Raw genomic sequence first — 72,089 nt, forward strand, 5'->3', positions numbered from 1 at the left:
ATTAGCAACCTCTCAATAAATAATGATCACATATCAGCTCCTGATTCAGATTTTCAAAGTGTAAAGTTTAACAATTAATTGACCTTTGAAAGACTCTTTGGACATTTCCAAAATTAAACAACAGTTTATATTCACCCCTAAGCATCTTCTACCTGAGAGTTACATATTCCAATCGCAAAATTCAAGACAAATTTGTGAACTCTAAGCATGTAACAAAAGTAACTTCATAAAGTTGGCAAATAGACCGCAAAATCTTGTTTCACATTTCTCTGCATTGCTATTTGATTTCAATAACCCTATTCAGTATTTACATTTTGAGGTGTTTAAAGCCACTTTTTAAACAAATCACAAAAGTTAAGTATTATTTACAAACTCTTCAACGCTAAACACACAGCGAACCCACATTTCTCCAACTTCATGGAAGGATATCTTATCAAGCAGGTTCAGTACATTTCCTAACATTTGGCAGCTCTCCTCCAAGTTTACACATTTTTTTTTAGACATCAACACACAAGTTCTAATTTAGTTCTCTGCCTTCTGCAATTGAGTGCTGCAGCAATCTCAAACGTAAAAAATAAGAGGGAAATCGACCGTAACCGACTCAGCGTTACGACTTCTTGAAAGATTATCTACTGGTTTGGAAGGACTCCTGCAGAAAATTAAGTCTTCCAAACGCAGTGTCATACCCCTCAGGGTTAAAGAGACACTCAAAAATGAATGCGAGAGTCGAACTGTGGATCATATTAAATAAGTAATCCGTATCAAACTGCCTTGCAACGAAGAAACCAGGGTTCAAGTGAGTGGGGGGGGGGGGGAAGAATAATTGAATGTAATAATGTTACCTCTGGACCGTCTCCTTGGGCGAGCGAATGCCAACATGCGCTGCACACAAGATCATTCCAAAGCGGCGGGCAAAGGTGGGGGGAGGGTGGCGGGCAAGGCAGGAGGGGAGGGGAAGGTTGTCCTTTTTTTTAAATTGCCCAATTCGGATCCATGTGAGACAATGCCACGGGGAATGTTTCCATTCGTGCAATGGGGAGGGTGGAACAACGCTCAGGGTCCTGAACCTGAGCAAAAACCACAAGACCCTGACAAAGCTGGAACATCTTAAACAGACACAAAAAGTTTACCCTGCGAGCTGGGGGGATTTTGCACGCTGATCGCTGCAGGCTTTGATCCGCAGGGTGTAGCGCCGCGGACACTGGTTTGTGTCCCAACCACTTGCATTCGTCCCAGATACATTTACAGACACGTTACTGAGCCGCCCCTCCAAATGCAGGGGGAGTGGGGGCAGAGGGGAAGATCACAGTGAAGCCGCAGAGGGGGGGAGAGAGAGGAGCCGGTGAGCATCGCTGGTCAGCCCCGCGGGGCCGGGAACACACGGCCAGAGGGGTGACTGCAGAGAAGCCGGAGAGGGGGAAGAGAGAGCTAAGCCAGTGAGCACCGCTGCCAGTCCGGAGGGTCAGCCCCGGGAGGGGGAGGGGGGGGGAAGGAGGGCCGGGGGAACCGCCGCCGCTCGCTGCTTCCCCGCCACACAAAGGCCGGGCACCGCGGCAGCCCCGCCGCGCCCATCGCAGGGATACCTGGAGACATCCGCCGAGGATCTCAGTGCACTGCACCGCGGCTCATTTCACCGTCTCTCCAGCGCCATCTTGCCAGCCAGTGACGTTGGTAGCTCAACCCTGACCCACCGTGGCTGGGGGAGGAGGAGGAGGACAGGGGAGTGGGGAGGAGGACAGGGGAGTGGGGAGGAGGACAGGAGAGGGGGAGGAGGGGAGTGGGGGAGGAGGGGAGTGGGGGAGGGGGGGAGGAGGGGAGGAGGGGAGGGGGGGAGGGGGGGAGGGGGGGAGGAGGGGAGGGGGGGAGGAGGGGAGGGGGGGAGGAGGGGAGGGGGGGAGGAGGGGAGGGGGGGAGGAGGGGAGGGGGGGAGGAGGGGAGGGGGGAGGAGGGGAGGGGGGGAGGAGGGGAGTGAGGAGGAGGAGGAGGGGAGTGAGGAGGAGGGGAGTGGGGAGGAGGAGGGGAGTGGGGAGAAAGAGAGGGAAAGAGATGAGAGTGGGGGAGGGAGGAGGAGGGGGAAGGAGAGGGGAGTTGGGGGAAGGAGAGGGGAGTGGGGGAGGGAGGAGGAGGGGGAAGGAGAGGGGAGTTGGGGAAGGAGAGGGGAGTTGAGGGAGGGAGGAGGAGGGGGAAGGAGAGGGGAGTTGCGGGAGGGAGGAGGGGAAGGAGAGGAGAGTCGAGGGAGGAGGAGGGGGTTTGTGGTTGGGGAAGGGGAGTAGGGAAAGGAGGGGAGAGGGAGGTGCAGGGGAATGGGGAGGCGGAACGTTGAGTGGGGAGTGGTGAAAGAGGAGAGGAAGGGGAGGTGAAAAAGGAGCGAGGGATGGAGAGAAGAAGAGAGACAGAGTGGTGGAGGGGAGGGTGGGAGAGGGGGAGAAGGAAAATAGAAGGTGGAGGGAGGGCTGAGGGTTAGGAGCAGTGTTCCCTCTCATTTTTTTAGTTGTCAGTGTGCACAAAAATCTTATGTTGTGCAAATTTTTCCTGCGACAAAAGTCTATGTTCGCTAAATGCTTGTCCAAATGTTAACTTGAAATTGTTTCAAGGTAATTTTGGCACAGTCTATCTCTCATGGGTAATAAAACTGTATCGGCATGTTTTAATATAATACAAGTCTGATTGCATTCTACAAAGTATAATTATTAATTACTACATTATTTTAGGGAACTCACCTTTTGTGCACACATTCATTTCCTTTGTGTGCATACACACTTAGAACTTTGAGAGAACAGTGATTAGGAGGGAGAGGGAGGGAAAGAGAGGTGAGGAGTGATGGAGGAGAGGAAGGGAAAGAGAAGAGGTGAAGGATGATGGAGGAGAGGAAGGGAGGGGAGAGAAGGAGGTGGGAGAGGGGGAAAGTGGGAGGGAGGAGGAGAGGGAAAAGGAGGGGTTGGGGAGGAAGGTGAAGGGATTAAGATGGTGAGGAGAGGAAGAGGGGATGGGGAAGGAGGAGATGGTGTGGGGAGGAGTGAAATGGAACAGAGAGGGGGACGAATAGGAGGGGGTGAGGAGAGGAGCGGGCAAGGAGGAGAGGGTGTGGGGAAGGAGAAGAGGGTGTGGGGAGGAGTGAAATGGGGCAGGGAGGGGGAGGAATAGGAGGGGGTGAGAGGAGGAGCAGGGAAGGAAGGTGAGGTAGATAGGGAGTTGAAAGAGTAGGAGGGGAGTGGAGCAAAGGAGAGAGGGATGGAGGGAAAGGGGAGGGGCAGCAGGGGAGGGTAGGTATTGAGGGAGGAGGAAAGGGATGGAGGGAAAGGGGAGGGGCAGCAGGGGAGTGAAGGTATTGAGGGAGGAGGAAAGAGATGGAGGGGAGGAGGGAGTTGAGTGGAAACAGTGGGAGGAGGAGGACCTGGGTAGGGAAGGGAAGAGGAGATGGGATGGAATAGAGTGAGTGGGAAGGAGTGTATGGAGTAGAGGGAGGGGAAAGGAAGGGGATTGGGGAAAAGGGAGGGAGGGGCAAGAGAGTGGGAGATGATGTTGAGGGAGAGTGAGGGGTATTGAGAGGTGGAGTGGTGATGGGGAGGATAGGGAGAGCAGGAGGATTGGGAGGGGTTGTAGGAAGAGAGAAGGTTTGGGGAGGGGTATGGGAGAAGGGTGGGGTAAAGTGGGGGGTTAAAGAGGAGGGAGTGGGTTGGGGAGGGAGAGAAGGCAAGAGAGGAGTTAGGGAGGGGTGAGGGAGAAAGGGGAGGGGGAATAGGATGGGTGAGGGAGGGGAGGAAGGAGGGCTGGGAGAGATAAGGGAGAGTGGAGAGCAGGAGGGGGCAAGGAGTTACATGCGGCATCTGGACATCAGGGCAGCAGTGGGACAGAAGGTGAGAAAGGGCAGGAGTGAGGGAGAGGAACAAGGCAGGGAATTAGGGATGGGAGAGGTGATGAAGGTTTGGGAAGAGAGCAAGTGTGGGAATTGAGGAAGCAGACAGTTGCAGGTAAAAGATTGGTGCAAGGCAAACACAGTGAGAGAAAGAATGTGATAGCAGTCAAAGGGAGAGGTGGGAAAGAGAGGCTGGAGGAGTAATAAAGCAGAAACAAGCAGAGGGATGTGACAGCGGGAAAGTGAGGGAGAGGGTGATGAGAGGAGGGAGTCGGCCAAAGGGAGGGTGCTGACCAACGGAGAAAGGAAAAGAGATTAGGTTTAATTGAATTGCTTATTGTGGTGTGTATGGAGATACAAGGAAATTCATTTTGTGTGCTATCCAGGAAAGTCAATCCATACTTAAGGACAAGTGGGGCAAATATAAAACAAGTGCAGAGTTTCTGTTGCAGGGGGATGTAAGAGAAGAGTACAAATTTAAGAGAGTAGACCAATTTTTATAAATGTCAGGAGTTCTGCTCACCTGGTGTCGTGGGGATGGTGAGGGATAAAGATTCCATTATTGTTACATAATAGTACATTTAGAATGTAGCATACGTGATACAGGTATATGATCCTTTATCTGGACATCTAAAATCCGGAAAGCTCCAAAATCCGGTAAGTGGGGAGAGAGGCGGCTGGCCGGCACTTGGGGGAGGCGGCCAAGGGACCAGTGCTTGGGGGAGGTGGCTGAGGGACCGGCGCTTGGGGGAGACGTCTGGGCGACTGAAAGGGGGTGGGGTGGATACGGCAGCACAATTCAGGTGGGCTTTCCGAAATCTGGAAAAATCCAAAATTTGGAACATACTGACCCCACAAGGGTTCCAGATAAAGGATCATGTACCTGTATTCTTTAACTCTTGTCTACTGTAAGGCAGACAGTCGCCACTTTACCCAACCATTCACAGAAACCTGCAGCGCCTGGTGATCCCCTCCAAGTACTAACCAGGCCTGAGCCTTCTTAGCGACTGAGATCAGAAAATCTCAAGAAAATTCAGGCTATTAGATTTCGGCTAGTTTGAAAGGGAGCAGGTGAGAATGGTGCAGGAAGGGCAAGAGAGGGGTTTGGAGAAAAAATTTCTCCCGGGTCTCAGTCCCAGTTAAGAGGGAAAGGTCGAGAGAGAGACAGTGAAAGAGACGTTGGCAAAAGAAGTAGTGGCAGGGATAGAGGGAGAGAGAGGGGGAGAAATGGTCACAAGGATTGGAAGAGGAGAGAAGGAAAAGGATGGAGACACTGGAGGAAGGAAGCAGCGGGCATAGGATGGGAGGGGGGGGGGAGTAGGGAAGAGATGTGGCGTTGGGCAAATGGGGAGAGCGGGATGGGTGTGGTACGGAGTGAAAAGGAGAGGTCAATTCTCCACTTTAGGAACTGACACGCGAGTTGTCAACATTGTGGCCGTTTGAAAACACGTTGTATCAAACTAGGGCGCTTTAGTTTAATTGTTATTTGTCACGATTGAGTACTATAAATACTTGTATTCTCACACAAATCCTCTGCTTTGGGTTTTAGTTTGTTAAATTTATAAAATATGAATGTCTAAATATCTATGCGTCTGTATGTGCTCCCCCCCCCCCCCCCACCTTTCGCCTACTAGTTTTATGGAGCGTCTGTTCAGGAGGAAACTTCCTTAGGGGCAATACAGCTGCAAAGTATCATTCATGCCAAAACCTGTATTGTTTTATGTATCTCCTTCGGGCAGCAATTCCATGCCACAGGCACTTTGGCGGCCCCTCTCTTAAAATGCATTCTATTTCACGTCGTTGAAATGTAGTCAGAGAGGCTCTTTGATGCAATGCACGCAGAACAGATGAAAGAAGACTTACAGTCACTGAGCACTGGGAAACAAACAAAAGGTAAGCAAACTGGTCGGAAATGAAGTCATTGAAGACGGTGTCAGACCGCCCTCACGCCGATGGGATTGGTTACTTTGGCACTACTGTATTGGTTTCTGTGGGCAACGTGTAGAGTTGCGGAGATTATCTGTTACACGTCGTCATCGCACACAGTCATCTCGTCCCTTATTTGGGATAAGCAGCTGATCTTTTTTTATTGCAAAGAAGATCCTGCAAAAGAAATGGCTACTTTTTTGGGCAATTCTTTTTCAAAAGTGGTGCTCTCGTGATCAAAGGCTGTGGATCCCTTTAAATTTATCGGGCTGGTGCGTCAAATTGCACCGTCCGCTTTGGAAGCGGAGACATGGCAAAGATTCCAGGGACAACCTCCCCACTCCCACCTCCTGTTCATTAGGGCACAATTGCAGTGACGGGGCCGTTTCAGAAGGGACGGTGCAGAAAGCGGCCCCTGAGTCAGATCGCACGAATTTCCCTGACATCTTGTGGCTCTTTTGGCAATTACAACTGCGTCTTCTTTACAGCGTGGGGGGGGGGGGGGGGGATGAGAAAGGTGGGGGTGAAGTTATTGCGGGCAAATGTATTCTTCCCCAGAAATGCCCACACCGCCAGCTGAGGTGGAACCGACGTCCCATTTTGTACCGTACACCGGACAAGGTGGCGCAGCGTGGGAACACCTCCAGTTTAGGTGCCCCTCCAAGTTGGGGACTGTTTGGACAATTCTTTGTCATAGGATTTACATCCTGGGAACTCACCGACAGAACTGTGGAGGCATCATTAATGTGGCTTGCTTCCGTCTCCTTAAGTTGAGTTTCTTGTCATCTGATTGAACAAGTCAAACCCGACACCACAGAGTTCTCCAGTCCTTGGTGCCAAACATGCAGACATAAAAAAAAGATCAGCTGCTTATCCCAAATAAGGGACGAGATGACTGTGTGTGATGAGGACGTGGAGCAGATCATCTCCGCAACCCTACACGTTGCCCACAGAAACCAATACTGTAGTGCCAAAGTCACCACCGACAAACAGATGCAGCACAAGTATTTCATCGAGACAAATAAATAATATTGTTTTGTACAGATGAGAGTCTCGGATGGGCAGTTCCTTTGGTGGTTCAGTATTCTCACTGCCCGTGGGAAGAAGCTGGTGGTGCTGGCTCTGATACCCCTGTATTACTTCCCCCATGGGAACCGCTGAAAGATTCTGTGCACAGGATGGAAGGGGTCCTCAATGATGTGGAGTGACCTCTTCAGACAATGATCCTGATAGATCTCTGTGGGGGGGAGGGGGACTCCAGTCATCCTCCCTGCCACTCTTATGGTCTTGTGGATTTACCTCTGATCCATTTCTCTGCAGCATCCGTAATCATCCCAAGGCAATTTAGCCGAGGCAATAAACTTTGGCCCTGGGAGAGAAACCCAAATGATTAAAACAGTTAACAATAAGACTAATAAGGAACGAAAATTAATAGCCACCACAGTAAAAAAAAATGTGGGATGGATTGATTAAAGAGATTTAAAGGAGTTCTTTTTTTAAAAAAAAGGGAGGTGGAGAAATGGAGATTTGTTTCATTAGGGCATTCAAGGGCAAAGGGGTTTTCTGGTAAGTGACAGAGTACAATAGAAATGGGTCAGGCAGCATCTGTGGGGAAAATTGGTCAGTCAACATTTCGGGTTGAGACTAAGTAGTTAAAGCATTGGGACAAAAATGTTGACTGGCCATTTCTCTCCACGGACGCTGCTTGACCCACTGAGTCCCTCCAGCTTCTCTTTGTTTGCTCAAAATTCCAGCATCTGTGGTTTTCATTTTTTTAGCAAGGTGAGTGTGGTGATAATGTTTCCTCCACTGTATATTGTTATTGTTGGCTACTGTATATATGGAGCTAGCCCACCTACTGATGACTCCTCCCCCATGGTCCTGGGCCATAAAGATCGAGCCACCCTTCCCGCCATTCCTATACCTGGATCCAGACCAACAAGGTTCTTCGGTATATTAAAGCCTATCGTTCCCTCAGGTTACTGATAGTGCACCACAGTGAGTTAATTCTCACCTGAAGAACACCAGATTGTTTTTGTTACAAAACAAATTTTATTTGCAATAAAAATGTAGTCAGAGTTTATTGTCCTGAACAAGTCATGAAATTTGTTGTTTTGTGGCAGCGTTACACTGCAGTCGTTCATAAAAACCACCTTACAACAATAAATAAAAATAGTGCATGAAAAGTCAAAATAAGGTAGTGTCTTTGGTTTATTGATTATTCAGGAATATGATGGCAGCGGGGAAGAAGCTGTCCTTGTGCTGCTGAGTGCTTGTCTTTAGGCTCCTGTACATTTTCCCGGGTGGTAGCAGAGTGAAGAGGGCATGGCCTGGGTGGTGGGGGTCTGTAAGGATAGAGGCTGCTTTTTTAAGACACCACCTCATGCAGATGTCCTCGATAGAGTGAAATCTGGTGCCTGTGATGTCACAGGTCAAGTTAACAACCCTCTGGAGTTTTTCCTTGTCCTGAGTGTTGGTGCCTCCATAGCAGGCAGTGATGCAACCAGACAGAATGCTCTCTACAATACACCTGTAGAAGTTTACGAGAGCCTTTGGTGACATACCGAATCTCCTCAGACACCTCACAAAGTATAGCTGCTGGTGAGCTTTCTTCATGATTGCACCAACATGAAGGCTCATTGACACACAAGAATTTGAAGTTCTTGACCCTCTCCACAAAAAGGCCCTTGATGAGGACTGGGCCATGTTCCTCTGATCTCCTCAAGTCCACAATCATATCCTTCGTTTTGCTAACATTGAGTGCAAGGTTGTTGATGTGACACCATTCAATGAGCTGATCTACCTCCCTCCTGTACACTTCCTCATTGCCGTTTGTGATTCTGCCAACAACTGTGGTGTCATTGGCAAATTTGTAGACAGCATTGGAATTGTGCCTGGCCACACAGTCATGGGTGTATAATGAGTAGAGCAGTGGGCTAAGCACACATCCTTGAGGTCTGTGCTTATTAAAAAAAAATAGATAAATATAAATACAATGTAAAGTCTTTTCACATTTATGGTGCCATGTTCATATATCCACACACAAAGGGAAATGGAGCAAATTCTTTTAACATTTAGAGTGTCACATTTGTATCTACATTTCATCACAGTACATTGTGGTGTTAATCATTTGTAACAGCATTGCCCCTAATTTCCACCCTGCCTTCTAGGGTACTCCCCCTTCTGTTGTTTGAGGGGTTGGATCAATTAAGTTGCAGGGCAATGCACAAAAGTGCTGGAGAAACTCAGCAGGTCATGCAGCATCAATAGGAAGTAAAGGTTAAACAACATTTCCAGCCTGAGCCCTTTGTCATGGTATGAACAAAAAATAAGTAAAAAGGAGCGGCGAGGAGAGGAGGTGTATGGCCCATTAGGTAAGGGATCAGAGGTGGATATAGATGGGATGGTAAGCTGAAAAGTTGGGGGGGGGGGGGTGGGGGGTGGGGTGTGAGTAGTTTTCTAAATGGAGAGGGAAGAACTGGAGAAAAGGCGAGAGAGGATTGGGAAAGAGATTCAGGAGAGTGGTTTAACAGAAACTGGAGAAGTCATGCCATCAGGTTGGAGAGAGTGCCCACATGGAAAATTAGGTGTTGTTCCACCAAATGTAGACTGTGAGCTGGTGGAGTTCACAAAGGGGATGAACCATTATTGTGTGATGGAAACATGGATTCCCACCCTGCCTGTCTGGAATGTGTGTATTGCGGGTGGTCACGTGTCCTCCCTGTCTGAAACTTACTTGGAAGTCACATCACCTGTCAATCAAGGTTGGATTCTGCCACCCATTAGTGCACACCTTGCTATTTTAAATCACCTAGGATCATTATTGGCTAGAAGCACAGATTAGCACTGTATATTAACACCAATGCACAGCACATTCTTTCTTGCTGCCTATGGTCCAAGCCCCGGACATCACTCCATGCCAGGTCGCTACTCTGGACATCGCTGGAAGTGTCATGGGTAACATGTGCACAACACTGAAGCTGAGCCATTAGTATTGCGATAGATCGTTATTTGCAGAGATCCATGACCCCATTGGTCAGGGAACCATGTGTGTGTATAAGAGTCCCTGTTTGTAATATGTGAGTGGGTCAAGTATAGGAATACTGTTGTTGGAGTCCAACCGAAGTCCGAGGTAATGTCTATATCGTCGCTTAAGTGAAATAGTGATAGAGTACTATTTAACATTCTCCCCTGTTTGTCTCCCATGTATAAATAAAGTTACGTGTGATTGTAACACTTGTTTCTAGACTTGTCTTTCCATGAACCCACCAAACCTGATACACTTCCCAACACGACAGCACAAAAAATACAGCCCTTCTTGTCTGTGCTGAACCATTTTCCCACCCATGTACCTGTCCAAATTCATCTTAAATGTTAAAATTGAGACTGCCTTTAACACTTAGTTAAAACTTAACATGGAGTTCGGTCACATTTCTGAATGGTGAGAACTGCACAATAGCTACTTTCAGTTCAGCCGATGATTTTACTGGTTATCCTTGACTCAAAAACCAGAATAAATCGTGTGTACCTGTATCTATTTCTGACAAAAAGGGTCAGGGTTTTCATCTTAGAACCATAGAATATTACAGGACAGAAGCAGGCCCTTTCAGCCCTTCTAGTCTGTGCAGACTATTATTCTGTCTTGTCCACTGACCTGCAGACCAACCATAGTCCTCCATTCCTCTCCCATCCAAGTACCTATACAAATTCTTTAAAACAAACTGCCACATTCACCACTTCAGCTTGCACCTCTTTCCATACTCCCACCACTCTTCTTCTTTCTTTCTTTGGCTTGGCTTCGCAGACGAAGATTTATGGAGGGGTATGTCCTGTTCACGTCTGCTGCAGGCTCGTTGGTGACTGTCAAGTCCGATGCGGGTCAGGCAGGCACGGTTGAAGCTGTTGCAAGGGAAAATTGGTTGGTTGGGGTTGGATGTTGGGTTTTTCCTCCTTTGTCTTTTGTCAGTGAGGTGGGCTCTGCTGTCTTCTTCAAAGGAGGTTGCTGCCCACCACTCTATGTGTGAAGAAATTCCCCCTCATGTTTCCCCTAAACTTTCCCCCTTTTACTCTTAACCCATATCGTCTGGTTTCTATCTCATCTACCCTCAGTGGAAAAAACCTATCTGCATTTACCCTGTATATCCCCCTCATACTTTTAAATACCTTTGTCAAATCTCCCTTTCTTCTATGGCTCCAGAGAATAAAATTCTAACCTGTTTAACCTTTCCTGTAACTCAGTTCCTGAACTCCAGACAACATTGTAGTAAATCTTCTCTGCACTCTTTCTATCTTATTGATAATTTTCCTGTAGTTTGGTGACAAAAACTGCACACAATACTCCAAATTTGCCCTCATCCGCGTCTTATGCAACTTTACCATAACATCCCAACTCCTATACTCAATACTTTGATTTATGAAGGCCAATATGCTAAAAGCTCTCTTTCCAACCCTATCCACCTGTGATGCCACTTTCAGGGAGTTATTTATCTGTCTTCCCAGGTCCCTCCATTCTACCACACTCTTCAGTGCCCTACCATTCACCGTGTGTGGGATGAGGGGGGTCCCCAACAAGCCTCTCTCATCAAGAGGCAAGTGCCCTGAGGAGCCTCTCTGACCAACAAAGCATAAGCAATGCCCTTCAAGCACCACAGCCAGAGATCCGGGAAGGCATCACCCTGTAGGATTGGGTAGTGACTGTGGTGAGGGTCCTGGAGTGGGATCTACACAGGCACCCACAATGGGATATGGTCAGTGAGGGCCCTCAGATTATTAGAGAGTTGGTGCTGGTCAATGGCATCTACCAGGGAGCTTGTGACCATAACCTTTTAGAAAATACCCAGTGCCCTAGCAGGATACCTGGTCATCATCATGTGCCCCAATTTAAAGTCAATGGTTCCGCCCCTCATGTTACTGGCTAATGGGAAGACTGTGCGGGTGCCATCAGCCTCCTGGTAGGTCCAGAAAAATACAGTGGGGGACACCCACCCAGGTCTGTAGAGCAGGAAACACATTCCCTCCCCATTTTACGCACAGGCATCTGTTCTTGGATCTGCTGCACACATGGGATTGACTGTGCCAGCATAGATGGGATCTCATCCTTGACTCTTTACACCCCATGGAAAGAGTTTTGAGGGGGGGAAGAAAAGGCCAGGGGAAAACCTACAACCACCCTGGGATAAAGCTTAAAGCAGCCCATGTTGATACTGACATTGTCTCTGCTCTTCCCCCACTGGAAACTATCTCTCTTGCCCTCAAGGCTGAGCTCAGAGACCTGCTGAGACAGAAATTGTCCCATCTGCTCCAGCAGGAACCCTCACCCGTGAGGTGGAAGACCCCCACTCCCCTCCTATAGGATGAAGGCCAGGGCCCCTGGCAGATTTGTTCCATTGCCCACTCCTGTCCTGGGGACCTGAGGCCCAGATATACCTGAAACAGTCTTAATAGGTGCCTTTCCCTGAATGGATTCTTGGGATCAACGTTTTAAAGGAACAGTCCTTGTATACTAACAGTGGCAAGTTTACATTCAGAGTTGCATGGGCCACAAATGTAGCTGGGACAGCCAAAGGGCAACTAGTTGTTGTCTCCCCTTCCTCCTCCAAGATTACAGTACAGAGCCTGCAACAAGAATGCTTTCTTTTTCATTCCTCTCCATTTCAACTCACAAGAGCAATTAGCAGTTACTTGGGTCAAGAGTCAAGACATATTCCACAGCCACACTATTTGCCACAGTTTAATCTGCTGCAATATCCAACCTATTCAACCTCTCCCAGAGGTGTCAATTGTCCATTATACCATTGTTTCAGAGGCCCTTCACATGCTAATCTCCTTCACGTTTACAAGGCTGGCTCATTGGTATTGAAAAAGGACAGGCCCCCAGGCAGAATGTCCTGTTTCCAAAGAGATATTTCTGAGACAGCCAAGAATGAAATTTTGAATGTTGCCATCCCTTCAAATAAAACAAGCACCCAGAGCTTTGTGGGTCTCCTAAGCACCAATACCCCACTCTTTGCACCACTCTATAGGGTCTCCCATAAGAAACCCACATTCCTATGGGGACCAGAACAATAGGCTGCTTTTGACACAGCAAAGAAAGCTGTTGAACAAGCACTGCCTCTCGCACCCGCTCAACTAGTGAGGTGGTCGCTGAATGAAACCTCTGGCAGAAAATCCAAGGGTGCAGAGTCCTGCTAGGCTCCTGGACAAAATGTCCTCCTGGTGCCAACCCATTCGATACTGGGACATCAGCCAACACTTTCCTCAGGGTTCCTTATGACTTTGTTAGGCATCTCTACAGTGACACTGAACTGATTACTGACCAAGAAGACAGTTTGTCATGTATTATGGAAAAAAATCTCAGCAAGAGAACAGCTGTTGCTAGGAAAATTCATCACTGGACATTGTAGCTTATCAAGCCTTTGTAATTTTTTTTTAAGTGGCACCCTTAGCTATGGTATTTACTAAGCATAATGTCTCTAAGCACACTGAGAGAAACAACATACAATTTATAGATATTAATCGCAGTCTATGGATGCAAAGTTACAGTTTGTAAGTTGACTGGCATTGATTAGGCCATGGCAGAAAACATTGTATATACTTTGTTTCACAATGACAGCATCACTCCAGATCTCCCATTAACAGAAAAACACCTCATGGGGTGGGGACTGAGGAGCCTTTATTTAAAAACACTAAATTGGCTAACTTTCCAACTCGACTCCTCCTGAGTATTGTTTCATGGATTCAACACAGGCACTTGGGGCACCCGCTGAAAGAGAACGTGAGCAGCAACGGCATCCTGGTGTCAAATGTCAGCCCAAAAAAATGGGCACCCCAGGTATACCTGCCGGCCTGACCCCTGCCTCACCACAGGATAGGATGGTAACAGACATCTGGGCTCTGTGCGTAGGAAGCGCCCAAGTGTGAAGCCAAGGCACGGGATGCGCAAGCCAATAGAGGGCTCTGGCACCTGATGGATGACCTTGTGCTGGCAGACGTTGGTGATAAGGGTGCTCACATTTGCCAGCTAAGCCGGAGAAACCAGGCAGATGAGTTGATGACCAAACAAATTCCTTTTTCTACCCTCCCCTCTGACACTGGGGAGCAGCTCCCTGCCCCAACGGTAACACAATGACCCTGTTTGGTTGGGGGGTGGGGTGGGGGGTGGGGGTGTTGAGGCATTGTCATTGAATTTGACTGTGCCTTGTCCAGCATTCGGAAGGCACTTGTATACATTGAACCACTTGATTCACATTTTTAAAAAAACATATATTTTTATTTTTACTTATAAAATAAATAGAATTATTAATTGTCTCATGATTGGTGAGTGGTGTGACTTCCATGGGATGGATTGCATTGATATGTGTTGTTGGTGCCATGTGTCAGCACTGCCCCCTACTTAACTGGAGGACACACCAGCTGCTAATCAGGGTTTGGTTCCACTCCCACCCATTAGTGCACACCTTGCTGTTGGTACCATGTAAATTACCTGGATCAGACTCTCCAGTTGCCTATACTTTGCCTTGGGTCACTGGCTGTTGTAAATTAATCCTCCTGGCACCAAGCCATTGATCCCTGCTAATGACTTGGGCTGGACCTCCAGCACTATAAAGGTCCCATGTTCTTTGTTTTTTCCTTCTTTGCCAGCTTGGGATTACCCTGCTTTACTGCAGGCCTAGAAATGTGGAAGGCTGCTGGAGCACCTGTTGGTAAGATGTGCACTGTTAAAAGGGTGGGGAGTGTTTAATTAGTGTCCCCTGTAGCATAGAACTGTGCTTGCTCTGAGTCAAGGGGTGGTGGGGCATTATAGCGATTTTTTTTTTTTCTCCTTGATCATTGAATGTATCAATTCATTGTATATGTGTATGTATTTTGTTCCCATGTTTTGTCCCCCATGTTCATTATTAATTGTCTGCTATTACTTTCCCATGGCTGCTGTAAAGTGTGCGTGTGTTGCATTTGTTACCATTTCCCACACTTGCCTCCTGTAAATAAAATCCTTTCCCCATCAAAACTGTGATCAGAGTCCTTGCCTTTGACACCTAACAACCATGTTTCCTCACTCACAACACCTCATTTATCAGCAACTTTTACAAGGACACCATTGCAGGATGCCTTGCAGTGTGGAGCAGGAGCTGCTGTCAGAAGAAAGGTCTCATAATACTACATTTAGAATGTAACATAAAGTTCTTTAACTTTTGTCTACTGTAAGGCAGACAGAGAATTGCCACTGTGTCCAGTGCCCCTCACAGAAACCTAAAGCTCCTGGTGTTTCTAAGCTGTCTCCCATCCACATACTGACCTGGCCTGAGCATGCTTAGCTTTTGAGATCAGACAATCACAGGTGTATTCAGGTTATTAGGCTTCTGTGTGAAGCTAGAAGGCGGTGAATGCAGCTAAGAACTCCCCTCCATCGATTCCATTTCCATCTCCTGCTGCCACACTGAAAAGCGCCACACCCCATCAGGAAGAAAGAGTGTAAAAGTGTGCACCTACAAAATGAAAGACAATTGCATCTATGCAGCCTTCAGACTCCTTTTTTAATTTTTAAAAAATTTTCACACTATGAACCATATTGACCAAAATACATACATTTCCCTCTTGAATATACACAGTGTCATTTTCTCCCCTTTTTCACCCCTCCCTTCCCTCCCTCCTTCCCACCCCCCCTTCCCACCCACTAAACGTTCAACATATACAAGACATCACACAATGAAAATAAACAAGAAAATTGTGTCATCTACTTTTACACACTGGGTCAGTTCATTTCGTTGTCTTCTCATTCTCTCATTTTAGGTGGTGGAGGTCCACGGTAGGACCTCTCGCCTTCAGACTCCTTTATGAGCCCCATAACAATGTTATCATGTTGCCATTGCTTCGTGTTAATTGTACTTCCTTTTTATTACAATCTCTGTAAATTTACATGGCTGTATGAATGTTCGAGATAACCTGTCCACAGAAGAGCCCTTCTCATTTTGTGATAAGTGGACTTAAGCTCCTGATTCCTTAGTGCTTCTGTGAGACTTTGATACAGTGGACAACTGTCCCACACCAGAGGCCCTCCTCTGTCACACTCTTCCGAGCTGTTGTCCAATATTAGCAACGCAACTTGTGTCGTGCTTTGAAATGAAAACAGAAAATGCTGAAATACTTAGCTGATCAGGCACCATTTAGTAGAAAGATAGTTATCACCAAATTGGTCAGGAGAGAGACGAGAAAGGAATTCTAAAGTGCAAATCCAGGGGAAGGGGAATGGAGAACAAAAGGTGTGGTTTCCAATTGAATAAAAGGAAGGAAGCATTGACAACATGTTTGATGGTTTCAGGTGAAAGTGATGGATAATAAGACAGGAAAGACAAAAGATGGGTCAAATGGAAGTGCAAGGTGTGGTGCGCTGTTAGCCAGAATCAGACACACACAAGGTAAAGACAACAGGCTTTAATCCACAAAGACTTCCAAAGAGCAGAGCTGGCTGTAGCTGCAGCAACTCTGAGTGAGGCCTCTGGAGGCCGGCGCAGACTTATATCCTGGAGGGTAATTGACACCCGACTGGGTGGGGCTTGATCCATTCAGGTTGACTGATTGACAGCTGGCCAGGTGTTGTCCTGTCCCCTTACACTCCTGCAGGTACAGAGGTTGCCCCCTGCAGTAGGCCGGTGGTGTACCACCACCACATTCACCCCCTTCTTTAAAATTGTCCCGTGGGAGGGGGGTGGGGGGCAGTAACAAAGAATCGTACCCACTATGCAAAATACAATATTTGCAGATTGAGATGATCCGGTGGCCACCGGGGTCTCTGTGACAGTCGTAGGACTGGCTCCTGGTCACTAGTCAGAGGGGAAGTGGGGGGGGGGTGCTGGCTGGGGGGGGTCTGAGTAACTGATGTGGTGCTGTGCGGAGGGGTGGCCGAGGAGGTCAGGGTCGACATGTGAGAGTCGTATTGGATGGGTGGGGGGCAAGTTCATCCCCCACAGCTGAAGCGGACCCCTGGTAGTCAAGGAGGTCCTGTGCGCCCTATAGCTGCCTGGGGACAAGGATGTATGCCTGATCGGCGTTGTCCTGGGCTGAAGGATGCTGTGGAATGGTGGGTGCTCCTGCTGGTGCCAGGTCCCTGGTTGAGACGGTGTCCTCCCTGCCACTTCCGAACATAACGTAGGCGTAGTTGTGGTTTGCATGTAGGAGGAAGACCTGCTCGACCAGGGCTTCGGCTTTGTGTGTTCGTAAGTGTTTATGCAGGAGCACTGGTCCCAGGGACGTGAGTCATGCTGGGAGGGACATTCCAGTCGCCGACTTCCTGGGGAATGTGAACAGACGTTCATGAGGGGTCTCGTTGGTAGCCGTACACAGAAGCGACCGAATGGCATGGAGCGCCACAGGCAGGGTGTCCTGGCAGTACTCAATGGCCCTCCCTTTTGACCTGAGAGCTAGGAGGACTGCCTTTCAGACCACCCCGTTTTCACGTTCCACTTGCCCATTGCCTCTCAGGTTATAACTCGACGTGCGGCTAGTCACGATGCCCCTCGCCATCAGGTACTGGCGCAGCTTGTTACTCATGAAACTAGACCCCCGGTCGCTGTGGAGGAAAATGGGGTAGACAAACATGGTGAAGATCTGCTCCAGGGCCTTTATGACAGTGGCCTTGGAGGTGTCCAGGCAAGGGATAGCGAAAGGGAAGTGTGAGTACTCGTCCACTACCGTGAGGAAGTAGATGTTTTGGTTCGTGGAAGGCAGGGGCCCTTTGAAATCCATGCCGAGATGCTCACAGGGCCGAGTGGCCTTTATGACATGGGCCTGGGGCAGGTGGAAGAAATGGGGTTTACACTCCGCGCAAACCCAGCAGGCCTTGGCCATGTCCCTGATGGTATACGGCAGGTTCCGGGACTTAATGAAGTGGTACAACCTGGTGACATCCGGGTGGCAGAGGGACTCATGCAATGCCTGTAGCCTGTCGTCGTGCATAGATGTGCAGGTCCGAGAGAGGGCATCGGGGGAGTCGTTAAACTTTCCGGGGTGGTACTGGATGTCGTAGCTGTAGGTTGCCAGCTTAACTCTCCAGCGTAGAATCTTGTCATTCTTGATCTTGCTCTTGTAGGTAGTGTCAAACATGAACGCCACAGCCCGCTGGTCAGTGAGGAGGGTGAATCTCCTGCCGGCTAGGTAGTGGCGCCAGTGGCGGACCGCTTCCACAATTGCCTGGGTTTCCTTTTCACTGGTGGAATGCCCTAGCTTGGAGCCGTGGAGGGTCCTAGAGAAGAAGGCAGTGGGGCACCCCCCCTTGGTTGAGTGTAGTGGCAAGGGCTACCTCAAAGGCATTGCTTTTCACCTGGAAGGGGGAGTCCTCATCCCCGGCCTGCGTTGTGGCATCCGTGATGTCGTGCCTGATGCGGATGAAGGCTGCCTGCGCCTCGGTGGGAGGGGAAAAGTTGTAGCTTGGGCCAGTGGTCGGACCTTGTCCAAGAAGCGAGGGACCCACTGCGAGTAATCAGAGAATAGGCCAAGGCACCTGTGGAGGGCCTTTAGTGTGGGGGGAAGAGGTCGCTCCATTAATGGGCGCATCCTTTCTGGATCTGGGCTGATGACCTCATGGGCCACGATGTACCCCAGGATGGCGAGGCGGGTGGTGCTGAACACACACTTCTCCTTGTTGTAAGTGAGGTTCAGCTCCCCGGCCGTCTGGAGGAATTTTTCCAGGTTGGCATCGTGGTTCTGTTGGTCATGGCTGCAGATAGTGATGTTATCCAGATACGGGAATGTTGCCTTTAGCTTGTGCCAGTCTACCATACGATCCATCTCCCGCTGGAAAATGGAGACCCCGTTCGTAACCCCAGAGGGAACTCGACCAAACTGGTACAGGTGCCCGTCCACTTTTAAGGCAGTGTAGAGCTTGTCCTTCGGGTGGATGGGGAATTTGGTGATATGTTGACTTCAGATCAATCATGGAGAAAACCCAGTAGTGGGCTTTCTCGTTGACCACATCGGCTATCCTCTGCAGGGGGTAGGCGTCCAGTTGGGTGTACCAGTTAATGGTCTGGCTGTAATCCACGACCATCCTCTGCTTACTTCCCCCTTTGACCACCAGGACTTGGGCTCTCCAAGGGCTGTTACTGAGCTCTATGACACCATCCGCCAGGAGTCGCCGCACCTCCGCCTTGATTAAGTCTCTGTCTGAGGCGCAATAGCGCCTACTTCTGGCGGCGATCGGCTTGCAGCCTAGCGTAAGATGTGCGAAGAGCGCCGGGGGGGGGGGTGATGGTAATGTGGAGAGGCTGCAGGTTGGCCGGGGCTGGTAGGTTGGCACGCTGTGTAACGTGAGTGGAGGTTGGGGCCCCCCTCCCCGAAGGCAAGGGTGACACTCTGCAAATGGCACTGGAAATCCAGGCCCAGGAAGACTGGGGCAGAGAGTTTGGGTATGACCAGGAGCCTGAACCCCGTGTCTGTCTCCCCTCCCACAGTTATATCAGCCAAGCAGCGCCCAAGGGTACTGACAGTCTTATCCTTGGTGGCGATGGTGATTGAAAAGGCGATAGGGTGGAAAAAAAATCTCAGAGTGGGCCACGCTCAGGTGAATGAAGTTCTGTGCTGCCACTGTTGAACAGGCACTTTGTTACCTGCCCGTCCATCATAGAGCATCTGAGGTCCTGAGGGATATCCCTGGTCAGAGTGGTGGCAGCCAGGACCATTTTGGGGTTGGAGTCATCACTCTTCGGCTGTGTGCAGCGATTTATGGCAACCAGAGGTGAGGGGAGCGTTGGAAAGGCGGCCTGGTCATCACCTGTGTTGACCACATTGTCCCTGTCGTTATCGGGGGCCCTCCGAGTCAGCCTCTGCCCAGCCCAAGATGGCGGCACTGGCGAAGGTGCTGACTGATCCAGGAGCCCGGGGCACATGCCACGATCGTCGCTGGTGGGGCTTGATGCTGCACAGTCGGGGTCGGGGAAGGTAGAAGTCATAACGGGGACAATGGCGCTGCCCGGCACGCACACTTGGAGGGATCTGCGGGGGAGGTGAGGAGGTCACTTGGTTCTGCCAGCTGGTTTTGAGAGGCACAGTTTAGCAAATTGGCCTTTCTTGCCGCATCAGGAACAGTCCTGGTTCCTAGCCGGGCAGTTTTGATGCAATTGTTGGTCTGACCCACACCACTTACAGGGGCACCGGGCGCCCGCAGCAGCGATATTCTCCTCCCCAGCTCAGTCTGGGGCTGCAGCTGCAGTGTGAGGGGGCCATGAGGGAGTTTGGGGGAACCTGGAATCAAAGTCTTCGATGTGCAGGGCTGCAGCTTCCAGGGTTTGGAGCACTTCCACTGTCTTGGTCAGGGCGTAGATATTATCTTCCAGCAGCTTCTGCTGGATGGCCCTCAAGCGTAGCCCTCAGATGAAGGCATCCTGGATCAGCCTCTCGACCTCCTCTGCGTCTACCCCGGATTCAGCCAGACACGTTTGAATCAACTCTCGCAGGTGTCCCAGGTAAGATTCACCCGTCTCCCCGGGTTGTTGGGCTCGGGTATTGAGGAGGTACCTTGCACAGACCGCATTCATGGGGGGCTTGTACAAGTTCTCGAGAGTGTCCATTGTGCCCTTGTACGTGGAGCAGCCTTTGGTTGCCTGGAAGGTGTGGGGACCCAGCTTTGACTGGAGTAGGACCAGCCTCTTCCGATCTGAGTCCAAGATGCATCCTTCGTGCACCTCGATGATTGCTTCGACCACGTGCCGCCAGATCTCGAAGCATGTCTGGGCTTTCGAGTGGCATGGGTCGACTTCGAGGCTCCCTGCGCTCAGGAGTTTTTCCATGGCAGTCATGGGAAAAAAGTCCTTTTGTGGATTAAATTGTGTGCTGTTAGCCAGAATCAGACACACGCAAGGTAAAGACTGTATGACTTCCACAGAGCCAGGCTGCCTGTAGCTGCAGTAATTCTGAGTGAGACATCAGAAGGCCGGCGCAGGCTTATATCCCGGAGGGTGATTGACACCCGACCAGGTGGGGCTTGATCCATTCAGTTCGAGTGATTGACAGCCGGCCAGGTGTAGTCCTGTCTCCTTTACACTCCTGCAGGTGCAGAGGTTTCCCCCTGCAGTAGGCCGGCGGTACACTCCTGCAGCTGCAGAGGTTTCCCCCTGCAGTAGGCCGGTGGTATACTCCTGCAGGTGCAGAGGTTGCCCCCTGCAGTAGGCTGGCGGTACACTCCCGCAGGTGCAGAGGTTGCCCCCTGCAGTAGGCCGGCAGTGTATCACCACACAAGGAACAATAGCAGCAGAGCCATTATTTGGATCTATTGAACTGATTGTTGAGGTAATGCATTCTGCTTGGTCTCACACACACACACACACACACACACACACACACACACACACACACACACACACACACACACACACACACACACACACACACACACACACACACACACACACACACACACACACACTCTTTGAAGGCCCAACGTCCACTGAGAGATAAAGATGAATGTGGATGGCAAAGAAGCCAAGGGTGGAGAAATTCAGTCTTCTTGTGCCTTCCAGGGATGGAAGCAGTTGCAGACCCAGAGAGAGTCAAGAGAAAGTGGCTGTAGACCAGAAGAAATTGGAGTCTCAGGTATTCAATTTGTGGCTAGGTGCAGCCCTAGATCTCCAATTGTAATATCTTTTACTTGTGTTCTCAGCAAGCATATGCCCAAAGATATGAGCAAGTTAAGTTTCTGCTTGGCTCATTAAACCAGTGTGGCACTCATGAAGGAAATGTTTGCCAAGAATCACTTACTTGGATAAGTGTAGCTTCAACAAAGCTCAAGAAGCTTGACAGCATGCAGGACATAGTAACTTGATTGATAGACATCCCTTCCACTCCTATCCATTCACTCAACCACCCATGTGGAGTAACAGCAGTTTGTAACATCTACAGGATGCACTACATCAAGTCACAATAGCCCCTTTCACATTTGATTCCCAGGAATCAAATGCCAATAGGCAATAAAGTGGAAAGTGGAAGGAAAATTTGTTCAATGTCGGTGTCAGATGACATCATCTCATGCTGGGGATTGCCGGCCTTGACCTCCCCAGTACAATCCCTGACATCTGCAGGTGCCAGCATTGAGATCAGGCAAGTGTGAAGCGGGAAATAGCATGGTGAGATGGAAATGACATCATTTATTGTGTGATCACGTCAGGGTCTGAGTGGAAGTGAGCTGCAGACATGCTGGAGTGAAGGTAATCCAGATACTCCTCCTCTGAAGCTAGCAAGCACATTGCCTGGGCTTGTTAGGTGCTGGGATTCACAAGATCAGTTTATCTGGGTGAACTTTAAAGAAATTCAAATCAGTGAAAAAGGCTAAAATAGAGCAAAAATAATGGCTTCTGCAAACTGGGGTGAAAGGGAGGTGCAGCAGATTCTAACACAAAGGTTGGAGGAGGCATCAGGGTATGAGTTAACGGGCACAATTAAGGATAGTCGATTTTGAGGGAATTGCCACAAAGCTCAGGGAACTGGGGTATAAAAGGGACAAGAGGCAGGCTATCGACAAATTAAAAACACTCCAGAGGAGGCTGCGCCAGGTCATGGACCATAATGGGAGGAGGGGCGCACACCACTGGGACTGGACTTAGTTTTTATCTTGCTTATGACATCTGGGGTTCAAGTGGGCAGGCAAATCCACTTGCTCTTGTGGGCAACCTTCAGGCTAGGAGTGGGGCTGATGTGCAATCCCCTCAACCCAGTTTACAACCTGAGATAGTGGTGGAGGAAGAGAGTGAGGTGCACAAATAGTATGCCCCTTGTATCTCATCTCCAACAGACCCATCAACCACCCCGGAACCTCATCTGCTCCTGGTGCCCTCCCCTCCCCCAGTACCTCAACCTCTACTGCTGCCTCATCTCCTGTCACAATCTTGGCTGATCAGCAGATTGCAACTGACCTGAAGACAACTGGTGATTATACAGGGATAACTCCTCCTGCTGTACTGGGAGCTAGTAAGACTCTTAATTAATCTGCTCAAACAAAAAATCTTGTTTGAATAAAAGCTGAGGGCATGGCATTTAATTCACATGTACGTGCAAGAAGGAGGTTGAGACATAACAAGCCCACGAAGCGTGGACCAGAAGGACCATGAAAGAGAACGAGACAGAAGGGAGAGGCAGGCTGAGACGATGCAGAGGCTGATGCTGGAGCAACGGATGGGACTGCAACAGGCGCACCAGGCTGAACATGAAGGATTGGCATGCCTGATAACAGAGTTTCGACAGGGGATGCAGGCACAGACAGCAGTTCTAAGCAGACTGGCTTCATCAATCGAAGTGATTGGGCGAGTCCAGCTTTGGCCCTCCACCATTCAGACTCCTTCCACCCTTGGCCGACCTCCTGCATCCTCCTTACTACCAGCCTCCCCATCATTCCAACCAATCTCTGCCACCATAACGCCACATGCCTCCTTGCATACCCCACCATCAGCTCTCCCCATTCCATTCTCCTCCCTCTTGCCAACCTGCACAGCATTCCCCTTCCTGTGGCTGTCTACTGTTTCCAGTGATGCACCCAGCCTACATCCCAACCCTTAATAACCATCCCCCCCTCACCGTGGGACACACTCGACAACTGTAGGTGCTGCGGGTTCAGCTGATCAAGCCATTATTGGCCATTATCTTGGCTCATAGATTCACCTGATGAGGATGAGAATGTTGAATTACATCCTTTGTTCTTCACCAAAGTCGTGAAGTTTACAATTCTGTTGTATGTTGAAGTCAAGTTGAAAGTCAATATGAATGGAAAGTTGGCAAATATGTTTTAAAGATGTTAACATTTTACTTAAAGGTTTTGCACTGTCTTTATTAACAATTGTCAATGTTTACATTGAAGTTGCACCTAAAGTTCCAATGGATATTGTACAGTTGTTATTTTAAAATTCGAATTTACCAGTTGCACTATGTTCAAGGACAAGCAATATAGTTTTATAGATCTCTATAGGATTATACTCAATCATTATTGTCATTTCCACACAAGAATGTCATAGCCTCGTGTATGGCCTGCGGACCACAGCCCGTGGCACCTCTGTAAGGGATTCTTTCTGGAGGAGGGAGATTGGAGACTTCAGCCCTCCACTCTTCCAGGAAGTGCTCCTTGTTAAGCTCACAGATATTATGCAAGACACGGCAGGCAACAGCTGCATTTGACACAAAGGCGGTATTAATATATATTTGTTTGGACAGGCACCTTCGGCGACCTTTGAGACAACCAAATGCATTCTCCACAACCATTCTAGCCGAGCTGAGTCTGAAGTTGAATGTGCTCTTACGGTGATCAATGACGTGATGTTGCGTGAACCCCTTCATCAGCCATTTTCGCAGTGGGTAGGCAGGATCCCTGATCAAATGCGCAGGTATTTCCACACCATTCATATTTCTGGAGTCCTGTGATACAATCAAATAGAATGTGTGAGTGAGAAGGAGCAGAAGGGAAAAATGGCAAAGCTGGGGTTTATCATGCACTTCACAGGGTCACGTGCACTTGTTAAGGCATTGTAATTCACTGTCAGAAATCAGATGTCACTGGGGAATAGCTGACCACCTGTATCTTCAGCAATCATGTAAATCAGAGAGTTGACAAGAACATGAGAATCATGGGTGCAACCTAGCCAGCCCGCATAGACATCTATGAAGCTGCAAACACAGGGTGACTGGTCAAACCACTTAATGCTTATATTTTCAAGTGAAGATAAATGCTAATAATGGAAAGATCAACCTTACCAGCAGTTGTGGTCAACAACAGCTTGCAGAACGATGGCGTGCCATACTTTTCATTTGTAGTTGGATGCTGGATCATCCTGTAGGGCAATGATGGGAATACATGTGCCATCTATGGCTCTGGCACACATAGGATAACCACTCCTTTCAAATGCCTCCATAGTCTCTTGAAGATGCTCCCCAGTCGGCAACCCTATGAAATGTGGCATGAGTTATTTTTACAGTGCTGCAGTTACCTGCCTCACCACTATGAATACAGTGGAGATACCAACACCAAAAAGTACACTGATGGAATGATACTCTCCAGGAGTGGCATACCTCCACAATGCTAGTGCAAGTCTGACTCGAGGTTCCAGAGGTCTTCAGAATTTTGTGTTTTTACTCCTCAGATGTGGCCCCAGCATTCCAACAATGAGATTAAATATGGCATGAGACATTCGTAGATTCTCACACAACTGGGTATCATTGTATTTTTCTAAAACTTGATCCAAGAATATGGATCTTTGAGACCTCTCCTCCTTCCACATCCTTTTGTTATTATGCACCCATTCAAGATACTTCATTAAAAACAAGCGCTTTCTATGGCTGACTCTCCGCTCAGCCAATCTCTCCTCAAACACTTGACAGGTTATATACAAGAGATCATTGAAATTATTCCACATGAGATCAGGAGTTCCCTGGCCTGTAAGATCAGTTTTTCTGCACCAACTTGAAGATTAAGAGGCTGATAAGACCTGCTTGTGTGGTGATGGATTCATATATCTTCTGGACATCCGAGGCGACCTGTCTGAGGTCAGCCATTGAATAGAATGCAATGATATCACTTCCCTCTTTTGCATTCAGCATCATTGCAGGTGCTTCCGATTAAAGGTAGAACAGACCAAACCCCAGGGATAATCTCTTGCAAGTGTGAAAGCGTTCAGTGTCCCAGTTAGGAGTGGTCCAGTGTGAAAAGCCAAGCCCCCATTCCTATTCTGGGACACGATGGCCGATTTACTGGGACTCAAGAGTGAAAGGGGCTCAAGACTCCTTAAACAGCAGCTCCCAAAACCTTGACCTCTATCAATTACAAGAGCTGCAAAAAGATGGGAATTCCATCAGACGGAATTTGCCCTCCAAGCCACACACTATCTCAATTTGGAAACACTGTCATCCTTCACTGGCTCAAAATCCTGTAACTCCCTCCCCACCTGCTTTGTAGGTACATTCACACTTCAAGAACTCCATAGGTTCAAGATGGCAGCTCCCCACTACCTTCTCAAAGGCAATTTGTACAGGCAATTAAATGCCGGCTCAGCCTGTAAAGTACACATCTCTTTAATTTACAAAAAAAATGCCCTCTTAGGTAGATGCCATTGTGGTGATATGTATACATGTATATACTGTTGCTGCTCTGTGCACAAGTAGCTGGCCCGCCCACTGATGACTCAACCCCATGTAACCCCTCCCCCTGTGACCTGGCCATAAAGGTCGACCTCCCTGCCCCCATCCATTCATTCAACCACGTAGAGTTGGGCGAGCTGTAATCTAATGTGTATTAAAGCCTATTGTTCCTCACTCAGTCTTTGGGATTATTGATAGAACGTATCAGCCATGGGTTTAATTTTAGGAGGAACAGGGGAGATGCCCCTGATGCCGAGATCAATAATTATGCTTCATTTAATATCGAGAGGCCAGTTTACCTTATCTGTTAGTAGAGGTTTGGTGAACTTAAATTGGTTGCTGGTTTACCCTTGGCTGTGAAATGCCTTGTAATGTTTGAAGTCATGGAATATATGTGTGTGAGAATTCACTCCTTTTTCATCAAGCCTTGCTTTCCTCTTTGAATTAAAAGGTCAGTAAATCAGGACAGTGTGTTCCTCAATATGGATAGGTTGGTTGAGCTAGTGCTTTTCTCTTTGGGGTGACAGGGGATGAGGTGACTTTATGGAAGTGCATAAGATTATGAGAGGCATAGATAGGGTGGACAACCAGTACTTTTTTTTTCCTGGGGCGACAATAGGAAATACCAGAGGACATCTGTTTAAGATGAGTAGAGGAAAGTTTTTTCACACAGAGAGTGGGGGCCTGAAATGCATTGGCAGGGTCGTGGTGGAAGCTACTAAAATAGAGACATTCCATAGCACATTGATGTAAGAAGAATGGGGATTAAGGACTCTGAGACAGGGGAGGGTTAGGTTGATTATGGAATGATCATAATATGGGTTGGCGTTACATTGAGGGCTGAAGGGCTTGCACTATGCTGTACTGCTCTATGATCCTGCAAGTTTGAGAAGATTCTGGATAGGTTGGAATTATTTTTGGAATGGAGAAGCAGAAGAAGGGAGGTACCCTAAAACATATGAGGGCATAGATCGGTAGATAGTGAGAAACTTTTCTCTTGAGCAGAGATGTCTCATAGCAGAGAAGTTAAACAGCAGGAGGGATGGAAGCAAAATCCAGGAAAATGGGATCAGTATGGCTAACTCAGAAATGACGGGCCAATGTTTACACTGCATGATTCTGTACCTATGAATAGAGGAAGGTGGGAGTGTACAGAACATGCCAGCCATTTTGATTACGTGCCAATGAAAGTTGCACCTTGGTTCACTTTTATCAGTTTATCACTTTTATCAATGATCTAACCTTGTACTTGGACATTTGCAAAACAGGAACTGTGCAGAAACTGATGATTCATCTTGAATCTCATTTGTGAACTCATGATATTTAGACATGCACTCTGGTTGGAAAATTTATATTCTGTAAATTTAATTTTGCAAGGAATGGGATAATGCTGATCTTAAAGTTTACAGTAATGAGCCAGGTGTAAAACATAGAGCAAAGAAAAGGGCTCACGGAAATAATGAGAGCGGAATGGGGCTGCTCTGCTGGGTCTCACGTGGATTTAATGACTTAAGTAAAAATAACCATGAAACTATCGAACTGTTGTAAAATGCATCTGATGCAAAAAATTCTTTCAGGGAGGCAATCAGCCATCCTTGATATTACCTCTTCCTACGTTAGTCTCCAGACCCAAAATGATGACTGATCATTTCTGCCATGGGTGCTGTCTAACCTGCTGAGTTCCTCCAGCAATTGTTTTCCACTCAACCAGTCATCCTTGCCCAGTCTGGAATTCATTGTATATACCTGTGTAATAGTCAATACCACGTAAAAGTCGACCCTAGCCAACCCACCCATCCGAGCTCCCGGTGCCCAGAATGCGGACTTACCACTCGGTCCCACCCAGTCGCCTGCCCATTGGATCTCTCGACACCTCGAACGACACAGGTACTTACCGTGGTCAAAAGTAGTATGTGTGTAATAGTCGACCCCCTAAATTTTACCCTCAAAATTGGCTCACAAAATTTGACTATTATGCAAGTAAATATGGAATGTGATTCCACACCTACCTGTGTATAGTAGAAGTCCAAAAATCTGGATGCCTGAAATCTGGACCACCTGAGAATCTGGACTTTTCGAAAACTCTCAAACTTCCAATATTTAGCAGGTTCTTTTATGCGTGCATGCACAGCGGCAACCATATAAAGCATACGTGTCTATAAACCTATAATAATGGATCCTAAAGTCGATAAACTGGCGAGAAGAGAAAGAAGAACGTTGAAATTGAGTGACAGACTTGAAATAATTTAGAAACAGAACGTGATGTGAGCCATACTGTTCTAATGGAAACGCACGACATCGGAAATCTACAATGAACGATATAAAAAAGGCTACTGCACAAAAGTCCATGGAAACGGTTATTACATTTGTAGAACAGAAGCATAGTTTCATTGTTCAAGACGTCATGCATGTACATATGGTGCAGAATAATCTTATCACAAAGAAATTACAAAGTCATAAACAAGGTAATATTTAAAGAAAGCAAAAGAACGTCAAACAATGCAGCAGATTTAGTAGCAGCTGCAAATGCTTTCTGTATTTCCATAGTCAGTTTGTTTCCATTTCTTTCTTCTTGAGTACAGTTTACAGTTACTGGTAATAGAAATTCTCCCTGGCCTACACGAAAAAGAATCTCAGGGTTGTATGTGATGTCATGTATGTACTCTGACAATAAATCTGAACTTTGCAACTTGATGTCAACTTGGAAATCTGAAGAGAGCCTGAGAATACAGCAATGGTACATGGAAATGAATAAATGTATTCCAGTGGAAAAAAATAACATATAATTAAAAGAATAAAGTCATATTATTTGAACAAATTTGGGAACCGTACATGGAAGATAAGAGAGGGGGGCTTGCCTCTAAAATGATAAGAAGACAAAATGACTGTGTAAAAGTAGATGACACATTTTTCTTGTTTATTTTTCATTGTGTGATGAGGATGTGTCGAGCATCCAATTTGGGATGCTGCCAGGAAAGCTATCGTGGTACATAGTTCCAACAATGCATACTGAGTGACCACTTCACTGAATACTCTGTGGATCTAAACTGGAAGTCCCGGTCATCAACCAGTTCAATTTCCTTTACCATTCCTACGCAGATATCTGTCCTCAGCCTCATCCATTGTCAGGGTGAGGTCATACGTAAATGTGAAGAACAACACATCATATTCCTCCTGGACAGCATTTTTTAAATAATTTTTTTTATTTTTCACACTGTGAACCATATCAACCAAAATACATACAAACATTTCCCTCTTAAATATACACAGTGGCATTTTCTCCCCCTTCCCACCCCCCTCCAAGACCAATAAACATTCAACATACACAATACAATAAATCCACTAAACAATGTCATCACACAATGAAAATAAACAAGAAAAATGTGTCATCTACTTTCACACAGTCATTTTGTCTTATCATTTTAGGGGTGGAGGTCCGAGGCAAGCCCTCTCTGTTATGTTCCATGTACGGTTCCCAAATTTGTTCAAATAATGTGACTTTATTTTTTAAATTATATGTTATTTTTTTCAATGGAATACATTTATTAATTTCCATGTACCATTGCTGTATTTTCAGGCTCTCTTCCAATTTCCAAATTGACATTGTACATTTTTTTGCTATAGCTAAGGCTATCATAATAAATCTTTTTTGCGCTTCATCCAGTTTGAGGCCTAATTCCTTACTTCTTATATTACTTAGAAGAAAGACTGGACAGCCTTAAACCCAGCATCATGAACATTGGTCTTTCTATCTTTATGTAATGCCCACCTTTATTGGCTTCCTCTGTTTCCACTCTCTTCCTCTCCTTTTTTCATTCTTACTTTTCTCTCTTACCTCCCCCCCAGACTCTCCCTCTACCTGACTCTCCGCCTCTTCCACCTTTTGTCTAATGCCCTATCACCTCCTAGTCCTTCCCCTGCTTCATGATCCCTCTTTTTTGCCTCATGATAATATCAAGTTTCCCCACTTGATATTATGCCTTCCTCCTTTAGTCTCGATAAAGGGCACCCAACTGAAACATGACTGACCACTTCTCCCCACGGATGCTAACCTGACTCACTGAGTCCCTCCAGTTTCTCTTTGTTTGCTGAAGATTCCATCATCTGCAGTTTTTGTGTTTTGCCAACATGAATGAATTGGGTCGAAGGGCCTGATCCATACTGTGTGACTCTGTTACTCCATGAACAATATTGTTCCATGTTATTGTAGGGCAGAGACTTGCCAGAAAGAGGAAGGGCATTCTTCTAGTTGTTGTATTCCCTCAATATTGCCTGGCTACTTAGAGCCATAACTCTACTTCAAGACAGATTGGACATGACTGGGTAATTTCTCTGTTAAACAAGGTGGCTGATGGCATTGCTTTTAGTGGTCAGAATTGAACATGGATCTTAGAACATTGCACAGTACTGGCCTTTGGCCCATGCAAACCTCCTCCACAACAAACGAATCCTTCCCTACCTCTCACCTGTAACCCTCTCTTTTTCTTACATCCATGTGCTTATTTATGTCTCTGGAATATCCCCATTGTACCTTACTCCACCACCATTCCTGGCAAAACATTTCAGGCACCCACCACTCTCTGTGTGAAAAGATGACCTTTTATATCTCCCCTAAACTTTCCTCCACTCACCTTAAACAGGTGTCCTCTGGTATTTCCTATTGTCACTCCAATAAAAAGGTGCAGGTTGTCCTCCCTATCTAAACCCTCATAATCTTAAAAACCTCTAAGACACTTCTCATCCTTCGTCACTCCAAAGGGAAAAGACAAATTTTTGAATTGGGGCAAAAATTCTGTGTTGTAACTATCTTCCTCTCTGCATTTCTGCAAATATCCTGCTGAGATCGGGAGAAATTGCTGTAGTTTCGTTCATGTTCAGTGAAATAGTTCACCTAAATAGTTTTCTGACAATAAATCGTTTAATAGGAGCCCAGAGATATGACTCATCCACCTCTGACTCAGTGGCTGACATGGAAATGTCAAGAGAAATTCTTTGAGTATTTTTCATGTTGTGTGCACTTGCATGGTTTATCAGATTGCGTTCAGTTGAGTTTGCGTGTCCACATGCTCATGAGCACATCTGTACCCTTCCATGAGTGTGACGCTTGCTGGGTCAGAGGAAGTGTGAACAAATAAGATTCCATTGTTTGTAAAGGCTCTTCGACCACAACCTCTGATGTGGCATCACTGATGCTACTGAATAATGTTTTTCACTTTGTTACGTGGCAGTGATATTCAGGAAACATCTGTGACAAGATTTGTTTAACTTTTGAAATATTGGGAGCTATGTGGTATTGGCTTCCCTTATTGACTATTTAACTTTGGAAACAATTATGCAAACTTTTGGATAAAGAACATAAGCCAAAATCAATTCCCAAAAAGTTAGGACCATTATAACTTCTTGTTTTCAATCAAGTCTTTGATCAAAATAACTATTCAGCTTGTCCTTAGTTTTTCGACATTATTCTCTGCCTCTGAATCTCCACTGTTACCCCCCAACCCAACCCCCAACCCCAGGACTTAGCTTGGCTGATTGCCTCAGTGGAAAGGGCAAATAGCAAGTTGAAGGCTCATTCGATTTTTATTCCCCATGTTCATTACTTACTATGTTCTATCAGCCAGAACCCACCCAAAACTCCATGCCCCTTGGTCTCATTAAATGGTGGGGCAACCTCAAGGGCCCAAGTTACCTACACCTTGCATGTTCTTGCATCCTACCTCACTCTGAATCCTAGGGGCATAGAGTCACAGAGAAATACAGCACAGACAGGCCCTTGGCCCATCAATTGCATGCAAATCATCAACATGCAATCTTCACTCATCCAATATTAATCCCATTTTTCTCCCCACATTCTCACCAGCTCCTCACAGATTCTACCACTCACTTCATTAGGGGCAATTTACAATTAATTGATCAGCCCTCACGTCTTTAGGGTAATAGAAGGAACCCGAGTATCAGGGATTACACGCACACGATTATAGAGAGAATGTGTAAACCCCACACAGTTCCTGAGTTCAGGATTGAACCTGGGTCTCTAAAGCTATGAAGTTAATGGCTCCACTAACTGCAGAATTGTGCCGTCTTTAAGTCCTCTCACCCATTATCCCTGGGCTGTACCACTATTGTCAGGAACAACTGGTAAGGCTACAGTGATAAGTAAATGCAAGTGTTTACAGCAGTAGATGACCTACTCCATCTGGTTATGTAGACCATGATATGAAATGTCAAGGAGACATTCAAAAGAATGAATATTATGTTAGTGTTGTTTTATTTAAGTGAGGGGAAGATTGCCCAATATATTGGAAACAAATCTAAAAATGCTAGATACACTCACCAGGGCAAGAAGAAAATGTTGAAGGAGAAATAGTGAATGTTTCAGGTCAGAGACCCTTCATTGGACCTGAGAAAGAAGAAATTTTTTTTTAGTAGTGGAGAAGGTGGGTAGAGCAAAGGAAATAGCCCTGATTGGGTGAGGCCAATAAGTCAATGTACCATATATTTCGGCGTACAAGTCAAGTCGTGAAACCCAAAAAAAATCTCTCTAAAATGGGGGTCAACTTGTATGCCAGATATACTTTTGAGACCTTAAATTCAACTCAAAATCCAATCTGCGCTGATCCGACTTATAAGTCAACCCTAGAAAAACCAAAAAAAAAATCCTGACTGCATCAGATTTTCATTGAAAACAATAACTACATTTCGAACCCTTCAAAATCATTCTCACTATCATCATCTGAAGCAAAGATGGCAGCAAGAAGATCCATACTCTCACTGTTTAGACAGTCATTATATGGGACCCAATCTGTATCTGATGAAGCAGTTTCAGCTTCGGCGTCAGAGTCCCACAATAAACCATCTTCCGTGCCATCAACTGCACTTTTAAAATGATTTTTATCACAGTCTCTTCTTTAACTTTGTCCCATGCCTTGAGCACAAAGTTACACAGCATATCAAGTGTTCTAGCACACATTGCCCTGCCTTTTGTAAAGGACTTTTCTGCACTCGACATCCATGTGGTCTTTGAATGGCTTGTACAAGCAGAGAGGTTGCATTATAGATGTCAAACAACCCGGGATAACCCCCGCCATGGAAGTATTATGAAGTGCTAATCTACTTTTAGTCTTCTCAGTTAAGTGGCTACAAAACATATCCCAGACCAGCAAACTCTGTTCTTTGCGTAAACCACCTGGCTGCCTGTTCCACATAGTAGGCCCTTTCAATTTGCCACGTTAAATGGGCAATTTGCAAGGTTAGCACCCAAGTTACACAGCAGTTTGAAAGGGTCCAACCGAGTCAACCTAGTGAGAACCCATCTGGGTCCCTGACCTACCTCAGAGGCAGTCAGGGAACCCAGTTAAACTTACCTAGTTTTGAAAATGAAAATGGCCGACCCATTTATTCTGATGACGTCAGCGTGTGTGCGTCATCAGGCAGCCAACATCTGGACATCCTGCAGTACTTCCGGTGAGGGCATGATGTGTCATTGAGGTGGTGGGATCCCCCTTAAATTGCCAGGTTGGTGATTTTATGGATCGATCCCCCTACAATTGAAAAGGCATTTCCAGCTCCTTTCCTCTAGTAATCACACCTGGATCGCAGGAGGGCTACCCAGGTGCTGTATTTTGAAAGGCTAATTTATATCCATAGTTTTACACCATTTTCATCCATCCATCCTTTTTCATGAAAATGTACTAAAATATCTGCAGGGAATTTCATTTCCAGTTTAGTTTTGTGTTTGAAGGTCACCATGGGTCTTAACTTTGTCCTGATGGCCATGCATGATAACACCACAGTAAACCTGGTCCTTTCGTGGCTGTACTTCTGGTTTGCCCAGTTTTAACATCTTTCCATTCCACTGTTCTATTGCGTATCATGTCAAAATTCATGGGGGTTTCATCCATGTTTCCGATATTTGCCAATGCAAACTGGTGTTTCTGCCGGTTCCATATAATAAACTGGTGAAAACTTACAACTTTATGATCAAGATCTTGTGGAGGTTTCTGTGCTATTTTTGTTTTTTTGATATAATACCAGATTTTTCATGTTCACGAAACAATTACACCAGCCGACTGTAACCTCAACATCATCACTGAGGTCTGGTGTGACTTGTCCCACTGCAGTGCAAATGTTCTTATTTTATCTTGGGTGACAATGTAGCAATCTTGCCTCTGTTCACATACCCATTCTGCAATGTGGTTTTCCATCTCTAGCCAATGAGTTCTCAAAGAACATTGCCTTTTTGGTATTTTTCTTAAAATCTCTTCTTTCTTCCTCCAATCTCTTACCAACTTCTCATGCACATCAGATTTTCTTGCAGCAGCGTAGTTGTTGGTTTTTTTGACCATTTCTATCATATTCAACTTAAAAAGTTGCTTCATGTTTTCATCACGTCCTGTGTTGTGTTGATGAACCCTCCACGATAGCAATCACTTCCAGCCCGCTGCCAGCAGATCAATCCGTGCAATCTATGGGGGTTGATGTGTACACCAATCAACGGCCCATCTCAGGCATCGTGAGCTATGGGGGTTAATTTATATGCCGGTCAACGAGGAACCTCAGGCAACCAGAAAATGGGGGTCGACTTGTATGCCGGATGTACCATAAAACCCTTAAAATGAGGCTGAAAAAGAGGGGTCAACTTATACACTGAAATATAAGTTATTAGTGTGGGTGTGTCGGTGTGTTAAGAGTTTGTCTGTGTAGTGTGTTGTGAATAGCAAGGCTGTGAGAAATGAACACACTGCACAGACAAACTGTAGCACGCACCATCTCTGAATTCATCACTTCCTGTCAGCTCCCTGGTACCAACTTTATTGTTTCCCAACCCTGTACAGCCCTTTGCTTCCTTCTACCCAAGATCTACAAACCCAATTGTCCCAGCAGACCCATCATGTCCCCATGCTCCTGCCCCACCGAATTGGTCTCCACTTTGACTCTGCTTTGTCCCCCCGGTCCAGTCCCTCCCCACCTTCATCCGGGACACTTCACATGCCTTCCATCACTTCAACAACTTCCAGTTCCCCAACTCCATTGCCTCATATTTACCATGGATATCCAATTCCTGTATGTTGTTGTTGGTTTTAATTGTACATGTTTATTTGTAATGTATATAACAATATTTTTTAAACTTCTGGTTAGATGCTGGTTGTATTTCATTGACTCATTTACTGGTACAATGACAATAAAGTGAATCCAATCTAATCTAATCTATACACCTCCATTCCCTATACTGAAGGCCTCAAAGCCTTTCATTTCTATCTGGATATTAGACCTAACCAGCCCCCCTCCACCACCACCCTCCTCCAGCTGGCAGAACTTATCCTTACCCTCAGTAACCTCCTTTAACTCATCCCACTTTCTCCAGGTCATGGGTGGCCATGGGTACCCAAATGGACCTCAGCTATACCTGCCTTCTTGTTGGCTACATGGCGAAACCCCTCAACTCTTCCTCCGCTACATCACTGACTACTTTGGTGCTGCCTTATGCACCCATGATGACCTCACTGACCATGCATTTTGCAGCCAACTTCCACCCTGACCTCAAATTCACTTGGTCCATCTCTAGCAACCCTCTCCCTTTCCTCGATCTCTCCTCAGGAGACAAACTCTTAACAGACATCTTCTACAAATCCACCAACTCCCACAGCTCCCTTGATTACATCTCTTCCCATCCTGTCCCCTATAAGGATTCCATTCCATTCTCTCAATTCCTCCATCTCCATCGCATCTGCACCCAGGATGAGGACTTCCATGCCAGATCATCAGAGATGTTCTCCTTCAAACAAAGTAGCTTTCCCTCTACCACCATCAACTTGGCACTCACCCGCATATCCTCCATTATTCTCCCATCTGCCCTGGTCCTAACAGCTCTTCCTTCCTGATATCAACATGCCCTAGAATATTAACACACCTGACACTGTCCTCACTATCCTCCATGTCTTTCTTCTTGGTGAATATACCAATGCAAAGTATTCATTTAAGTACCTCATCTGCTTCCTCCATCTCCAGGAATAAATTTCCTTCTCATGTCCTTGAGTGGTACTATCCTGTCACTAACAACCTCCCTGTTTTTAATGTTTGTATATAAATTGTGTTGGGATTTCATGGCCCTCTTTAGCTCTCCTAATTCCTTGCTTGAGTTCTTTCCTGCCTTCAGAACCCGGTCTGATTTCAGCTTCCTGAATCACCTTTTTCTTTCTGATTAAATTGACAACATCTCTTGTCATCCAATAACCAAATCTTGCCAGATTTGTTTTTCTCCCTCACTGGAACATACTGGTGTTGAATTTTGACCAGGTGGGTTTTAAATAACTTCCCACATCAGATGTGGATGAATCCAATAACAGCTGCTCCCAATCTCCTGTCTAATAATGTTGTAATTGCCGCCCCCCCCCCCCTGCAAAGTTTGCACTTTCCCCAAAGGCCCAGATTTATCCTGATCCATAGCAATATTAAAAAGTAAGAAGTTCCCAAAATGTTCTCCCATCATGTGACCAGGATCATTTCCCAATACAAGGTTTAATATGAATGCCTCTATGACTGCTTCAAGAAACCTTTATTGGATGCATCTAACAAATTCCAAGCTTCTTGTACTGAGGAAATCCCAGTCAATGCTGGGGGAATTAAAGTCACCCAATATGACAAGTCAGTTGCTTTTACATCTTTCCCCAATCCGGAAAACCACTTTGTTTCTTTTTTGTTAGGTCTATAATGCTTTGAGCCCAGAGGACCCCAAAACCCAGCAGCAATAGGAATTCACCAAGACAAATGGTTCCTTGAACAAAAGTTGCTTTTAATTTTCTTTAAACATAAAAACGGGATCAAACTTTAACTTATTACTATTAACTTAACCCCTTTTTAATTCTAAGCGCACGTGTATGTAATTTCAGGAAAGTTCTTTAATTCAGAGTCCAATCTCACTTCTCACTCCTCCAGGTTCACTGGCATCAGGTAATTCTGATACTGTGCACAGTATTTAACATTTATGAATTTCACCAGGCTTTGGTGCTTGAAAGGTGCACTCAGGAAGGTTCTTGTTGGTTTTCAGAGAGAGATTTGTTGCTCATTGGACACATACTGATTCCTTCCAATCAGCCTCTTCAGTGTCTTGCTGAAGAAACTTGCTCCATCTGGGTTTTCCAGATGATGACCTCTTGCTTTCAGGTCACCACAGAGTTCCTTTTTGATTCCCTTATCTCAAGTGAACCATTATACAGCCAGCCATCTCCTCTTGTATGGACCACAAGGGCTTTGAACAGGTTGAACTCAGAACTCACAACCTGTCTTCAAAATAGGATTTCAAACAAGCTTCCAGGTTGCCCATGCTGCAGAAACCAGTTCTCTTTCTTTCTCTCCCTCTCTCTCTCTCTCTTTCTCTCTCAGAGAAAGCCTGTTTAGCTCCCTTGGCTTTCAAAACCATATGACCTTCCTAAAACAGCACACTCCACCAAAACAGCTTGCTGACTCCCAAAATCAACTCATGAGAGTTCTTATCAGTTTCCTGGGATGGGTCCTTCCATTTGCACCTCGTTGTGAAAATCTCCAGCATTGGAGTCTATTGTCTTTGCAGACTTGTAGGCATCACCTTATACATAACTCTTGTATTTTAATTAAGATCAGTTTTGAACTGTTTGTATCTGTGTGTGACCTAACTAACCCCACAAACTATCTTCCAAAAACATATCTATGCATAATATAAAATATAACATAATCTGTCACAATATAAACATATCAAAATGGCACTAACTATTTTTGCTATGAACTTGGAATGGTTGAGTGTTTTACTCCATGACTTCAGATACTTATGGACAAATACTTCATGTATTATATTGTTCATTTCTCTGAAAAGTGTGTTATAATGTAAACTTAAATACATAAAAATACACTATATTAGTTGGCTCGATTGTACGGGGAGCAAAAATGTGCTTCCTGACATTAAGAACACATTTCTGATTTATTAAACTGACATTATTGCCATTCAAAATTCATTTCCATGCAGAAAGAATATTTGGTCTCAGCTTTTCCCATGCTACATTAGTATCCTGGAATGCAAAATTATTTCCTCACTATCATTGCAATTGTCCATTATTTCACCATGAGTGAAACACGAAAGTCTGCAGACGCTGTGATTGTAGTTAAAAATGCTGGAGGAACTGAGCCAGTCTTTCAGTGTCCACAAGAGACAAAGATATATTGCCAACTTTTTGGGCCTAAGCTTTTCTTCAAGGAATAAGCCAGAATGAGCAAAAAAAACCACAAGAATTCTCAGAATACAGAGAGTACTGCCTTGGGAGAGGAATCCAGACCAACAAAAGGTGTTAATTTGACATGAAAAGGGGATTGATTATGTCTGTGCTAAAGGAGGCAGGAAAAAGGGAGAGAGACACAGCTGGGGAAGGTGCTGGGGAAGAACTGTGGGAGTTTAACGAAAGTCAGTGAAGTTAATATTAACGCCAACCAGTTGGAGCATGCCCAGTCGGAAGATGAGGTGTCGTTCCTCCATTTTATGGATGGTCTCAGTCTGGCGGTGCATGAGACCATGGACACACATGTCAGCAAGCAAATGGGATGGGGAATTGAAATGGGTGGCCACTGGGAGATCCTCACTATTGCAGCAGACAGATCCAAGGAGCTCAACATACTACCCTCTTATAGCATCTCCACCTTCCACAGGGACTGCCCCGTCCATGACTCCCTTGACCACTCTACCCTCCCCACCAATTGTCCTCTGATACTTACCCCTGTGACCACGAGATGCTTCACTGGCACCCACACCACCATTCAGGGCTCCAAACAGTCCTTCCAAGTGAAGCAACATTTCACTTGTGAATCTGAAGGGGTCATCTACTGCACCTGGTGCTCCTGTTGTGGTCTCCACTACATCAGAGACTGGGCGCAGACTGGGAGATCGCTTTGTTGAGCACCTCAGCTCTGTCCACTGCAACAGGGTGGATCTTCCAATGGCCACCCATTTCAATTTCACATCCAGTTCTCTTGCTGACATATCTGTCCATGATCTCAAGCACTGCCAGATTGAGACCACCCGCAAATTGAAGGAAATTTTCCAACTGGGCACTCTCCAACCAGATGGCATTAATATCAACTTCTCTGGCTTTTGTTAAAACTCTTCCTTCTTCCCCCATTGCCTTCCCCCAACTCTGTCTCTCACCCTTTACTCTCTCTCCTTCCACACAGATATGATCAATTCTCACCTCTTCTCTTATCCTATCCAATTAATACAATTTGTTGATCTGGATTCTGTGATTTTCTGAGATTTCCTGCTTCTGGCTCATTCTGCTTATTCCTTGAGAAGGCCTGAAATGTTAGCAATATATCTTTGCTTATTGTGGATGCTGAAAAGACTGGCTAGGTACCTCCAGCATTTCAGTGTGTTTTTACTCACTTGGAAGGACTTTTTGGGGCCCTAAATGTTGGGGAGGGAGGAGGTGTGGGCACAAGTGTAGCATTTCCTGTGGTCACAGGTGTAGGTGCCAAGAGGGCAATTCATGAGAAGAGCTGCTGCCTTGCTTCTGCAGACACCCAGGTTCAATCCTGAGCCCGGGTGTTGGCCGTGTGGGTTCTCTTTGTGTGCTGCGGTTTCCTCCCATGTTCCATGGATATGGGGTTGATAGCTTAAATGGCTGTTGTAAATTGCCCCTGGTGTGCAGGTAGATTCTAGGGATTGTGAAGAGAACAGAAGGGGTTAGGGTAGGATTGGTCTAGTGAATGGTATGGTTCAGGCAAGCCAAAGGGCTTGGTTCAGTGCTTTATATCTCTACTGGCCAGAACACCAGGGTTCTTCTGTAAAGTTATTGCCAATTACTGAAGACACCAAAGAGATTTGATGCTGAACTTTGTGTGGATACTCTGCCGTGACTCAGGGTTTCTGCATGCACACCAAAAGTGAGTAACAGTGTTGGTTTTCCTAATTGCTGACATTTTACTGAACCACAAAAACAGATGATGCAGAGTACATCAACATCCTGTTTGCATGCCATTCACTGCAGTGATGAGGGCAGTGTGACTTGTTACACGATTAACAAGGAAACCTATGCTGCTTTTTCTTCTCTTTGCGGAGAGTGACAAATGGCTCTTTGTGATATTCACATGGAGTGGAGCTGAAAGCTTTTCTCTCCCCCTTGGTTATTAGGCCTGGGAACAGGCCATTTGGCCCATTGAGTCTGTGCATGCCACCAAAACCCATTTACTCAAACCCCACAATTTGTTGAATGGCTAGGTGTCAAACTTTCATAGAACATTACAGTACAGTATAGGCCCTTCGGCCCACAATGTTGTGCTGACCTGCATAAACCTACTCAACAATCAGAATGGCGGCATGGTTGGCATAGCGGTTAACACAACTCCTTTACAGTGCCAGCGATTGGGGCCATGCTGTCTGTAAGGAGCTTGTACCTTCTCCCCATGTCTGCATGGGCTTTTTCCAGGGAATCCAGTTTCCTCCCACTGTTCAAAATGTACCAAGGTAGTAGGTTAATGGGGTGTAAATTGGGTGGCATTGGCTCTTGGGCCAAAATGGCCTGTTACTGTGTTATATGTCTAAATTTATTGTCATGAACTAGTCACAAAATCAGTGTTTTGTGGCAGCATATAGTGCAAACATTCATAAAACCACCTTACAACAATCATTTTTTTTTAAAAGTGCACGTAAAGTAAGGCAATGTCTTTGGTTCATTGATTATTCAGAAATCTGATGGCAGTAGGGAAGAAGCTATCCTTGTGCCTCTGAGTGCTCGTCTCGAGGCTCCTGTACTTTTTCCCGTGATGGTTGGAGAGTGAAGAGGACATGGCCTGGGTGGTGGAGGATGGAGACTACTCTTTTACGACACTTCCTTTTGTAGATGACCTCGATGGAGTGAAGTCTGGTGCCTGTGATGTCACAGGCCGAGTTAACAACCTTCTGGAGTTTTTTCTTGTCCTGAGTTGGCGCCTCCATACTAGACAGTGATGCAACCAGCCAGAATGCTCTCCACAGTACATTTGTATACGTTTTTTGAGAGGCTTCGGGTACATACCAAATCTCCTCAAAACCTCACAAAAATATAGCTGCTGGCGAGCCTTCTTTGTGATTGCATTAACGTGGAGGCTCCAGGACAGATCCTTAGAGGTGTCGACTCTCAGGAATTTGAAGTTCTTGACCCTCTTCACTGCTGACCCCTCGATGGCAAATTTGTAGATAGCATTGGAATTATGTCTGGCCACACAGTCATGGGTGTATAATGAGTAGAGTAGTAGGCCACGCATGCATCCTCAAGGTGTGCCTGTGTTGATAATTTAAAACTTCCCTACCTTCTATTTTTCAAGCATCCATGTACCTGTCTTTTAAATGTCCCAATTGTACCAGTCTCCGCCACCACCCCAGCAATGCATTCCAGGCACCTTCACCTACTCCTCTGTCTGAAAAAACCAACTTCTCCCCATAACTCTCCTCCCCTCTTCTGGCATTTGCTGCTATCATCCTGAAGAAAAGTGCTGGCCAACAACCCAGTCCATGCCTCTCAGAATCTTGTAATTCTCTATTAATTTATATTTCATTCTTCTTCGCTCCAAAGAAAAAAAATCTCTGTTAACCTTGCCTCATTTTCCAATGATGGCAACATCTGGTCAATCTCCTCTGCATCCTCTCTAAAGCTTCCACATGCTTCCTGTAATGAGGTGACAGAACTGAACACAATATTCCAGATGTGATTGTACTTCTGTCATGTGCTGCTCCAAAGAGATATAAAAATGCACAATGTTGTTGTCATTCTCTTATTTAAAAAAATTTATTTAAGAAATTTTGCATACATTTAATCATAACCAAATGTAAAATACAAATATCAAGTATTAACATTAAGTCCATTATACATGATGGTATAAATCCCCGACCCCCTCCCCTTAACAAAACCCCAGGAAGAGAAACGGAAAAGAAATAAGAAAAGAGCATAGAAAAAAGAAAGATAAGGAAAAGTAAGTAAAACAAGAAGAGAAACTTGGTTGCCAGAGGGCACCCCTCGCCACACGGCACTGACCATTTGTATCTTTTAATACTTCCAAGGAGGTTAACAAGGTTTTGAAGTTCAGGGAAAACATCTATAAATTAATTCCCGCAATTTGTAAATATGGGCGCCAAATTAAAAAAAAATGTTATATTTATTTCTCAGATTATAAGTAATCTTCTCAAGAATGCATCTCTGCATTGCATCGCTCCACACCTAGATGGGTATCTGATTTTCATGTTACTGCAGTACATTTTCTTGCTACTCCCAAAGCAATCTTTACAAATTATTTTTGGTCTTATCACTTCCATATTACCTAATAAAAATAACATTGGGTTTTGTGGGATTTTAATTCCTGTCATTCTCATTCTTCCTTTTAGATCTGCCTGTCGTCCCATGATCTATCAGTCTATCAACTAGGGCCACATTACACATCTCACAGTACTATATTTAAGAAGAATAGTTTTCACGGTGTGGGACAGGAACTGCTGAAAACCACAAAGAACTGTAGAGGGTTGTGAATGTGGCTCAGACCATCACACAGACAACACCTTGCATTCAATCGACTCCACCTACAACTCCTGCTGCTTTGTAAAAGCTGCCAACATATTAAACGACACTCTCTCTTCCACTCCCGCTTCCCCTCTGGTCAGGATGAAGATTCATGAGTGTGATTACAAGGGCAGCACCAATAGCACAGCGGTTAACACAATGCTATTACAGCACTAGCGACTTGGGTTCAAATCCGCCATTGCCTTTGAAGAGTTTGTAGTTTTCCCCATGACCTGAGTGGGTTTTACCCAGGTACTCTGGTTTCCTTCCACCCTCCAAAAACTTCTGGGTTGGTAGGTTAATTGGGTATAATTGAATTCTGCTGTATTTCATTTCAATTTTTAATTTTAATTTAATTTTGAGATCCAGCATGGTAACAAGCCCCATTTAATCTATTGACCCTGAATGTCTTTGGAATGTGGGAGGAAATTAGAGCACCTGGAGGAAAGCCATACAAACCATGAATAAATTAAATCAAAAAGTTACGAAAAATTCCTGGGAATTTGCCCTCCCTGGCAATTTAGGGGGAATCCCACCCTCCCCCTCCCCCAACCGATGACACACTACGCATTCACAAGTAAGAGTAAGTTCTCCGTCTATCCCGCGATTGCCCGCCCACTCCCTCCCTCCTGGCTGTTGATAGATTTCTCGCCCGCCCGCTCCCTTGCACCCACTCCCACCCCGGCACTTTTGGGCTGCTTCAGCACATCGCGACAGTGGTGCAATGCAGGATTATGGGATTTCCTTTCCCATAATCCCTCACGCAGCTGGAACCACTCTGGGAAATACAGATATGTGAGGGATTATGGTTAATGAATACGGCCATCCATTCCGTATTGTGCTGCCATTACAATGGGCCGAAGTGGCCCGCTGTTGTCAGGCAGTAAGTTTCTTTTAATTCTAATTGCCTACGTGACACAGGCACACAAGTGCTGACATCACAAGGCTTCCCTGCTTGGCCATTTGACTCTTCACACCGCAAGAAGAGGGTGGTCCAGGAAAACGTCCTGGGGCCGTGGCCCTACCTATAAGGTAGGGCTGTAGACCCGTTTAAAATTCTCGGGTCGACCTTTTCATACCGCAGGTTCACGGGAGGGTTCCCGGGAAAATTTCTGGGGAATCTCCATTTTATAATGTGGTGTGAAAAGGCCCACAGACTTACAAAATCCAATAAACAAAGCCATTCATGTACGTATGCATACCCAAAGTCTGTATTTGCCCCAACACCACCCCTACCCACCACAGTGAGTACATTCCAAAAACTTATCTTGGTTCCAGTCATCATGGGGCACACAACCCTATCAAAAAGTCCGACTCCCAGCTAAAATCACAGGATGGAATATGGAGAAAATCACATATAACCTACAGAGGAAACATGACACGTTTGTTAGAGTGTGGCAACCTTATTTCCGGTACATTAGTTCTCAGACAGATTGATTTCCCCCCTTTTAAATAGGGATAAGTTTAAATGATCCCAGTTTGGCCAGAAGTGTGATTATGGAAATAGGACTTGGTGCAGATGACACACTTGGCCTCTTCTTTTCAGGTTTTCTTTTCCTTTTGAGTTTCTTTCTTTTCTTTCTAGTGTTTTCTATTATTGCATCTTGGTGCAAGTGGCAATAAACTTGCTGTCCGAGGTCCAAAATCACAGCAATCTTCACATTTTTCTGTGGGATCTCGCCATCGGAGAATTACTTGTCGGGGGCCACTTTGCGACTTTGCAAGGTTCCGTGGAGAAGACGATGTTCTCCAACTGTGATAATTTTTTTTTGAGTATGACATTACTCCGAATACTTACTATTTTTTTTCATGGTGAACACATCAAGAAATCTGAGGGAGAGGTTAAACTGAAAACACCACTGGGACATTTTTGAAGGTGCTCTCTTATAGGGATCTTTTTTTTCCCAGATTACATGGCTAAATTGAAGATTTTATTCCTGAAACAACTTCCGAGTGATATATCAGAGCAGATGAAACCATGCCTGCCCTCCTGTGCACAATTCAGTTATTGCAGTGTCTTGCCAAATTCCAAGGAATCTCAACTGTGTATTGAAATATCATCTCTTTTCTCCCCCCTCTTTAGGGATAAGATTGTAATGCTCAATCCATTCAATCTGATAGGTTACAGAGGACACTATAAAAGTGGACTCTCTTCTGTGTCTCTCTCATCTTGATCACAATCAGAATTTACTGTCATGAACATGTGTCACAACATTTGTTGTTTTGTGGCAGCATTATAGGTGAAAAGTAAAAACACAAAATGCTGGAGAAGCTCAGCAGGTCAAACAGTGTCAAACAGTAGCAAAGGACAAGATACAGAACCGACATTTCAATCTGGAACCCTTCATCAAAGAATGAGAAAATGCCAGCGAAGGTCTGAACAAAAGGGTGGAGGGGGAAGGGGGGGGGGTGTTGGCAAGGCAGGAGATGATAGGTGGAGAAAGGAGGGAGGGAACAGCAGCAATGAGGGGGGAGGGAGGTTAGTATGGCTGTGTGGGTGAAAGAACTGGAAGGATAGGAAAAAGGGAAAGGGAAAGAAAAGACAAACAGGTTTGATGGAAGTCAGTAAAGTCAATGTTCATGCTGTGTGACTGAAGGGTGCCAATATTGCTATAAATTACATTTTAAAACATAAATAAATTAGTGCAAAAGAAGAGAAAGGGAGTTAGTGACTGTGGTTCATTGTTCATTAAGAAATCTGGTGGCAGGGGGAAGAAGCTGTTTCTGTACCATTGGTATTCGTCTTCAGGTAGTGGTGAGTCTCCTTGAGGATAGAGGCTTGTTTTTTAAGACACCACTTCTTGTGGAATGGAATGAAGACTGATGCCCATGATGGCACCGGCTGAGTACACAAGTCTCCGTAGTCATTTCCTGTTCTGTGCATTGGCACCTTCAAATCAGACAGTGATGCAACCAATCAAAACATTCTCCATTCTACACCTGTAGAAACTTGAAAGAGTACAGCTGTTCATGAGCCGCCTTCATGATTGCCTTGATGTGGAGGCCTCATGATTGTTCTTCAGAGATGTTGATGCAGGGATTTAAAGTTCTTAACCCTTTCCACTGCTGTCCCCACGATGAGGACTGGTTTGTGTTCACCTGATTCCCCCCTCCTGAAGTCCACAATCAGTTCCTTGGATTTGCTAATGTTGAGGGCTCCAGACAACCAGCTGATCTATCTCACTTCTGTATGCTTTAGGACTGAGATGAGAAAGAATATTTTTCACTCAGAGGGTGGTGAATTTATCGAATTCTCTGCCACAGGAAGTGATTGAGATCGGTTCCATAGCTATATTTAAGAGAGTTAGATTTAGTACTTGTGACTAGGGGGATCAGGGGGTGTGGAGAGAGAGCTGGAACAGGGTACTGAGTGGATGATCAGCCATGATCAAAATGAATGGCGGTGTAGGCTTGAAGGGCCAAATGGCCTACTCCTACACCTATATTCTATGTTTTCTATGCTTCCTCACTGCTGTCTAAGAGAAGTGCCTTATATACTTCTAAAAAGTTTGTGGACATGACAGTAAAGGAACCACAGTCACTGTAATGCTCTTGTTGTAAGTTTTTGTGTGCTGTAGCACTGAAGGAATGCTGCACTATTGAAGATAAGTTCTTTAATGCAAAGTCCTACCAGGCCTGCAAGACAAAGATCCACTTGCATCAACAACCTTAACCACAAATGTCCACGCAGACCAAGCAAGTCCCATTTGTCTCCAATCGGCCCATATCCCTTTGATTCTTTCCTATCCACGTACCTGTCTAAATGTCTTTTAAATGTTACAATTATCTCCCCTTCTACCACTTTGTCTGGCAGCTTGTACCATAAACCCACCACTCTCTGTGAGTAGGTGCACCTCAGGTTCCTTTTAAATCTTTTCCCTTCACCTTAAAACTACGCCCTCTTTTTTATATTCCACTACCATGCAATAAGAATTATGATTAGTTATGCTATCTATGCACATCATGATTTTATAAACCCCTATAAAGTCCCCCCTCAGCCTCCGACAACGTCCCAGCCTATCCAGCTTCTTTCATTTTTATTTAAACCCACCAGTCTTGGCACCAATCTCATGAATCTTTTCTGGGCCCTTTACCAGTTTAATGACATCTTTCCAAATTGCTGGGTGACCATGAGCCATGTCACCAATGGCTTGTCCAGGTTTATTCCTAAGCAAAGAGAGCTTAAGGTCATATACATACATTTAAAATATGTAGGAAAGATGTAAGGAAAAATGCAAAGAGGGGGAAAAAACAAGGCCTTGGTAATCCTATCCTCTGAAACTCGAGCCTCACTCTTCATAAACAAATCACAGAGCAACGTCAAAACACCCTTCAGTGCTATGCTAACGGCAGAGGTGTGCAATTATAATTGCATCTTTGAGATTATCTGAAGTCACTGCTAATCAAGCATGCACAAGGACATTCAAGGCAATAATTCAGCTAACAGGAGAGTACTACTAATTTGATCTGAATGAGTATAAAACCATTGGAGAGCCTTTATTCTGCACCTTGAGAGTGAAATGGTTGCATTGATACTGCAGTTTGAGGGGTGGGCTATGTAATGCTTTTTATTTTCCATGTTAGTTTACCACAATGATAAAGATGCTCAATGCATCCGTCATGCCAGGCCTTTTGATCAGGAAGTTTTCCTGAGGAGAACAGGATCTTGTTCATGGTAAGTACCTGCATCAGTGATTTGGGAACAGGCATCTCCTGATATTATTCTGGCCTTTTTGATGCTTTGGACGCATTCCCCTCGAGGAACAGGACTTTTAACATTGCCCCAACATTTATAGGGCTGTCCTACTTGGTCACGCTGGCAGCCCAAGCTGACAGTTACCGTGCCATCATTTCAGGCTTCCAATATTCCCAAAGGACAACCCACTACAGAATTGAAATGATCATCACTGGCTTATGGATTTATGCCTCTGCAGTTGCCATTATCCAGAACTTGGTCACTACTGGTTTGAAGATCAGAGGTATCAGTTCACTCATCTGCAATATAATCACCTACTTCATCATGGGAGGACTCAATGTGAAGCTTTACCAGCAGGACAGGGAACCATCCTCACCTGAGAGAGAGAGCAAGCGAATGTCCCTCTACCTCATTGTAGTTGTGGCAATTCTTCCCTCGCCTTCTGGTTGCCCATCTTCCTCCATGTTCTGGCCTGCTCATTCTCGGGACATGTCTACTTGAGGTTTACAATGGACAGGCTAGACCCCCCCCTGAAAACTCTGCCCTAGGTAAATGCAGCCATCACCCCCATTGAACGAGGTGGTCATGGCCAGAATGTGGAAACAATGTAGATTGAGCAGTCGGTAAATAATTTACTACTTACTTGCCAAATAATTGGTCTTATTTCAATTCATTTTAGTTTAATTTGATTAATTTAATTTAATTTGATGCTAAGATTATGCATATTCATGGGATTAGATTTATAACCAATGTGTGCTACCACCTCAAAGATACATCAGAGACATTGGATGTGCTGGAATCTTGAGCAAACCAAAAGCAGCTGTGGGGACTTACAGAGAGTCAATGTTTTTGGTCGGGACCCTTTTTTTTCATTCCAGCGGACTTGGGTTAAGGGTGAAAGATTAGAAGTTTAAAGGGACCATTTGGGGGAACTTCTCTCTGAGAACGGGGAATGAGCTGACAGCTGAAGTGGTTAATGCGGGGTCAATTTTGACATTTAAGGAAAATTTTGATGGGGGTTCTGGAGGGCTATGGTCCGGGTGCAGGTCAATGGAATTAGGCAGAATAATACTTTGCCACAGACCAGATAGGCTGAAGGGTCTGTTTCTGTGCTGCAGTCTACTCTGGTTCTATGGTTTCATGATGCTATGGTGGTCAGGCAGCATCCAGGGTAGCCAGTATAGGAATGGCTAGCTAACATTTCGGATCAGGATCCTTTACCTTCTGTAGCTACTGTGATTCATGATGAACATTGGATGGACGTCAGAAAAAAAACTCTCTCACTCTTCTTCAGTGTTGAGGGATCTATGGCATTGACTTGACAAAAAAAAGTTCTTGTTTAGGTCTGATCAAAAATATGGCACCCCCAACCCTAGGCATTCCTCTGGTACCAGTGCATTCTAAGACTATTGGATAATTTGTACGTTGTTTTTCCTGTTGTACGTTTTTGTTTAAATTGTTTCTCTGAAGCACACCCATCTTAAATGAGGATTGAGTTGATGATGTCCCTTGGAACTGCACTGCCCATATGCAGTGATATAGTGGCACAGCAAGTAGAGCCTGCTGCCTCACGACACCAGAGACCTGGATTCAATCTTGATCTCAGGAGCTGACGGTGCAGAGTTTACCCATTACCTCTGTGATCACATGGGCTTCCGTTTATGGGTTGGTGGATTAACTGGTCTCTAGCATGCAGGTAAGGGAACTGATGAGAACATGAAGGAAATTTAAAGAAAAAGATGATGAATGAAAAGTTGATTAATGACAGCATCCATAGGTAGAAGTTATGCTCTCTGACTTCCTGCAATTCCTTGTTTGATCTAGAATCTACCATTTACAGTCTTTGTGTTTGATATATTACCTTTCTTTAGCTGTAAGTTGTTTTGTTCTTTGTTTTGCCTGGGGTGACAAGCAAAATGCCAATAATGTTGTCTCTTGTAATGTACTGGTAGAATCTATTCTGGATCAGAAGAAGATGTTATGAAAAATGAAGAAAACAGATGATGAGGACTGAAAAGACCCAGCTCAGCAAGGTCATCTGTATATTGTTGCTCTTCAGTACATTATATTTAAAAACCTGGTTCTAACTTTTAACCATGTTCAATTTAGCCATTTGCAAAGAGAAATGTCTCTGTGATTAGGTTGAACACTTCAATGTATTGTAAAAATATGTGTGACAAGAATGTTAAACGTTTGACACACTGAGGTAAATGCACTTATTCTGGATTTTATTCACTGATTTCTAGAGCTGAATTGAAGGATAACAATTGCATCCCCATGACTTAAGAAAGGAAGGAGAAGGTAAATGGGGAATGACTGCCCTACAAGCCTGACATCAGCAGTGTGGAGAGAAATGGAATGTAATAAGACTGTAAAAAGAATAATGGGATTGAGCAGAGTCAGGATGAAGTCATGAAAGGATAGTTATCTTTGACTAATATAAAAGGGGAAAATTCTGGAAATATTCTGCAGGTTGTCCACATCTGTGGGAAGAGACAGAGTAAATAGTCCAGGTCAGAAACATTTTGCCACAATGCGCCCACCTGAAACATTAGCTCTGCTTCTCTTCCCACAGATGCAGCCTGGCCTGTTGAGCACTTCCAGCTGGTTTAAATTGTGCCTATTTTAATGCTAGAGGCTTGTTGGGTAAGGTGGGTGACCTTAGGGTATGGATAAACATATGTGACTGGGATGTGGTGGCTATTACAGAAACCTGGTTAAGAGAGGGCCAGGACTGGCAGCTCAACGTTCCAGGGCACAGGTGCTTCACAAGGGGCAGAGGTGGTTTTAAATGGGGGTGTTGCATTATTGGTTATGGAGGATGTCCTGGCATAGGTGACGTTACAGACGAGTCAACTGCTGAGATTACATGGATGGAGCTGAGGAAGAAGAAAGGCTTGTTGGGAGTGTACTACAGGCCCCCAATAGTTAACGATAATTAGAGGAGTAAATATGCCAGGAGATTGTGGCCAGCTGCAGGTGAAATAAGGTCACCATAGTAGAGGATTTTAACTTTCCAAGTATTGATTAGAAAGTTATAGTGCAAAATGTTTAGATGATGTGGAATTTGCTGCATGTGTTCAGGAAAATTTCCTCCGGCAATGTGTGTTGACAAGAGTTGAGGATATGCACATTTTTGTTAGAGTGAAGGGTCTGATATGCAAGTGTAGGGAAGCTTAGATGATGAGGGAAATTCAGGAAAATAAAAGGGAAAAGGGTAACCAGAGAAAAAAAAGGACCCCTAAGAAATCAATGGGGTCAACTCAGCATGGAACCACAGGAGATGGGTGCAATGAACTGGGATTCACTGGTAGGGTGTTATGCTGATGGTCTGGTCAGCTCCACCCCCATCTGCCCACATATAACCTTGGTTTCCCGCCTAAACCCAGAACCCTTCTGAAGACTACTGTTGAACCCTACATTAGTCATAAACTAATAAAAAGCATTTCTTCTCCCTCCAGACCTGAGAGCTTTTATTCACGCTACAATGGGCAAGGTCTTCAATGAGTATCTCTCCTCTATTTTTTTTGTGGAGAAAGACACGATGACTGGGGAATTTGGGACAGTCAATAGTGGTGTCTTGAGAACAGTCAGTATTACAGTTGAGAAGATGCTGAAGGTCCTGATGTGTTATGAAGGAAGACAAATCTCCTGGGCCTGATCAGAGATATCAGCTGCAGAGGAAATTGTAGGTGCCCTGGCTGAGATTTATGAGACATCATTAAGTATAGGTGAGAAGACTGGAGGGTAGCAAATATTACGCCTCTATTCAAGGGCTGCAAGGAAAAGCCTGGGAACTTTAGGCCAGTGAGCTTGACATCTGTAGTTGGTAAATTACTGGAATGTAATCGGAGGGAGAAGATATACGTTAACTTGGATGAACGAGGGATGATTAGGGATGTGTAAGTGGGAGATCAAATTTCACCAAACTTAACTGTTTTTTTGAAGTTGTGACCAAGAAGGTTGACAAGGCCCAAGCTGTAGACACTGATTTGAGAGAGGCATTTGGTAAGGTTCTCCACAGTACACTGCTCTGAAAGGTGAGATTGCATGGGATCCTGTGATTATATGTTTCCTCCATTGTATACAGTTATCATTGTTGGTTGTATATATGGAGCTGGGCCACCTACGGATGATTCATACCCTATGACTCTTCCCCTGTGGTCCTGGGCCATAAAGGTCGAGCCACCTTTCCCTTGTCGCCATTCCTATCCTGGGATCCAGGCCAGCAAGGTTCTTCTGTGTCTTAAAACCTATAGTTTCCTCAGCTTGTCTCTGTGGTTACTGGTAGTGCCCTATTTATTCCAAGGAGAAATCGCTGAATGGAAGAAAACAGAGGGTGATGGTGGAAGGTTGTTTTTCAGACTGGAGGCCTGTAACTAGTGGTGTGCCACAGGGTTCAGTGCTTGGGCCCATTGCTCTGTTGTCACGCATATCATTCTTTTGATGAAAACATGATTAGCATGTTGCAAATGACACTAAAGTGTTCAGTATCGTAGATAGTGGAGATGGTTGCCAAGAAAGGATGATCTACACCATTGCAAGGACACTTTTTCAACTCAAGTTTATTGTCATCTGATTGTACAAGTACAACCCAATGAAACCGTGTTCTCTCGTCCTCGGTACAAAACATGCAGACACACAATAGACATAACACACTTAGATACAAATAATAAATATGCAGGACACGTATTAATCAAAACAGATAAATAAATAAATAAATATTGTTCCTTGAATATGAAAGTCTTGGAAGATTAGTGTGAGCAGTTCCTTTGGTCATTCAGCATTATCGCTGCCTGTGAGAAGAAGCTGTTCCCCAGCCCAGTGGTGCTGGCTCTGATATTCCTGTATCTCTTTCCCGATGGGAGCAGCTGAAAGATGCTGTGTGCAGGGTGAAAGAGGTTATCAATAATTTTGTGCACCTTCTTCAGGCAATGATCCCAATATATCATGTCAATGGGGGGGGGAGAGAGACTCCAGTGATCCTCTTTGCCACTCTTATGGTCCTGTGGATTGATCTCCGATCTATTTCCCTGCAGCAACCATACCACACTGTGAAGCAGCTGGCCAGGATGCTCTTGATAGAGCTCCTATAGAAGGTTGACATAATGTGGGCCAGAAGTCTGCTCAGGAAGTGTAGTCACTGTTGCGCCTTCCTGACATGTGAGGAGATGTTGAGTGTCCATGATAGGTCACTAGTTAGATGAAGGTATTTGGTGATCTCTACTCTCTACTACAGAGTTGTTGATGTGTAATGGAGGGTGGTTGCTTCTGGTCCTCCTGAAGTCCACGATAATCTCCTTCGTCTTGCACAAGTTGAGACTCAGGTTGTTACTCTCGCGCCATATCATGAGATTTTCCACCTTTTCTCTGTAGTGCGACTCATCATTGTTGCTGATGAGGCCGACTATTGTTGTATCATCTGCAAACTTGATGACACTGCTGGAGGGTACTCCTCCAAATTTACATGACTGTTGTAGGTAACCACCTCCCTGAAACATCCTCAGTCTGTGATCTCAAAGCAGTGCTGTAATGCTGGTGTTGCTCCCCACCCCCCCACCCCCCCAACCCTCAGCTACGTCCTGATCTCCCTGTGAACTGCACTAGTTTGCTTTGCCAGTGGTCTGTACGCCAGGGTTAGAAGGACAGATAGGTGATCCCAGCAACCAAGGTAGGAGGGGTGGGGGGGGCGAGGTGCAGCCATGAATGTACCAGGGTCAAGTTGGTGTACACCCGATCCAGGGTGTTCTCTCCTCTGGCAGTGAAGTTGATGTGCTATTGAAACCATGGTAAGCCCACAGAATAACTTAGAATTCAATTAGGTATGCCAGTGGTTCTCGATCTTTTTCTTTTCACTCACATACGACTTGAAGTATTCCCTATGTCATAGTTGCTCTGTGATTAATAAGGGATTGCTTAAGGTGGTATGTGGGTGGAAAGAAAAAGTTTGAAAACCACTCTTTTAATCGTACCTAATTGACTTGTTATATGAACGGTTTCAGAACTCCAAAGGAAATGGGCCAATCACAGTTTTTATCAAGCAAAATATTTCAGTGACAATTGGGTCTAGTGCAGTGATTCTCAACCTTCCCTTCCCTCTCACATACCACCTTAAGCAATCCCTTTCTAATCACAGAGCACTGATAACATAGGGATTACTTAACATGTTATGTGAGTGGAAAGGAAAAGGTTGAAAGCCACTGAGATATACTACTGGTTGTCTTCTTATTGTTTTTGTCATTCTTTTTTACAAAATACCTGTTCAACTGGAAAAAATATTAATTTGGGCATTTTGTACTTTGCATGACAATAAACATTATCATTATCATTTTTTTCTCTAATTATCTTCATGCACTCTAAATATTTTTTCTGTGCCTTTACATTTTTAATGCATGATCCTTCAATTTGAGCAGTCGATGTAAAATAGCTCTGTACCCTTACATTGTGGGAGCTCTGTTTTCCTTGATGCAACATGACAACCTCACATTTTTTGGCAATTTACCAAACAAATAATGTTAAAACTGAAGTTAAAAAAAAATCACCAGTCTTGCAACATCTGTGCGAAGAGAACAAGAAGCAATGTTTCAGGTTGAAGTCTCTTTGCCAGAAATGGACATCTGCGCCTATTACATATTGTAACCCTGTGTGATAAACAGCTTATTAATATCAAAAAAGCTGGTTATGTTGAACAGAACTTGTACAAATTAATAAATAGTGCACTACATTCAGGGATAATGCAGTTAATATCTTTCCTCACTGAAACCTTATGTATTATCCCTGATCTGCCCTAATTAGATCAGAAAATAAATTCTCCCATCAAACAGAACTTGGTGCAGCCCTAATCTAGTGAACTGGAAGAGAAAGTACTTGCCAATTGTGAGAAGAGTGAAACACAAAAGTCCACAGATGCTGTTGACTGTAGTAAAAACACAAACATGTGCTTTTAAGGGCAATCTTGGGAGTGGCCTTACTGGAACCCACAGAGGTTGCTTGGTATGCAACATTCACACCATCAGATGACTGGCTGCACCTGCAGAGACAAGGAGCCTTATAGTGTACTGACAATAACCACACCGACAGTGCGTGTATAAGACAACTTTAAGAAACTACTATGTACACTAAGAGGTCTTGTCTCTCTGCAAGACGAACCTGGAAGGCGAGACTTTAGCTCTGGACTGCTTTATAGACAAGGTCACCGGGATGACCCCTGGTGACCTAGTGGTGTAATTGCATATCATCACACTAGTCATACAGCATGCAAAAGGCCTTTTGGCCCATTTTGTTGATGCTAGAGAATGTCAAGATTTAACATGATGAAAGTCAATGATCACAAGGGCAAAACAAAATACAGAGCATGCTGGAGGAGTTGAGCAGAATCCAGTGGGAGAAAAAGAACTGTTGACTCTTTGAGCCAAAACCCTTTATCGAGACGAATTAGAGAAGTCTGTGTGAAGAAGACAGGGTGGAGGGGCGGGACTGAAGTCCCAGATAGAATTGCTGAACCAGGTGAAACATGATGGACAGAAAAGTTAACCATTCTTTTTCTCCCAATGATACTGCTCAACCTGCTGAGTTCCTCTAGCAAAATGCATTTGGTTTTAGATTCCAGAATCTATAATCACACACGTGTTTATAGCAACCAACCCTTTGGTCTACATATCCAGCTGAATATAATGTCCAAACAGCTAATACTCTTCTGCTCACAAATCCATACCATAAAACTGTAAGAGCATAATAGATAGGAGCAGAATTAGGTCATTTGGCCCATCAAGTCTCCTCACCATTTGAATCAGGGCCGATTTATTCTTCCTTCATCAACTTGCCGTCTCCCCATAACCTTTGAGACCCTGTTTGATCAAAAACCTATAATCTTCTGCTTTAAATATCCCCAAATGATTTGGCCTCCACAGATGTCTGTGGCAACAACATTCACAGATTCACTACCCTCTGGCTGAAGAAATTTTACTCATCTCTGTTCTGAAGGGATGTCATTTTATTCTGAGGCTGCGCCCCCTGGTCGTAGACTCTCTCACGACTGGAAACACCTTCTCAATATCCACTCTATTCAGCCCTTCCAATATTCAGTTGGATTCAATAAAATCCCCCCCCCCATCCTTCTAAACTTTAGTGAGAACAGGCCCAGATCCATTAAACACTCCTCGAACGTTAACCCTTTAACTTCATTTAAACAGTTGTGGGCAAGTAAGTCCCCACCGAAACGTTCAGGGTTTTCCCCACCCAGAAACCCTGAATGAACAAAGTCATCCAGAACCTGCTGAGAGCCAGATAACAGGCATTTAAGTCCAGAACACTACTAAGAGGCAGGTACAACCTACAAAAAGCCATCTCCTGATCAAAATGGAGATTCTGAACAAAAATGAAACCAACAAAGGATACCTGAAAGCTGTGCCGGAGGCTAAATGACTTAATGTGCTACAAAGCCAAACCCAGAGCAGGAGGAAACTGCAAAGCTTCACTCCCAGACGAGCTCAATGCACTCTAAGCGCAATTTGACCACCAGAACAAGGAAGAACCACTGCGCACCCCACATCCCCACATCCACTGTCAGTATTTGAGATGATGTCTGAGTTTTCTTCAGGAGGATGAATCCAAAGAAAGCATCTTGCCCAGACAGAGTACCCAACCGAGTACTGAAAACCTGGGCTGACCAATTTGTCAATATATTCATGGATATCTTCAACATCTCAGTCTGGCAGATCATGGTACCCACCTGTTTCAAACAGGCCTCAGTAGTACCTCATACCTTTTTACTCATACCTCGATGAAGGGTTCAGGCCCAAAACCTTTATCTCCTATGGACACTGCAAGGCCTTCTGAGTTCCTCCAGCATTTCTGTTTTTTTGGCTACAATTACAGCATCTACAGACTTTCATGTTTTACTCCATTCAGTTTCTCAACTGCAAAATCTCTTTAAGCGATGCCTACCCTGAAGACGTTCTCCTCCTCTCTTCGTGAGTGTCTCTCACTGCTCCCCTTCTGCACTCTCTACTTTTCTCAACCTCTATGACCATGTTCTCACTAGACTTGTCTCCACAGCCATCTGGTGTCACATGGATTCCAGCTCTGGTTCCAGGCACCCAGTTTGTCCCCACCAAGATCTCAGGTACCTGCGCTGCATTGACTCCTACACTCTTTGCTTTTCCTGCTTTCCATTCTATGGACCAACCTCACCTCGATATGCAGATACCTGTGGACCCTTGCTCTCTCACTACCACAGCTCTGTACCTCAATCACCATGATATGCCGTGGACCTCTCCTACACTGAATCCTCTACCAGATCCATGCATTCAACTGCTGGTTCTTCACACACCTAGTGTTATTCAAGGATTGGAAGCTCGTCTCTCTGGAGACTGCCATCTCTGTGACCTCCAATATGGCCCCATTACCTTGACCCTGGCTACCTATAGGACAGTGACTATGATGTGAACTCTTACCCTGATCCCAGTGGCCCACAGAACCGAGCTTCAAACACGGGTCTGGACCTTGGCTCCAGCAACCTACAGGGCCAAGCCTCCATCACACATTCCCACCCTGTCCCTGGTCGCTCACGGGACCAAGTCTCTGTCACATATTCTCATCATGACCACAACAACCAACAGGACTAAGCCTCCAATACAAACACTCACCATGGCTTCAACAGACTACATAACCAAGTCTCCATAGCATTCTCTCCTCTAGCCCCTCTTACCCTCCCCCACTGACTTCCCCATCCTCCCTCCCTTGGACCCTTCTTACTCTCCACCTCCTGATCCACCCTATCCACCTTCCCCCTACATCTTCCACCACATTAACCATCCCCCTAACCCCTGCCTAATCTTCACCATCCCCTTGACCTTCTCCTCTCGGAGACAAAATACTCTGTCCTCAGTAGAAGCCTCACCTTCATCCCCCTTGGCCCACAACTAACGGAGATCTGTGCACGCCAGAATGCTGAATTCTTCTTCTATCAGTTCTGTCTCCGAGTCCACTTCAGGATTCTGTACCCCGCCTACAGACCCCTTCTCTCATTTTAAACCTTCTTCCTCCACCTGGACACCTCTGCTCACTCTGGACCTTTAGCCTGCTGGTCTGTACTCCTTCTCCTCCCATTCTTTCCTCAGCATTTCATTCGGATGGCTGTTTTTTCTCACTCATACCTTGACGAACGCCTCACACTCAAAACATCAATAATATATCTTTACTTCCTACGGACTCTGTGAGCCCGGCTGAGTTCTTCCAGCATTTCTGTGTTTTGACTTCAATCACAGCATCTGCAGACTTTCATGTTTCACTTCAGTTGTACCTGTGCCAAAGAAGAGTGACTACTGATAACTACTGATCAGTAGTTCTCACATCAACAGTGATGAGGTGTTTGGAGAGGTTGGTTTGAAGCATGTCAGCTGCTGTCTGAGAGGTGACATGGATCTGTTCCAATTTGCAGACCACAGCAACAGGTCTATGGTGGATGCCATCACACTGACTCTACACAAAACACTAGAACACCTGGACAGCAAAGATACATTCATCAGGATGCTCTTTATCAACTAGAGTTCGGCATTTAACACCATCATCCCCTCAAAACTAATCAGAAAATTCCAAGACCTGGGACTCAACATCCCACTGTGTAATTGGATCCTAGATTTGCTCACCTCCAGACCACAATCACTGAGGGATGGTAAGAACATTTCCTTCACAATCTCCATCAATACTGAGGCACCACAGGGCTAGTTCTTAGCCCCCTGCCCTACTTGCTTTACACCTATGGTAGTGTACAACAACAACACCATCTACAATTTGCTGACAATACACAATAGCAGATTGTTTAAAAAGGAGTGGTGAGTCAGCATACAAGAGAGAGATTGAAAACTTGGTGTGCTAACAATAACCTCACACACTCCATGCCACCAAAACCAAAGAGATAATTGTGGACTTTAAGAGGGAAAACCAGATGTGTACATTCCAGTCAGATGTGGAGAGGGTAAGCAAATTTAAATTCTTGGGAGTTGTATGATAGAGTGCTAATGATAATCCTGACCACTTGAGAGAGTTGGAAATGGGCTGTTGTAGCTAGGAATATATTCAAAATGGATGCTCCATGAGGTTGTGGGTAACTGTTGCTACTATAGTTGTTATAACAGAATCCAAGTTTCTTTATTACAATAAAAGAAATTAGATAATACCAGGAGTGTTGACCAGGTGTGGAAGAAACATCAGGAGTGTACAGAGTGAGAATCAGTCAATGGAGAGTGTAAAGTCTCCTGATGCTATAAATTGGACTGGAAATGTCAACCACGAATGCCGGTTGTTCAAACAATGATTTATGCTGTACCTGCAAGCTATTGGACTTGATAGCAACCCTGATGCATTGAACATTGCACTGCTACTTATTGAGTGGGACCTCAAATACGAGGTTTTCAATAAATTTGTTTTTGCTGAGGCAGCTGTCCAGGGCAAGTTCGACAAGGTTATCGAGATGTTTGATGAACATGGTTCACCAAAGGAAAATGAAACGTTTGAGAGGTACATGTTTTGTTCACACACACAGTTGTAGGGAGAGAACTTCGATTCTTTCTTAACTGACTTAAAACTAAAAGCAAGAACGTGCAATTTTTGGATCGCTGCAAGATTCAATGATCTGTGATGAAAATGTGTTTGGAAAGTGATAAGAAAGTGAGAGAGAGGTTTCTACGAGAGACAGAGCTTACCTTAACTGGAGCTGTGAAGATATGCCACACACCATGCGCAAAAGTTCAATGATAGTTCAAAAGCCAATGCCGATGAAGGCACAGTCTTAGCCACAGTGTCTGGACACACAAATAAACATAAAATGAGATATAGGAAATATCAAAAATGTGGAGAGACATTCAATTGTAAATGATGTGGCACTCAACATGCAATAAAACAATGCCCAGCTTATGGAAAAATCTGTAATGAGTGCAAAGGGCAGAATCATTACGCAAAACAATGTTTTTCCAAAGGGAAACAAAACAAAAGTGAAAGTGTGCACACTGCACACATGATAGAAAAAACTGCTCTCAGTTATACACTACACACCCACAGACAACTGAACAGCCAAGCCTGAACAGGATAAGTGGACTGTTCTTGGATTTTTGGCAGAAAACCAACTGCCTTTTCAAAGGAAAATAGAAGCTTTTGATAACATGTTGTGGGGTAGGGGGAATGGACTTTTCCTCTCTTTACTGGACTATATGGTTAAAAAGGACTCTGAATTGGCTGAGGTGGTGAAAACGAACCCTCCCAATGCCATGTACACCCGTCACAACATTCAGCAATGCAGTGACAGAGGCTATAGTGGAGGAAGTGGGTGACTTCTATTACATCTTGAAAGTAGATGGAACCTGTGACCCCACTGTGGGTGAAAATATAGCGATTATCAATTGATTTGTGAATGAGGCATATGAGGTTACAGAGTGCCTGCTAATCATGTCAACAGCTAGCAAAGGTGACACACAGACATAAGCAGACACCATTTCGGCAGAAGTAAATGAGATTGGACTAGGCACATCAAAAGTTCTATTTGATGGGGCTGCTCTGATGTCTGGGAAGCATGGTGGCATCCAGAAGCTATTGCAGGAGATATCAGGATGTGAGATACCTTATGTACACTATCTTAGCCACCAGGTACACTTAGTGGCAGTACACACAATGTCAGCAGAGTTAGATGTAGTGGACTTTATTCATGTGTGATGCCCTCTACAAATTCTTCAGGAAATCCACAATTGCTGTGCACTATAAGGATGTTCATCTTAAACACCTTCTGGGACAGAGTTGGACAGGACATCTTGCCGCTGTGTCAGTCATTCGAAACTCCTTTGATGACATCTTTTGACTAGTGGGGTTGACTCTTTCCTGGTCTATAGCACAGATGCATAAATGGAGGCCGTGGGCCTGCTGTGTGAGATGACCCAGGCCAATTTCTCATTCATTGCCGAGTTAGGGCTCATAGTTCTTGCCCTGTTGGACCCACCGATCAATCTTCTGCAGAAAGAGGTCATTGACTTGATGACAGGCTTAAATATCATGACACTTTTGCAATGAGGAGTTTAATAAGGTTTAGGACATGGCCATGGCTGCCAATGCATCACTGAGACCCGCAATCAAATGGAGATGTGAGTGCACATGACTATGGATGATTATGTCATTATGGGAACTACAAGACACGGGGATGATCACCAAAGAACTTGGAGAATGTTCTGTAACACCATTGATTCAGTGCTTGGAGAGATGGATCACAGATTCAGTGACCGCAACTCACAGTTGGCTCATGCACTGGCTGCATTGAGTCCAGAAAGTGATACATTTCTTGATGGAAAGCCTGTGAAGCATATTATGGACCTGTCACAATCACCTGTAATTGACACAAAGTTTGAAGTTGCTGAACAATTTTTCAGGTCGCAAAAATAGTCTCAGCCATTCGAGGGAGATTAGACTATACATCACATGCTCCCAAAGTACCACACACATCTGAACGGAATGCCCAGTGTAATGACTGCTTTCAAACATGCCTTAATATTTGGCGCCTCCACAGCAATGTGTGAGAATTCATACTCCTCTCTGAGGAACATCTTTTTGGACCACAGACACGCAATGCTCCACAAAAGAAAGGTCCAGTTGATTCAGGTTGCATTTGAGAGGGACCTAACCTAAAAATGCACAAATGTGTGTGTGTAGAGCGCGTCGAAAGAACCAAAGACTTGTTGATCCAATCAAGGCTTTTATTAACTAAAAGATTGGAGCATATCACATGTAGGTTGACCAGTCCAGAATGACCTGGTCTGGCTAGGAGCAATCCTTTAAGATCTGGCTACGGTCTCAGCCAATCACAATCATTCTACACTACAATCTGTACATATACACATTGGTGATAGAATCTGTACTATCACATTCACCTCTTCTTTGAGAACTGACCCCGGGGTGGATGGAGGGCTGTAAAAAAAAGAAGAAAAGAAGAAAAGAAAAAAGGGCCCAGTGGAGGTTAGGGGCTGTACTGGTCAGGGGGCCTGACAATCCAGCGTGACTGCCGTGGTGCCGGGATTGGGGTCGCTGGAGTCATGTCGCCGGCAGGCTCGTAGGTTGCGGCCACTGCTTCGCTCAATTTCCCAACGGCATTGTTGACCGTCTGGCCTAAGCTGGTGGGGTGGTGCTGGTCCTTCTATTCAAGCACATGACCTGGGGGAGAAGGAATTGGGGGAGGTTGGGTTAAAGGCACAGCTGCGCCTGATCCAGCTTAGGCTAGGTCCCTTACCGAGACTGTGTCCTCCCACCCGTCTGGGTACTCAACGTAGGCATAATGCGGGTTCGCATGGAGCTGAGTCACTTGGTCAACCAAGGGTTCGTTCTTTGAGTACCGGACGTGGCATCATAGGAAGACCGGCCCGGGAACTGTGAGCCATGCCGGTATGGTTATTCCCAATTTGGATTTCTTCGGGAAAGAGAACATCCTTTCATGGGGGGTGGCATTGGTCGCGGTGCATAGGAGGGAGTGGATGGAGTGTAGGGCACTAGTGAGCACGTCCTGCCAGCGAGAGGTGGGGAGACCTTTGGACCGGAGGGCAAGCGTAACCGCTTTCCAGATGGTGGCATTCTCTCTTTCGACTTGCCCATTACCACGTGGGTTATAGCTGGTGGTCCTGCTTGAAGCAATACCATGCTCCAGAAGGTACTGCCGCAGCTCTGCACTCATAAATGAGGACCCCCTGTCACTGTGGATGTAACTGGGGTACCCGAAGATGGCGAAGATGGTGTGCAGGGCCTCTATAACTGAGAAGGCAGTCATGTCCGAGCAGGGCACAGTGAATGGTAAGTGGGAGTACTCATCGATGGCCATAAGGATGTAAGTATTACGGTTGGTTGATGGTAGGGGCCCCTTGAAGTCCACACTGAGATGCTCAAAGGGGCAGGTGGTTTTGATGACGTGGGTGTTCTCCGGATGGAGGAATTGGAGCTTGCACTAAGCGTACACCGGGCAGGCTCGGGTCATGGAGCGAATCTCCTTGACCGTCGTGAACCTAGTGACCCCTGGATGACAGAGCTCCTCGTGGAGTCTCTGCAGCCTGTCCAGTTGTATGTTGGCGCAAGTCCCCCTGGAAAGCACATCTGGTAGGTCATTGAGTTTACAAGGCCATTACAGGATGTCATAATTAAAGGTGGAGAGCTCAATTCTCCACCTGGCAATTTTGTCATTCTTGATCTTACCTCACTGAGTATTGCTAAACATGAAGGAAAGGGTTGAATGCGATAATACAGATTCTATCACCAATGTGTATATGTACAGATTGTAGTGTAGGATGGCTGTGATTGGCTGAGAGTGTAGCCACACCTACTGGCAGGTCTTAAAGGATTGCTCCTAGCCAGACTAGGTCATTCTGGACTAGTCAACCTACATGTGATATGCTCCAGTCTTTTATTAATAAAAATGTAGAGCGCGTCGAAAGAACCAAAGACTTGTTGATCCAAACCAAGGCTTTTATTAACTTTAAGACCTGCCAGCAGGTATGGCTACGCTCTCAGCCAATTACAGTCATCCTACACTACAATCTGTACATATGCATATTGGTGATAGAATCTGTACTATCACAGAGTGGAAGGACAGGAGATTCAGCTCCACCAACACTTGTCGCCTGCAGCTCTTCTAAAGCTAAGCCATGCATTTATTTCACTTTATGATGGCAGCCTTGTCTTCCATAATTATTACGCAAAATGTTGATTTGAATGAGTTTTGGGTTTGTCTACATTTATTCTGAAAGAGTGAAGTGTATATTCTATTTCAAATGATGCTGACGCGCACAGTGCATGTGTGTGTGAAAGACAGAGACTTTGGAGCAAGTTTTTAAATTGGAACTGGGTTGGTGTTTTAATTGTTGACATCAAAGTCTTACTGTCGAGGAGGAGACACGTGATGGAGTAGTGGCCGGTAGGGGAACTCCAGCCCTCTCCAGAAAAGTAAAAAAACAGTAGGGAAAATACAAAGTCACTAACACAGAAACCATAACAAATTGAAAGTGAAACTGTGGAGAAAATGGCAGCAAAGAAAGAAATACCAAAAACAACGGGAAGAAAAGAAGAAGGAAGGATGTCGGAAGAGGAAGGTGAAGGCCTTACCGGTACGAGGAAGCCCGCCGTGGAGATAGAAGCCCGCTCCCTGAGGTCAGTGGAAACCCCGAACTCAGGACGACAAAGATGGCTCACGAAGCCAAACAAAAGTGTGCAACCGTGCATGCGCGAGGATTCGCGCATGCGTGATGCGCAAGACAAAAACAACACCGACGGGAGGGGGGACCAGCTGAGGAGTAAATCTCCACAGCTGAAACATACAAGTATAACACGACAGCAAGACTCTCAACAGGAAAACATAGAAAATAACGAGAACAAGAAGGAAGAGAATAAAAATTAAAAGATCAAAGAAACAACAGATGACCAACCCAGAGGAAGAAGACCAACACCAAGACACTTTTAATAAAAATAAGAAGACCAAAAATACCCAACAAAATAAAATAAACAACCCAACAAGAAAACCAGAAAAGACAGAGGTAAAAGACACAGATCCTGGAGTGGACTCAGAAGAAGAGGAGGAAGAACACAGAGAAATGGAAGATGAAGGAAAGGGCAAGTACATGGATATATTTTTTTTAAAGAATATATGGAAACAGTAAAAGAATGGCAGACGCAAGAATTCAGTGAAATAAAAAGAATAAAAAGTACAGAAGAAAAAATGAATAGATTAGAGATGATCATGACAGATATAGGAAAAAGAGTAGACAAGGTGGAAGAACGAGAAACAGCCATAGAAATGGAAGTAGATGACTTAAAAAAGAAATTAGAAGAATCCGATAAAAAAGTTAAAGAAACACAGGAGCTGTTAGCTCAGATGATGGATATAATGGAAAATTATAACAGAAGAAACAATATAAAGATAGTAGGCCTTAAGGAAGATGAAGAAGGCAAAAATATGAAAGAATTTATAAAAGAATGGATCCCCAGGGTCCTGGGAAGACCAGAATTACAGGAAGAAATGGAAATAGAAAAGGCACACAGAACATTAGCCCCTAAACCACAACCACAACAAAAACCAAGATCCATTCTAGTAAAATTCCTAAGATATACAACAAGAGAAAATATATTGGAGAAGGCAATGAAAAAAATAAAAGAAGACAAAAAACCACTGGAATACAAGGGTCAAAAAAATTTTTTCTATCCAGATATAAGTTTTGAACTCCTGAAGAAGAGGAAGGAGTTTAATGCAGCAAAAACCACCCTATGGAAAAAAGGTTATAAATTTATATTAAAATACCCAGCGGTACTTAAAATAGTTATCCCAGGGCAGCAAAGCAAACTATTCTCGGATCCGGAAAAAAGCACAAAAATTTGCAGAACAAGTACAAAACAGACAGAGAGATGAAGAGATGTAACAAGAACAAAAATGACAACAAACTATATATATAAGATATATATATATGAAAATAGAGTATAAGTAAGAACTAAGAAGGGAAAGAAAGGGAAGAAAGGAAGTAAGGAGGGAATTAAGAGAGTTATAACCTTTGTTCTATATGAAGAATAAAATCTTTTCTGGGGCGGCTGGGTGGGGAAGAATAACAGTCACTGCGAAATCAGTTGACGCTTGCGAGCAGATTCGCAAATCCAAATGGAGAGGGGAGATGTGGTTGCCCGAGAAGGGACAAAGGACAACTCAGAGAAGGGAGGGGCTATTGGGGTTAAAGGAATTTTAGATATGAGAATAGTGGAAATATTTTATGTTTTAGAAATGTTGTCTTATAATGTGTTCAGAAAAAGAAAGCAGAAATAGATAAGAAGGGAAGGTGGTGATGAGGAAACGGAAAGGAAAGAAAAAATTGATATAGCATTCGTACAAGAAACACATCTAACTGAAATGGAACACAAGAAATTAAAGAGAGACTGGATAGGACATGTAACAGCAGCATCATATAATTCAAAAGCTAGAGGAGTAGCTATATTAATCAGTAAAAATGTACCAATCAAAATAGAAGAGGAAATAATAGATCCAGCAGGGAGATATGTAATGATAAAATGTCAGATATATTCAGAATTTTGGAATTTACTCAATGTATACTCGCCTAATGAAGAAGATCAAAAATTTATGCAAGATATCTTTTTGAAGATAGCAGATACGCAAGGGAACATACTAATAGGAGGGGATTTAAACCTTAATTTGGACTCAAACATGGATAAAACTGGAAAAAAAACTAACAGAAAGAACAAAGTAACCAAATTTATAATTAAATCGATGCAAGAAATGCAACTTTTGGATATATGAAGGAAACAACACCCAAAGGAAAAGGAATATTCATATTATTCGGGTAGACATAAAACATACTCAAGGATAGACCTATTCCTGTTATCAGCCCACATTCAAGGGAGAGTTAGGAAAACGGAATATAAAGCTAGACTATTATCGGACCACTCACCCCTGTTATTGGCAATAGAGCTAGAGGACATCCCACCAAGAATGTATAGATGGAGATTAAACTCCATGCTACTTAAAAGACAGGATTTTAGAGAATTCATTGAACGACAAATTAAAATGTACTTTGAAATAAATATGGAATCAGTGAAAAATAAGTTTATACTATGGGACGCAATGAAAGCGTTCATCAGAGGGCAAATAATAAGTTATGTAACTAAGATGAAGAAGGACTACAATCGGGAAACAGAACAGTTGGAAAGGGAAATAACAAATACAGAAAAAGAATTAGCAATAAAGGAAGATACAACTAAAAGAAGAGAATTGGCAGGCAAAAAAATAAAATATGAAACACTACAAACATATAAGGTGGAGAAGAACATAATGAAGACAAAACAGAAATATTATGAGCTAGGAGAAAAAACGCACAAAATTCTAGCGTGGCAGCTTAAGACAGAACAAACTAAAAGAATGGTATTGGCATTAAGGAAAAAGGACAAACAAATTACATATAATCCAACGGAGATCAATGAAAACTTCAGGGAATTCTACGAACAACTATATCAAACTGAAAACGAAGGGAAAGAAGACAAAATAGATGAATTTCTAACTAAAATTGAACTACCGAAATTACAAACAGAGGAGCAAAATAAATTAATAAAACCATTTGAAATAGAAGAATTACAGGAGATATTATAAAAACTACTGAACAATAAAACACCAGGAGAGGATGGATTTCCAATAGAATTCTATAAAACATTTAAAGACTTATTAATTCCTCCCCTCCTGGAAGTAATCAACCAGATTGATAAAACACAAAATATACCAGATTCATGCAAAACAGCAATAATTACAGTAATACCAAAGACAGGGAAAGATCCACTAGCACCAGCGTCATATAGACCAATATCTCTACTTAACACAGATTATAAGATAATAGCTAAACTATTAGCAAACAGATTGGCCGACTATGTACCAAAAATAGTAAATCTAGACCAAACTGGATTTATTAAAAAAAGACGAACAACGGACAATATCTGTAAATTTATTAACTTAATTCATGCAGTAGAAGGAAATAAAACTCCAACAGTAGCGGTTGCTTTAGACGCAGAGAAGGCCTTTGACAGAGTAGAATGGAATTATTTATTCAAAGTACTACAAAAATTCATTGGATTAAAGCATTATATAAGGGGCCATTGGCAAAAGTGACAGTAAATGGATATATATCAAAACAATTTAACTTAAGTAGATCAACAAGGCAGGGATGTCCACTATCTCCCTCACTGTTTGTGTTAGCTATAGAACCACTAGCAGAACTAATAAGAACAGAAAATAAAATAAGAGGGATAAAAATAAAAGAGAAGGAATATAAAATCAGTCTATTTGCAGATGACATTATAATATACTTAACAGAACCAGAAATATCAATAAAAGAATTACATAGGAAATTGAAGGAATATGGAGAAGTATCGGGGTACAAGATCAACGCAAATAAAAGTGAAGCAATGCCAATGAATAATGCGGATTTCACAAAGTTTAAGAAAGAATCACCATTTAGATGGCAAACACAAGCAATGCGATACCTAGGTATACAACTAAATAAAAATCTTGGCCATCTATATAAACAAAATTATCATCCATTAATGAAAAATTACAAGACGACTTAGAGCATTGGAAAGACTTACCACTAACATTGATAGGAAGGATAAACTGTATTAAAATGAACTTTTTCCCAAGGATACAATACCTATTTCAGTCATTACCAATTCACCTAACAGAGAAATTCTTCAAAGAGCTAAAGAAATTGGGGGGAGTCACGTGATGGAGTAGTGGCCGGACGGTGAACTCCAGCCCTCTTCAGAAAAGTCGGGAAAAACAAAGGAAAACACAAAGGCACAGAAATAAAAGTTACAGAAAAGTGAGTATAAAGGTGGAAAGAAGATGGCGACAGAAAAAGAAAAATCAAAAGCAATGGTAAGAAGAGAGGAAGAGAATACAAAGGAGGAAAAAGGTGAAGGCCTTACCTGTCCGAAGAGGCCCGCTGCGGAGAGAGAAACCCGCTCCATCAGGTCGGTAAATAATGGACTACAAAAATGGCTCGCAGAGCCGAGTAAAAGTGCGCAACCGCGCATGCGCGAAGTATCGCGCATGCGCGATGCGAATGAAAAAAAACACACCGACGGGAGGGGGGACCAGCTGGGGAGTAAATCTCCACAGCCGGCAACGACAGCTGCAGAACACCTGCAGCAAGAAGAGACCACAGAAGACAATAGAAACAAGAAAGAAGAGGAGGAAAGGGCACCAAAGAAACAACAGATGGCCAACCCAGAGGAAGAAGAAGAGGAAGAGGAAGAGTACAGAGAAATAGAAGAAGAAAAGAAAGGCAAGATAAAGGATATACTTTCTCTTATTAAAGGATACATGGAGTCATTTAAAGAATGGCAAACACAGGAATTTAAGGATTTAAGAAAAAGAATAAACAACACAGAAGAGAAAATAAATAAAATAGAGATGACCTTAACAGAAATGGGAAAGAAAATGGACAAGATGGAAGAGCGGGCAGTAGCAGCAGAAATGGAGGTAGAAGACTTAAAAAAGAAATTGGAGAAATCTAATAAAAAAACTAAAGAGACACAAGAACTACTAGCTCAAAAAATAGATACAATGGAAAACCATAACAGAAGAAATAACATAAAGATAGTGGGCCTTAAGGAAGATGAAGAAGGCAAGAATATGAGGGAGTTTATAAAAGAGTGGATCCCTAAGACCCTAGGATGTCCAGAACTACAGCAAGAAATGGAAATAGAAAGGGCACATAGAGTATGGGCCTCTAAACCACAACCACAACAAAAACCAAGATCTATTGTAGTAAAATTCCTAAGATATACTACAAGAGAAAAGGTACTGGAGAAGACAATGGAAAAAATAAGAGAGGGCAATAAACCACTGGAGTATAAAGGGCAAAAAATCTTCATTTATCCAGATATAAGTTTTGAACTCCTAAAGAAGAGAAAAGAGTTCAATACAGCAAAGGCGATTTTATGGAAGAAAGGGTATACATTTATATTAAAGCATCCAGCGGTATTGAAAATATTTATTCCAGGACAACAAAACAGACTATTCTCGGATCCAGAAGAAGCACGAAAATTTGCAGAACAATTACAAAAATAGACTGAGGGAGGAAGACGGGTAATGAGAGTTAAAATGATCACGATTGATATGTATGTGGGTAAAGACAAAAATAGACTGAGGGATGAAGACGGGTAATGAGAGTAAAAATGATCACGATTGATATGTATGCGGGTAAAGAGGTATAAGAGTGAATAGAGACAATGTGCATACATGAATGTATCTGTACTTAGAGGAAAATATAGATAGTATAGACAAGAATTAATAAGGGAAGGTAATGGAATAGAGAGAATAAGGAGGGAATTAAAAGAGTGACCTTTGTGACATATGAAAAGTGAAATCTTTTCTGGGGGGGGCGGGGTGGGGGGAAATAGCGGTCACTGCAAAATCATTTGACGCTTGCGAGTGGATTCGCAAATCCAAATGGAGAGGGGAGATGTGGTTGTCCGACAAGGGATAAAGGACAACTCAGGAGGGGAAGGGGAGATTGGGGATAAAGAAGATAGAAATAGGAGAATAAGGAAAATGTTGGATGTTGTAGGAATGTTGTCTTATAAAGAGTTGAAAATAAGAAAACAGAAATGGAAAAGGAGGAAAGGTAATGATGGAAAAACGGAAAGAGAAGATAAACAAAATATAAAAGGGCTACGCTGAAATATATGACTTTAAATATTAATGGAATACATAACCAAATTAAAAGGAAGAAACTACTAAATTTAAATGAATAAATGTATTCCATTAGAAAAAATAACATATAGGTTAAGAAATAATATTGAAATATTCGAACAAGTATAGGAGCCTTACATTAAATACAATAGCGAAAACCTACCGGGGACAAACATTACCTAAGTTGATGGAAGGAGAAGGAAAGAAAAGAATGGACTCAGTAGAATTTCTGGTGTATTTTTGTTGAATGACAACATTGTCTGACTGGCTTAATGCAACCTAGATTGTATACCTAAAATGGATGAGAGGGGGGGGGGGGTAGGGGGGTGGCTTGGGAGGAGGTGGGGGGGAGAAAAAGTCACTGTATATGTGTGAAAAAGAAATAGTGTATATCATGGCTAATGTGATTTATGGTGTGAAAAATAAAAAAATAAAAAAAAAAAGAGCTAAAGAAATTAATAAGGAAATTCTTATGGAAAGGGGGGAAACTGAGGATAGCACTAACAGAATTAACAGAATGGTACAATTAACAGAATGGTACAAACAAGGAGGCTTACAACTACCAAACCTTAAGAATTATTATAGAGCCGCACAATTAAGATACCTATCAGATTTTTATCAAACAAGGGAAAAACCAGATTGGATCAGATTAGAACGAGATAAAATAGGGGAGAAAATACCTGAACATATACTATATAAATGGGATGAAAAATTGGTGCAACGTAGGAATTCACCAGTATTGCATCATCTACTCAACATTTGGAAGAAGATTCACGGAGAAAGGAATAAAACAAATTACCAACTACCAAAACTAATAATGACGCAAAATCAACTAATCCCTTTCACAATAGATAACCTTTTCTTCAGAGAATGGGAGAGAAAAGGGATCAAAAGAATAGAAAATTGTTTTTCAGGAAATAAATTATTATCCTTTGAACAAATGAAGGATAAATATAATATAACTCATGATACAATGTTTGCGTACCACCAACTGAAAACCTACTTGAAGGACAAATTGGGAAATAGTCTGAGGTTACCAGAAGGAACCAATTTTGAATATGTGATTACAGACACAATGATAATTAAAAAATTTGTAACAAACATTTACATCAAACTGCAAGAAAAGGAGAACGAGGAAACAAACGGTAAACCTAAACAAAAATGGGAACAAGATCTAAACATAAAGATAAAGAATGAAACATGGGAAAAGCTATGCTCCGGAGCTATGAGAAATACAATAAACACGAGGTTACGCATGATAGAATATAAATGGATACACAGGCTATACATCACACCTCAAAAGTTAAATAAATGGGACCCAACAGTATCAGACAGATGTTTTCGCTGTAAATAGGACACGGGAACAACAATTCATGCAATTTGGACATGTGAGAAAGTGAAAAAATTTTGGGAAGATCTAAACCAGATATTAAATAAAATCACAAAAAGCAATATACCAAAAAACCCAGAGATCTTCCTCCTAAGTAATATAAGAAATAAAAAAGTTTGACTCGATTTGGATGGAGCACAAAAAAGACTTGTTATGATAGCCCTAGCTGTTGCAAAAAAATGTATTATGTCAATCTGGAAATTAGAAGAATACTTGAGAATACAACAATGGAAATGAATAAATGTATTCCATTAGAAAAAATAACATATAATTTAAGAAATAACATTACAATATTCGAACAAATATGGGAGCCATACATGAAACACAATAGAGAAATCCTACCGTGGACTTCCACCACCTAAAATGACAGAAGGAGAAGACAATGAAAAGAACTGACTCAGTAAAATTTCTTGTTTATTTTTATTAAGTAACAACATTGTTTAACGGGTTTAATGTATCTTATAGATTGAACTTTAAATAAATGGGAAAGGGGGTGAGGGAGGGAGGGAAGGGAGGGGGAAAAAGAGGGAGAAAATGACTGTATATGTTCAAGAGAAAAAATGTCTGTATGTATTTTGTTCAATATGGTTTATAATGTGAAAAATAAAAAATTTTAAAAAAGTCTTACTGTCAGCAGCTTGCGTGTGGTTAGATGTGGTCACAGTGGTGGTACTGGTAATGGTGTGTAGTGAACTGGGATTCACTGGAAGTGCCCTGTACTGATGACTGGTCCTGCCTCCCGGCTCTTCCCCCTGGGGCCCATACATAACCTTGGTTTCCCACCTAAACCCAGAAACCCTCTGAAGCCTGTTCGTGAACCCTACCTTTGTTGTAAGCTAATAAAAGCATTAGTTCTGTTATGAGCCCAAAGGATCCCAAAACCCAGCAGCAATATTTATTCACCACAACAAGTAATTACTTAAGCAAAAGTGGTTTTTAATTATCTTTAAACATGAAAACAGAATCAAACTTTAACTTAACACTATTAAGTTAACTAACCCAACTTAACCCCCTTCTAATTCTAAGCACTCTTGGGTGAGCACCTCCAAGGACTGGCTGCTCCCCCTATGGCGGCCCCTGCTCTAACAGCTGCCGCTTCCCGAGCCCAGGAGTGCTTTTTCTGTGGCAAGGGACAGCAGCCTCGTGCCGGCTGCCCGGCCAAAGACTCGGTGTGCTCCAGCTGTGGGAAGAAGGGACATTGGACGAGGAGGGTCTGCCGTGTGAAGGGAGGTCTGGGGAAGTCTATGGCCTGTACCACTCCTGGATCCAATTCCAGCCCCAAGTTGTCTGCGTCGGACTTGCCCGAGATCGACTCC

The 72,089-nt window shown here is 44.3% G+C and overlaps 1 protein-coding gene and 1 long non-coding RNA gene across 10 annotated transcripts in view; both read right to left on the bottom strand.

Annotated features, from left to right (window-relative positions):
- Positions 1-1,709, bottom strand: part of LOC138761066 (hypermethylated in cancer 2 protein-like) — a 101,810-nt gene extending 100,101 nt beyond the window's left edge. For 3 of the 7 annotated variants that reach the window (XM_069932632.1, XM_069932633.1, XM_069932636.1), the window contains exon 1: positions 1,584-1,709. The gene's annotated coding sequence lies outside the window, so the exon portion shown is untranslated. Of the gene's footprint in view, positions 1-842; positions 888-1,130; positions 1,547-1,583 lie in introns of those variants that run through there. The other 4 variants (XM_069932647.1, XM_069932649.1, XM_069932637.1 and 1 more) reach the window with 4 other exon arrangements.
- A 21,874-nt stretch (positions 1,710-23,583) lies between these two features.
- Positions 23,584-59,076, bottom strand: LOC138759943 (uncharacterized). 3 transcript variants are annotated; one of them, XR_011355261.1, is made up of 6 exons: positions 58,834-59,076; positions 54,000-54,158; positions 32,220-32,285; positions 27,895-28,078; positions 24,506-24,695; positions 23,584-24,169 (listed from the first exon to the last, which is right to left on the bottom strand). It is a non-coding gene; the product is annotated as an uncharacterized lncRNA (long non-coding RNA). The 3 variants fall into 3 exon arrangements; XR_011355262.1 differs by lacking the exon at positions 54,000-54,158; XR_011355263.1 differs by lacking the exons at positions 54,000-54,158; positions 58,834-59,076 and adding an exon at positions 53,671-53,763.
- Between the last annotated feature and the right edge of the window lie 13,013 nt (positions 59,077-72,089).

Source organism: Narcine bancroftii, chromosome 4, assembly GCF_036971445.1.
Source record: "Narcine bancroftii isolate sNarBan1 chromosome 4, sNarBan1.hap1, whole genome shotgun sequence".
NCBI lineage: Eukaryota > Metazoa > Chordata > Chondrichthyes > Torpediniformes > Narcinidae > Narcine > Narcine bancroftii.